The following is a 72,089-nucleotide window of genomic DNA, read 5'->3' as shown; positions in this document are numbered from 1 at the left end:
GATATTTGTAAGATGCTGGGACCTGTTGACAAGAACGCTTGTTTGCAGATGCTAGGAAGGGTCTCTACCCCATCAGGTATCCTACAGTCACTCATCATATGCATTATATCTCAAACCGCTGTATTAGTAACAGACTCTCATTTTTGTGAGATACATTTTTGTTAGTTAATATCGATTTGTTTGCTATTATGTTCAAGTTCTTCCTTATCGATTTGTAATTTATTGTGCGATATATTTATCGACCTTTTAGATAGTATGTTTTTGTATCATCGAGTTGTAAGTTATAAATACTGAACTGCCGTATCGATTTTCAATATCTGACAAATCGCTATACATATCGTTTTGTAAGATATTATATATTTTGTAATATGTATTTGTAAGATATTTGTACACAGACTTTGAAAACGTTTGGGTGCAGAAACACATCTTGACACACATGGCGGGGCGATTTTTGCATGCATATCGTTGCTCTCTCAACGACTTCTATTGAACTCGCTTTAGAGCCTCGTGGATATTATGAGAGCGTTATCGTCAACACACATGTACGACATGTGTATTTTATTGGCATGGTAAGCGACACGTCGATGCTCAGCATAAGCAAACATCAAACCGCACTTGCTTTGATACTTTCATTCATTAAATCGTTGCTTTGACTTGCGTAACCCTAGTGGTATCCGTTCTTATATGCATCCTGATTAAATCGTAGTAAACCTATGCCGCTTGCTAACAGAAATTGATATATTGCTTACAAAACATTCCACTGTCTTCTTTTATTTGTCGTTGTTGTTAGGCATTAAGGAAGAAAGCAATGATGCACAAACATTCCAACCAGTTCCATCAAGGCGGCGTGAGTAGCTTCCCAGCATCATGCTATCGATGAAGAAGGCATGTCGTCTTGTGTGTCATTAAGGCTTTGTTTGGTTATTGCAGGTAGATCTTGTTCTTACGAAGTTTGAAAACTTATCGATATTTGTAAGACGCTGGGACCTGTTGACAGGAATGCTTGTTTGCAGATGCTAGGAAGGGCCTCTACCCCATCAGGTATCCTACATTCACTCATCATATGCATTGTATCTCAAACCGCTGTATTAGTAACAGACTCTCGTTTTTGTGAGATAATATCGACTTGTTTGCTATGTTGCTGCAAACACAAAATGATATATTGCTTAAAACATTATTGAGCTTATCATCAGGTTGTAATAAAGACGATGTAGCTCAATCAATAGAAAGATCTGGAGAATTGAATATCTATACTTATGACCCAACTGAAGAATTGAACATCTGCACTAACGATGCACATGAAAAGAAGGGTGCAGGCATTAGACCCACTATTGACTTGAATGTTCCAGTGGAAGAAATGCAATTCAATGATGAGGTAGACTACCATGACAGCGCACATAATAAAAGTGTATGCACCGGGAATGTACACGGAAGTACACTTGACTTCAATGTTCCAGGAGAAGAAATGCAATTCAATAATGATCCTGATTTTGATGTCAGTACACTTAATAAAACCGTAGGAACTGGGAATGTACATGGAATTGCGCTTGACTATGTTCCTGTAGAAGGAATGCATTTTAATAACGAAGAAGGTGCATATAAATTTTACAATGATTATGCCTTAAAAGTTGGCTTCAGTGTGAGAAGGTTTTCTTGGTCAAAAAATGCACAGGGTGTTTTGGTTAGAAAGACATATGTATGTTCCAAGCAAGGTTAGAAGAAATCAATGGGAAATCCAACTAGGAGCACGCCAGAATCAAGATGTGGATGTCAGGCGAGATTGGTTTTGAGAAGACATCCGAATGGGAAATTTGTCGTGCGTACTTTAATCAGTGATCATAATCATGATTTATCTGCATCATTTATGACTCCTATGCTAAGGTCACATCGTAAAGTAACTGTAGCGCATGCTGCAATGGCTGAAATAGCCGATAGCGCCGACATTGCACCAAGGAAGACATACAATTTGTTTACCCGCATAGATGGTGGTCGCGAAAATGTGCCATTCACACCTTTGGATCTTAGAAACCACTTGAGCAGGAAGAGGACAGATAACATGAAGAACGGAGAAATATGTTGTTTGGTTCGTTACTTACAGAATAAATCAAGCAATGAACATGGTTTCTTTAGTGCAATGCAAGTGGACGCAGATGGATATGCTGTGAATATGTTTTGGTCAGATTCAAGGTCTAGATTAGATTATGAATGCTTCAATGATGTGCTTGTGTTTGATACTACAGTAAAGATTAACACTGAACAGTGGCCATTTGCGCAGTTTGTGGGAGTGAACCATCACGCACAGAGTTGTATATTAGGCGGTGCTTTTGTGTATGACCAGACCAAGGAAACCTTTGAGTGGTTGTTCAGAGTATTTACACAGGCAATGAACGGGAAGCATCCTGAAACTGTACTTACAGATGGTGATCACGCAATTGCGACTGCAGTGCTTCATGTGTGGCCAAATGCACATCATCGCCTGTGTTTGTGGCATATCTTTCAAAATGCAGCAAAGAACATAGGACACATATTTAATCAGAATACAGGGTTTGACAAACATTTTACAAGGTGTGTACTTCATAGCGTAGACGAGGTCACCTTTAAGTCAGATTGGGACAAAATGATTAAGACATACGACCTTGCTGACTGTCTGTGGTTACAAAATTTATATGCAGAAAAAGAGAAGTGGGCATTGGCATATGGAAGACAATACTTTTGTGCAGGTATGATAAGCACACAAAGAGCCGAATCTATGCATGCCACGCTGAAGAAAACCCTGTATTCATGTTTAACAATGTTTCGTTTCATGGAACAATATGAATTATTTGTAGACGGTCTAAGACAGAATGAGCTTGAACAAGACGTGAAATGCTTCAATACACGACCTCTAACTTTTGGCATGAAAATATTGATGCGACCTGCAGCTCTGTATACACTAACTGTATTTGAATGGATCAAGAAAGAGGTGTTGCATGTCATGAATTGCAAAATAGAAGAACTGGTGCAAACCGAGAATATGCACAAATACCATATTTTTTGTCAGGGCGAAAAGCATCAAGAAAGGCAAGAAGCACATGTCACGTACAATGTCGACAACGGAAGGGTAGAATGTTCGTGCAAAATGTATGAATTCAAATGTATCCTATGCTGTCATGCATTAAAGGCACTCAATCAAGAGAAGATACAAGAAATACCTGAGTCTTACGTAATGCGAAGATGGACGAGACGCGCGAAGATTGAAATGCTCGTTATGGACAATGCGAGTAAATCTGGTGTTGACGAGAAGTGCCACATAGCCTCCCGTTACCAACAACTATGTAGGTCATTCATGCATGTTGCTGATTTGGCATCAAGAAGCGAAGAAGGCTATGCATGTGTGAGAAAAGTTGCAACGGAGTTACTTGAAAACGTGGAGTTAATTCACATTAAGTCTGTTGCAGCGAATGAATACCAGCCGAAGATAATGAGATCGAACAACGTAGGTCAAAATCATGTCTTGCTTGACACTCCCGAGAAGTTGCGCCGAAGCGTAAACATTATCTTCAACAAGTCAGTAGTGAACGTTGTTGATTATGATGAACATATTCATGAAGCGCAGGGTATCAAAAGAAAACCTGCCTCTGATCGCAGTCGTCAGAGGGCAAAGGGTGCACTAGAATTGGTTGGCAAGAAAAGTACTAAGAAACAACCAACCTGTAATAAAAAACAACAAAGCCCTTCGAATGAACAGGTATGTAAAACATTATATTGCTTCACATTGCGTGAAGCTTGTCAAATAGCTAACTCGTGTAATGTCCATCATGCAGCAATACCTTGCAGAAGTACCAGCAAACGTTCAAACCTACATTCCTCCCGACCAGATTTCCGGCAACGATCGCTACAGTTTTACAAGGCTTTTGGTATGTAATCGATGTTGCGAGGAGGTATGCATTTCTTGTGAAACTTAATTCAGTGTCTAATATTTTCTCTTTCATGACAGGCTATGATGCAGTCGACAGATAGGTTTGGGACACAGGAATCTCGTGTGGAATATTAACTTAGTTGTCATGCCTCTTTGCATGACCCGATCTCCACAATGCCGGATTTTTTGAGAGTTTATAGTCGTTTGTCATTGACGACTTGCGGTTCGTGGTTGAATTTGTTCAAATCGATAGATAGCGGGTTTTTGCTTCTGCAGGAAGGCGAATGATGACATCACTGTATGGCGATTTGTGGTTATCGTTGAATAGCGATATGTGGCATCGCAGCGTAGAACGTTGTTGATTATTGTTGGACTGTCAATCTTAGCGTGATGCGAAGGATTGTTTAAGTGTGCTGCAATGTGTGGCATCGCAGCGTAGGACTGTCAATCACTGTGCTGCGATGCCATAGATCGTTATTCAACGATAACCACAAATCGCCATACACCTCCAGTCAACTTCTTCTCCAGCAAATCTTTCGTGTTCCCGACACCTCCACTGGCCTTTTAAAATCATTATTGTTATCTTGTGAAAAGTTGTATCCATATATTATAAATAAAAGGCTACTCAATGTGTATTTTCCAACGGATACCCATAAATGTTTGAGTTGTCGTACAGTATTCATTGATCATGTTGGTTGAGCAGTACATCTTTTAGGTCATAAATAGTTGCACAAGCACTGGAAGGTATGTTTGTCTTCTACTTCGTGAACCAGCAACAACCAAACTGACGGTTCCTTCATAAACCTGGAGATCAACCCTCGAACATAGAAAATTGTAGTCGGTGAGGCAGACGAAGACAGCTACACGACCAACAATGGCGAATCATGGGTATATTGTCTACACATAGTCTACATGTTCAGCAAAATCCGTCTCTTTCATGCGTTTTTTGCGATTTGTTTTTGTGTACTATATAATGTAATTTAAATATCGGTCGTTGCAATGTCCGCATTCATTTCAGTCGAACATCCACCGACGAAGTTGGGCGAAAACTTAGTTAATCACTCCTGGAGGACATCAACCGAATGCGCAGTGAATTCGCACAATGCAACATGATCAGTAATTTTGTTAGTATGAAACTAGTAGTAGTTGTCTATAAACGTAAGCCATGTGTACGTATGATCAATACAACACCATATTTGCTGCAAATAGACTATATCCGATTTCGTAAATTATATTAAAAGCAATGCACCGAGCCAGACTGTGAGCGTCGTCAGCCCATATTTCATGGTATATCGGTTGTATTTTATGTTGCTTTTCATTATTGATTTAGTCCAATTGATTCGTATGTTAACGTTGGTGTTAGTAATGTTTCTTTCGGTTTGCAGACTATATTACGCCGTTTGCCATACTCTAGTGGATTTCAAGACGGCAAACCTTATTGGGTTAACGGTAATCACTGCAGAGACCTTATGACAAGTGAAAAGGTAAGCAAACGAACCTACAGTGCAATATTACAGCGTGACAGTGGTAACAACATTTTTTCGATCTATTTGCAGATATTGATTCCTACACTCTGGCAATCTGAAAAGCATTGGGTCTTATACGTGATGGATTTACGCGAAAAACAACTATGGTGTTACAATTCATTGGAAGTTGACAGTGGTTTACGGCTAGACATTTCCCATCTCGTAAGATTCCATCTATATGAGTATCGTGTAGTGTACTGGGGTCATGAATTTACTTTCGGTCGCATTATTCTCAGATCAGTTTCCTCATAGCCATTTTGGGAGTCGATGTCAGCGAGTGGATCTATCGCACGGCATACCATGCTCCTTTACAAGATAATGGCGTTAATTGCGATGTATTTGTAATGAAGTACATTGAAGCGATATACAATGGTGCAGAACCCTGTTTCGACGTTGTATGCCATTCCTTGGCCTCTGTTATTGGGAATTAAGGGCATGTCTATTGCTTCTAGTTTACAATCTGTTTTTGCAGGTTGATATACCCGGATTCCGCGAAGAACTCTGCAAAAAAGTTGACGTCCTTTCTAATTTCGGAGGAGAAACTGACAGAGGCATCGCGAGGATCTAAAAGGCTTGTAATTGATAAAAGATGTGCGCTCAACCCGCGTGATTGGCAGTCGCAGGGTGAGACTGCGATGTGTGCAATGAACAAAGACTTCTAATGTTTGAAATGATAATATTCAACATTGCTATAAAATGTTGTATGCTTAAACATCGCTTTATTGCTGGCATATGAAAAAGGTGATGAATAAGAGCCATTAATGTCGCGTTCGTATTTTAAACGACCATGTAAACCTGTGCCAGCATTTAAAAATTGCTTGAATTTTAAACGACGGTTTCTTCAATTATGATCTTACAGACGTATGAAAAAGGTATAGACGGATACGACAACTGCGTCGAAGCCGCCTATGCACTCGATTCAAGAATAAGTCGTTTATGCAGGAATTGTCGATTTTGTCGGTTCCTTATTCGCGAAGCAAAGTGGAACTGTGTGTTGTGTCATTCAAATATTAATGAAACGTCCTATCACCCTCCGTCAATTTTCGAGTATATACGTCAGTTTCATTAAACCAAAAACAAATCTTAAATAAAAAAGCACTCCGCATTAATGAAAATAATGTCATGCCAGAGGGCTATTCTGAATCGTAGTCAATGCGATTGGACCGAATCTTTGGGTCTCAAATAAATCCACAAGTACATCTCAAGAAATTGCCTTAGGTGTACATTACCGTCGGTTCATCAATACAGCGATTTCTGAGAACAAACATTTCTTATTGATAAGTTCACGTAATGCGATATTTAGAAATATCTTTCGCCGTACAGTATTCTTCATTGCTTAAGAACAACTTTATCAGCATTGGTTATGCGTATACAACACAAAACAATTTCTGAATACAATTTACTTTTCATAGAACACCCATCACCGGAACAAGATGAACACCCGTCACCGGAACGACAAATCCGCTGAGACCTCGCTAGGGAGAGGAAGAGGACTTGGCGGAGCTCCTGCTGGCCACCCTCAGCGCGACTGCACCGACTGGGTTGCTGTCGAGGAGGACGGCGAGAACGGTGATGGAGGGGCTCGTTAGGTTGTATAGACAGAGCAATCGATAGGTTTCACTTTATACTATTCTGTTTGCCGTTCGTTTTAAACTCAATCAATTTTCCGCATATTTCGTCGCGTATTACCGGCATATGTTCCTGCAACAAAACAGGTAATGTGAAACCAATATATAACAGGAATACCCAATAACATCGGATACGAAGCTAATACAGCGTGGAAACAAGGTTCTTCTCCATTGTATATTGCTTCAATATGCTTCATTACGAATATGCCACAATCGACCCCATTACTTTGTAACAGAGCATCGTCAGCACAGAGCAACATCCACTCGGCAATGTCGACACCCATAAGCCCGTTAAGGAATCTCGTCTGTGAAAAAGGGATAATATATTACAGTCCGGTCCACCTCGAATAGCTACTTCACCTTTGGGCACAAGCTTACCAAATGCATAGCATCGCGTTCTACGCCGCTGTGGCAGTCCAATGAGTTGTAGCACCATAGTTGTTTTACCTGAAAATTCATCTCGTATAGGACCCAATGGTCTGGATGTTGCCAGAGTGTAGGAAGTAAAATCTGCGAATCGATAAAATTATTTTTCGTTCCAGAGACTTATCGTGATGGAGATGTTACGAATAAACCTTAGATAAGAGGTTTGTTCACTTACCTTTCCAAATTTCGAAATGTCTACACACTCATCATCGTTGTTCCAACAAGGTAGTGCATCTGCGAATCCTATGCCGTATGGCTTTCGCCGGACGTACATCTGTTTTACGAAATAGCAAGGTTTAACCACCAAGAAACGTGAGTACGTCATGAAAGCAAACAGAACAGCGGCCCAGACATACCATGAAATACGGGCTGATGATGCGTATTGTATTGCTCGTTGGGTTGCTCTGAATGTAATTGACAAAATCATACATTGTCTGGTTGCACAAATTTACGAACTTCAGAACATGCAAACCGATGACCTAGAAATTGATAGTGGACAAATACTTACAAAATTACTGATAGTGTTCCCATCTGCAAATTCATCTTGCATCTGCTCGATGTCATCTACGAACTCGTCAGGGCGTTGCCGCCCACCCGAGACTGTGGATGTTGCACTGAGTGCACCATGAGCGTGGTATTCAGGATTGCACATTGAAATTATTGTCTACAATAAACAACACTAGTTCAAATACGACATGAAAAGACAAATGTTCACTAAACCGATCAGGCGTTTCAAAAAATATACCTCTTAAGCGCTAGTCCTGGTACTGTGGATGTGGTTGTCTTCTTGTTCAGGGTCGTGCGTGGCCGTTTTGCTCCCATCGTCCACTCCATTGGTGTCGTGCCTGGTCGTTTAGCTCCCATCCTCCTATCTATTTGCTCTGTGCCTGGTCGTTTTTCTCCCCTCGTCCACTCCTCTGGCGCCGTGCCTGGTCGTTTTGCTACCATTGTCCTCTCCGTTGCCGCCGTGTCCGGTCGTAGTGCTCCCATCGTCTTTGGCGTCGTGCCGGGTCGTATTGCTCCACTCATCCTCTTCTTGGCCGCCATTGCTGGTCGTACTGCTCCGATTGTCCCCTTCTTCGGCGCCATGCCTGGACGGGGATATCGATGGCACCTTTGCAACGCAGATACTGAAACACCGTCCTCACAAAGGTAAAGTCCTTTAACGTGCAGCCATTTTTTGAAAACAGCCCGCTAATTAATTGATTGCGTTTAAAACAAATATAAATACGGCTTATCGCATGCCACCTTTTTTTTATAACCCCCGCCAAATTAAATGCTTGCGTTCGAAGTATTCAAAAATACGTCTTTCCATGCCGCTCATTAAGTTTTAAATATTCAAAAATACGTTTTCCACGTGTGATTTGACATTCGAACAATACCCACAAATCAGTATATTGCGATGCCACAGATCGCTATTCAAACCTTTGTGCCGTCAGAACTCGTTAAATTATTGTTCATGGCTTAGATCGCCAATACTTTGTGCGATATTCTTTCGAGGCGAAGACAAATACAGCGATTGCTAAACAGAAATGTTATATCTTAGCGATGCCAAAGAGGTTAGGCAATGCCACGATTTCTGAAGAAACATCTATTTTCGTTTAAAGTTTATTTATTACCGAGACCCAAAGTTGGAAAGATGTAATAATAAAGAATTAAACAGTAAAAGAATTTCACGTTACCGTAACTCATTATACAATTACAACAAATGTATAGCGTGATAAAAATGAAAATCTAGAATTTATTCCGAGTCACTAGACGAATCTGATGAAATTTCATAGACTTGTCCCTCACTTTTTATTGGTGGACTGTCTATCCTGGGTAGCCTCTTCGTTGCGAAACCTTGCCTAAGAAGACTGGTCATCATGTCCACCACTGCATTCAATTGAATGCCCATAGTGCTTATTTCTGTCCTTAATTTCTTATTCTCCCTCTCAATAAGTTTGAACCTTGCGGCAGAGACAGTCTTCTCTTTTGGAGCAAGTGTTCGGTCTTCCTCGTGCTTTGTTATTGAGGGACTAGTCGTATTAACCAGAGCGAGACGACGTTTTGGTTGTAGAGGCTGGGCTACAACATGAGAAGGGACAGTTGGGAGGCATGGGTTGACAATTTTCTCAATCTAACGATTTCGCCGCATTGGTTCCCAATAGCTTTCGAAATAGAAGGGATCAAATTGTCGTCCTTCATGATCATACGATACGGCAGGGAAACCACCTGAGTTCCAATTTAATAATTCGTCCCTGTAGCGATCGCTCCAATTCACGTGCCTGCCCCCACCAATATTCATCTTCCTTCTCACCTCCAAAGGCTTATTTGGGATAGACTGCCCCAAGCCAGATTGTAGGAGAACTCGACTACCTTGCTGCAACTCGGCTTCAAAATTGCAGAATAGCCACAAATCGCGGTCAGACAATCTGGCAGCCTCCGCAACAACGTCTTCATCATCGCCCCCATCTCCATAAGGTCTCCACAAAACCTGTACATTGGTAATTCTTTTTAATAACGAATGACAAATATATTAAAATTTATTTACGAATGATATGGCAACAACGATATGCACTATGGAAGACAATCCTGCAGCAATGTATACTTAAGAATGTTGAACATTACAACGATTTATAATACTCAATGGTAAATGCTGACGCGATTGTAAACAATTTTAGAACGTTTACCTCGTTTAATTGCAGCCCATCTAAAATGGACTTAGCATTATAAACTGCGACGTTTATTCTGGCCCAGCGACCGATCTTTGGAAAACCACAAATCGGAGGGCCACACCGTGGACGCAATGGGATAATATGTTCCAACGCCCAGGCCTAACAAAAAAAATATTATTAGCAACGCCACAGACTGCAATGAGATTTGTCTACAAATACTAAGTATGTAATCAACAAATACCTGAACAAATGGCCAAAATCCGCCAACTGTTTTTGTACCATTACTCGTACGGTGGAGTTGACTGTACAGGTGTGCGAGCATAGCGGCACCCCAGGCATAGTTGTCGACTTCGTCTAAGTCTGCCAGGTACTGCAGCCACATGGAACTTATTCTCGAACCAGAACAATCGGAAAATAATGTAAGAGCAAAAAAATATAGAAGGAAGCCGCGCAACTCTTGGTCAGCTGTTTCAGATGCACAAGTAGCGGAGTGGCCTTCCCATTTATTACGAAAAATTGAGACCTTCATTGATGTGCAATTTCTTCCACCAGAAATACATTGACTCCATTCGTCCATCGACATTCCTAGAAGGGCAGTGCAGTTTTCCCTTGCGTTATAGTTTGAATGTCGTAATAGGACAGCACTGCCATCGCACTTAAGGCCAGTGATCCTCGCCACATCTTCTAGAGTCATGGTGATCTCAAAAGAATCAAACTGGAATGTGTTAGTCTTATCATTCAACTTATTTACCAGGTGAGTCATGGTATTCCAGCAAGTTTCAAAATATTGTTGGTCCAAAAGGCCACCGAAGTGCATATTTCGTAGTCGGTCCTTCTGATATGCACTCAGTTGACCATACCAAGACAGAACTACAGGCCATTAACAGCGACCTCCGAGCTTTTCACCTGGTGCTCTACTTCTCTTGTGACCTCCCTGTAACACAAAATAACATATTATTCCTACAAATTATAAATTACTTCCATTTGTACTTATAAATACTATTCTACTAACCGCTATAAATAATATCGGTTGCAGACATACTATCGCAGTAATCGTTATAAATATCAATACCTAACACAGTAATCGCTAAACATATTATTAAATCTTCGCAGACATGACGAATATATTTACCTTGGTCGCTATTTTCTGCTGTTCTCCCTCCAACCTGGGACTTTCTGGTGGGTCCACTGCCTCCAACTGCCTTTCAATCTCCATCTCTACCGGCTCCACCGTCGCATGCCTTTCTCTCGCCTTCCTTTCTCTCGCCTTCTTTTTCTCATCCTCCTTCTGCTTCCTTTCTCTGTCCCTATTCTCCCCCTCCTCCTTCTGCTTCCTTTCTCTCTCCTTTTCCGCCTGCTCCTTCTGATTCCTTTCTCTCTCGCGTTTCTCCTCCTCCTTCTCCTTCCTTTCTCTCTCCCTTTTCTCTTCCTCCTCCTTCTCCTTCCTTTCTCTCTCCCTTTTCTCCTCCTCCTTCTTCTACTTCCTTTCTCTCTGCCTTTTCTCCTCCTCATTCTCCTTCCTTTCTCTCTCCCTTTTCTCCTCCTGCATCCTTTCTCTCTCCTTTTTCGCATCCTCCTCCTTCTCCTTCCTTTCTCTCTCATTTATCTCCTCCTCCTTCTGCTTCCTTTGTCACTCCCTTTTTGCCTCTTCCTCCTGCTTCTTCCTTTCCCTTTCTTTTTCTTCCTTCTCCTTCTCCTTCAGCCGCCTTTCTTTCTCTTCGATTTCTTGTTTCCTTCTTTACAGCAGTTCTTCCACCTGCTTCTTCCTTTCCCTTTCCTTTTCTTCCTCCTTCTCCTTCTGCCGCCTTTCTTTCTCTTGCAGTTGTTGTTTCCTTCTTTCCTGCAATTCTTCCTCCTGCTTCTTCCTTTCTCTTTCCTTCTCTACCTCCTCCTCCTTCTCCTTCCGTTGCCTTTCCTTCTTTTCCTCATTCTCCTTCTGCTGCCTTTGCATTTCCTTAGCTTCCTCAAACTCCAACTCCCTCCTTCGCCTTTCCTTTTCTTCCTCAAACTGAGGAATATTTTGTTCCTTCTCTTCCTCCTTCTTATTCATTTGCCTTCGTCTCTCCTCCGCCTCCTTCAGTAGCCTTGCCTTGTGTCGCATTGCTCTACTCTCCAAGTTTCTCCTATGAGCCTCCGCCAGCATATTGCTAACATCCATTTCCCACTCCTCCGCCTTCTTCTTCCTCTTTTCCATCTGCTGTGCGTTAATCCTCCGCCTTCTATTTATATTCTCATCAATATTTCTGGCCTTTGCCTTCTCTTCGTCATCCTTGTTCTGCATCTTTCGTTCTTCAGAGTTCTTCCTTTGGTCCGCAGTCTCAATATCTGATGGATAATCCTCCGCATAATATGATTCCAAGGCTTTTTCCCTGTCTTCATCGTTCTCAATCTTAAGTATATTTTGGTATCTTTCAAAAACTTTAGATAGATGGGACTGGCGGATCACTTCTCTAATAGACAACCCCTAGAACGACGGGGTATCTCTAATCTGATGAGGCGCAGACATTGCTAACCTGCACAACACAATACACGATCATCATCATTAGAAATCATCAGAATATTTGGGTTCATAATACAAATCATTGTATAAGAAGCAATCTTCAGATTGAAGAAAGAAAACTTACACGAAACTCACCGAAACGATGGGAATTTGGATATTCCAACTGTAGAGTAAGCAACAGTAACAACTAATATGCAACAGAAGGTGGCAACGATGCTGCGACTGCGCGTAAGACGGAAACAGATGCTCTGGTAAAAAGGAAAGGATGCTCCGACAACTCGAGATGAAAGCAAAGAATCTCCGGTAGAGTGCTTAGAGCGAGAAAAGATTTTTTTGAACTATTTGTATCATACAACATAACGCTTGCTACATACGCAAACTCTGCGGAACGTTTTCCCGTAATATCGATGGAGGGCAGTTTTGTCATTTTCACGAACCGACGATTCAGTTTTCTAGAAGGAGGGCATTTATGTCCGTCCGAGGAAGAGGAAGCGAATGGCGGTAAAGGTTACTTAAGTCTTTGCTGCGGCACCAAATTACGATGCAATATGATGGCGACCCACATGGGGATACATGCCGGTCTGCATCTTATACGTGGCGCGGTTTGGAACCCCCGAACATGAGATCTCAGTACCGGCTCTGTAAATTCTTCCGCTCCGCAAATCGCTATAGCGATTTGTAGTGTTATTCAGTAAGCAAATCGCTGTAAATCGCTAACCGAATTAGGACCAACTTGTCAGGGCCATATCTCCCTAACCGAAGGTCATATTCCAAATCCGTAAAAAGTGGTGTCTTTGTTATTGAGTCTAGTTTATTTTTGTAAATTTTCAGCGATTTCTATTGTCATTTTGTTCCCCATTTTAACTTCAACGATACATTACAACCACAATCATCAAAAGAAAGATTGCCCAAGCTAAGAGTCTTGAGAGAGTAGATGAGAGCCTCACCACCCACCGAATAACAATAAATACAACGACTCAACTTCAAGTGCAATAAGGACCCAGAGTCGAATAAAATTAGAGGCAGCTCATCAGTAAGGACCCACAATAGTCAATGTGCAGGTCAGTCGGTGCTTGATGGAGCAATGTAGGATCTTCTGATGGATGTTCACAGAAGTAGAAATAGAAGGGAGAGAGAGCAAGAGAGGGTTGATGAGCCCCCGGACCCCCCTTCTGTAAGGGCAAAAGGCCATGAACACGCTGGGAGGAGCCCTCAGACCCCCTTCTGTAAGGGTAAAAGCTTTGAATCAGACTCCATAACTCTTCAAGTTGAATGATGCTACCCACACTGGGAGGAGCTCTCAGACCCCCCTTTCTGTAAGGGTAAAAACTCTAAATCAGACTCCACAACTCTTCAAGTTGAATGATGCTACCCACGCTGAGAGGAGCCCCCAGACCCTCCTCCTGTAAGGGTAAAAACTCTCAATCAGGCTCCACAACAGTAAATGTGCAGGTCAGTCGGTGCTTGATGGAGCAATGTATGATCTTCTAATGGATGTGCACAAAAGCAGAAATAGAAGGGAGAGAGAGTGTGTGAGAGTTGAATGATGCTACCCACGCTGGGATGAGCCCCCAAACCCTCCTCCTGTAAGGGTAAAAACTTTGAATCAGGCTCCACTACAGTCAATGTGCAGGTCAGTCGGTGCTTGATGGAGCAATGTATGATCTTCTAATGGATGTGCACAGAAGCAGAAATAGAAGGGAGAGAGAGAGAGTAAGAGGGTTGATGTTCATGGCCTCCTCCAGGGGAGATTTCTTTCTCGGATAATCCTGCAGTGCAGAGACTGGGTCTTAAATAATCATCTTCGGGGCACTTAAGTCTTTACAACCACTCCTTTTCAAGAACCGTCATTTTTTTTTTGCACCAATGGAGGAAGGGTACTTAAGTCTTTGCAATCGCATCAAATTCCAACGCTAATTAATGCTGACAAACATGGGGATACGAGACGCACATGCTTACATACGTGGTGCTCTTTGGGACCCCGATCATGAGATGTAGCTAACTGCCCTGTTCGGGGGGGAACATATAACCTGCTTCGGGCAACAACCCTATTAACTCCCTTGCATCCAAGGACCAACGGGGGGCTCAGCTTGTTTGGTAGGAGTTGTTTGTGCCATAGTGACAAACGTTTTTTTTTTTTGGCAAAATCTCGTTTGTCAAAAACTCATGAGAAATTAAAAAAATCATTACATCTCACATTTTTTCAGCAAAATCTCGGCAATAAAAAAATAAATTAAAAAATATAAAAAATATTTTTTATAAAAAAAGTATTAATAACATTTATTTAAAATAAAAGTAAACGGTTTTTTCATGATAAATAGACGTTTAAAATGTAAATATCATGTTTAAATCATAGTATTTATGTTTTTTTCATAAATCTCATGATATTTTGAAAATCTCATGAGAAATTGTCGTTTTAAACTTTCAGGCAAATTCTCGCAAGATTTTCATAAATCTAGGTATATTTGTTACAGAGGTTAGTACACGTTACCATGTGTTAGGAGGTTGCAAGTTCAAAACCCAATGGTATGTTGTGTAACTGGTGGGGGTCTGTCTAACCCCCAGCTTGCCTTTCAAAAAAAAATACTCCACAAGGAAGGAGAAGAGGGGCCTCTAGATCTACCGCTGTTAGGCCTTTAATGAGATTGAATTATTTATGAGAGCCAATATGCTCGAAGGGCAGGCAATAATGAATGGTAATGATCTCACTAGGGCAAGTGTAAATATGGGCTGACCACCCCACATGGATGTGTAGGTTATGTGTCACACCTGCCGTACCCACGACCACAATGACAAAAGTTGGTGACTAATGCCTCACTCAACACATTCAACCACTCCATTTATTCAAGTGTTACCATAGACTGAAAGCCAGAAAGAGTGAACTCATGCTCCAATTCCCAAAAATTGACTGCACCCACTTACTGATTTTGCTTGCAACCTACTACTTGAAATTGACTTTTTTTTTGAAAGGCAACTTAAATTGTCTTTGTCCCACCCATTCTTCGATATTGTGGCATGCAGGCTGGTCCAGACTTCGATATTGTTTTAATGCTTGGTCTTCTACTAACAGTCTGAGATGTGTGTCATTATTGTTATTATCAATCATCATGAGTGATCAAAGGAGCAGATGAACATAATAAATTCTTCTTCTTTTCTAGAAACAAAGAAACGCACAAGTTGGTGTCATCATTTCAACCAAAGGAGTAATTTTTTCCAGGTCAATGAAGTTATTAAATACTTAAATATAAGTATTTATTCACCCAACATTCACATCTATTAATTTCCTTAAAAAAAAAAAAAGACACCTCCAATACCAAGCAACTCGAGGATCTTGGCATCATATTCACCAGTGGTTGTATTCCTGAAATTCATCACAGAGAAAAATCCGTGCTATAGCCTCAAGTCACCCAAAAAAATAGCTACCATCCACTCCACATTATAGTAGATACACATAAATTTCTTCAGCTATCTGGAATTGGTGAATAATATGGTTTTTCCCTTGGTGTCTTTTCTCATGATTTCCATATTAAACATGGTATACGATGCATCACCCATATGCTTTAGGGGTGTGTGCGTATATATATATATATATATATATATATATATATATATATATATATATATATATATATATATATATATATATATATATATATATATATATATATATATATATATATATATATATAGATAGATAGATAGAGAGAGAGAGAGAGAGAGAGAGAGAGATGGTGAAGAAAGAATTGGAATTAGGGATGTAACAAAAGTGAATGGTGGTGAAGTTAATTAAGGACAGAGGAGATTATTGCCAGGTCCACCGAAGTAGAAGTAATATCCCCAGTCGTTGTTGTAGGAGCTCTGGATGTTGTAGCAGTTGGTATTCTCTGCGAGGGTGGAGAGGGACTGGACGGGGCTGAGGCTGTTGTCGCCGTCCACCACCTCTATGTTGCGGAAGTAGCTCGAGTGGCGGAACCCGTCCTCTGAGAAATGGCCGCTGCCCATCTGAGTGGAGGTGTGCTTGCCATCCCGCTTGGTGTTGACAATCTCACCTCCCCACTCGACCATGTCTGCATGGTCGGCCAAGTGGGTGAAGAGCTCTGATGGCCAGTACCCAACCAGCGTGTTATCTCCAAAGCCCATCCACCAGTTGCCCAATTTGGGATCCTATAATTTGAAAAAATATAAAAAAAAGGAACACGTTAACGTTAGCTCTCTTTTGCTTTTAATTAATAGAACGGTGAAAGTGAGAAAATATATATTTATCACGATATTCTTCAACTCTTCGAGTATAGAATACAAAAGTGCCCTTCAAAAATCATGAGAGAGAGAGAGAGAGACTATGGTACTCTTAAAAAATTAGGCTATTTTAGTGTGAGAAATTCGTCGAGAGAGAGGGAGAGAGCACGTTGTTTTTTGAGTCAAGAAATCTTATGATGGGGCTGGTTCTAGTCATTTTAATCTTTAGAGTTTTCTAGACCGGCTATGTAATTTTGAAGCTCAAAGTTTCACATTTTTTTTTACTTTTTTATTTTACCAACCTTCCAGATGAGAACGGTGATGTCATATTGATTGCCTGAATTCGAAGAAATGGGGGATATGGCTGCTCCAATGGCTATTCTGCTGTTGGTCTGAACAAACCCAGAGCAGAGGAGGTTGTAGCATCCTGTTGCTTGGTATGCATCACTCTGCAAACCCAAGTAAACCAAACGCTCAGAGAGAGAGAGAGATGTTGACTCTGAATTTTTTAACAAGAAATACCAACCGTCCAATATGTGAAAAGCCTAGGTCTGCTGTCACCGTAAAGTTCAGGGCTAACCTGACTAAATGAATCCCAACATCAGTATTTGTCTTTTCTAAAAAAAAAGAGAGAGAGAACAGGCTTCTGATAGGAGAGTATGAGAAGAAACACACCTGCCATCCAGCCTCAATACTGTTGAGATCAGTCCCATCAAAGGATCCAGAAAGAACCCACATTTGTGACAGGCTGAATTCATTGTTCACCTGTATAGAAGGATCCCACACATTGATGGTAGCCTTTGCCCCATAGAACTCCCCGCTCCCAGTGTATGCAATGGCATGCTGCACATACATTTTCCTTCTGTCAGATTCATATGATGTGGCACAAATATGAATATTTGTTGACTAGTGTACATGGTATCTCCACAAAAATGTGTATTTCATGTCTCAGTTAACATACTTCATGTCCATTGCCACTAACAACATCAGGAGCTTCAGTGAATCTGGCTGGTCGACTTGTGGGGCGATTGGTAGTCTTCTTCCCATAGTGGAATATAGATTTAGCTCTCAATATATCATCCACAGAGGTTCTCCTAATTGGAACTGTTCCCCTTGGACAGTGCCCAGTTTTATGCCATGTTTGCCATGCCCCCCTTGCTAGTCTGCTGCTAGAGTAGTTGCTGTGCTTTAAGTTCAATTTTGGTCTGATTGGAGGCGCTTTCTAATCCAACATAAGAGACGTACATAAGAAAAGGGTTCAGTAAATAACAAAAAGGTTAATTAAAAAAAACCTGAATCTTGTGGTTCTTCAGTAGTGGATGGTCCAAGGCTGATTGTTTGTGCTTGTAAACACAGTCAATGGTATCCCCATCTAAGCTCTGCAAATTTTAATCCTTCATGATGATGGTGGTGGTGATGATAATGATGATGATGATGGTGATTGATGTTAAAAAAGAGACATGGCATACCTGTATTGCTCTCACAGCAGGCTTGTTGATCTTATCCAAGTGCTTCTGTATTCTTGCTAATTTAAAGCTACTAACATGCTTATACTTTGTGAAATTGAACTCCAAACTGCTAGCCGTTGGGCTCTCAAGTAGGAGAAGAAGGACGATGAACGCCAAGGAAGAAGCGAGGTAACTCCCAAAAAATTGACCATCACCATCTCTCTTCCTCCTCCTCTTCTCCATCTTCACTCCTCTCAGCTCACACATCTGTCTCTTATTCTTCTTCTTCCACTCATGAAGTCATAACTTGTGGGAAGTGGAAGTGACCAGGAACGTAAAACTGTGAGGAGGGGAGGGGAGAAAAAGAAGAAAAGGAGATGAGTTGAAAGGGATGGTACAATAAAAACCACTATTTATTGCAGTGCCTGCTGCTGCATCGGGAACGGTGGTGTTTTTCCGGGGAGTTGGCCGGAGACGTTCAGACTTCAGAACAGATCGGGCGACGTCGGCTTTCTGTCTGAATTCTTTTGAGAAGAGATCAGGTCAGCACGCTTTATCAGAAACTATAAAAACTCAAACCTACCAATCCCCTCACACCCTTAATGACCAACTTAAATTTTGCATCTGCCACCCCTCTCATTTTGCCTTTATTACCATTAAATAACTCTCTCTCTCCGTTCTTTGTTCAAAGATCCCTCATGATAGAAAATTATCACATAGACTTGGTGGAATAAAACTGGGTAAGGTCCCCCACTAGAGAACAATGAATATGAGTCATGTAGCTATTCGAGAGATTGGCAAAGTCTCTGAACTATGGTATAAACTGACCATATTCACTGCAAAAGCGAATCATCATTCAACCAGATAGTGAACCCAACCATGCATGATGTCATATATGTTATCAGGATTCACATATATAACTTAAAAGGCCTAATTAAAAAGCTAAGGACTGTGAAATCTTGTCTTCCCTTTATACAAGGCTGTAAACCTCTCAGGATTTTGAAGGATCTGGTATTTCCATAAATGTGCCGGTTTTCCGTACCTTACTAGGATTTTCAAAGTAATTAAGTAGAAATACGGTAACTGCTAATGAACAATTTATGTGAAAAATAAGCAAATCTGTTCCAGCATTCACCTGCCTCAGTTAATGGATTAATATAAACCAGGCCGGATGCATATGGCTGATTTGGTCCTATTTTCGAAAAAATGTTGAGCGGTCGAAATAAGAAAATGAAAAATAAAAGCTTCTGATCTTTTAGTACATCATCTCATTTAACTATTTAGACTTCGAGGTTCTTTTGAAACGCGGAACTCTGACTTTGAAAATGGGTTTATATGGAGACCAACTTACGTTATAATTTTTGCCATCTAACCTTGTATAAGGAGACTTCTATTCTATTCTTTTCCACTTTTTTTAGTATTGTTATTTATTTTATTTGACTACCATGCCCTTCGGAGCAATCAATCCCTTGAGCTCTGTTCCAATGAGCATCCTTTTATGAACAGTGTGTGAAGAAATAATAAAATATTTCCACTTTATGTATATCAAGTTGTGTACTGGAGATGCCCATGAGGGCTTTGCTCATCTGGTAGGGGAGACTCATGAAAGACACCAAGTTAAAGGAGCATCACGAGTTCAAAACTGACCGATGAGGGTCTCTTGCAGGACCTAGTGTTTTTGCATCAATGAGTTTGCAAGAGAGTAAGGTGGTTTTCTCTGGTTATCTAAAAAGAAAAAACTATACTTGCAGGACTGCACACACTTGGAGCAACCTTCTCAAGCAAATGCAGATACCAAATTGGCATGAAGGAAAGTTGATTCTCTAATCATTTTTTCAATTGCTTTCTTGGTACATTAAAAATGGTAAGCATTACATTAATAAGCCAAATTGAGATGAGGGGGATTGTTTCTCAATCAAATAGTGTACTGGCAGACATGAATGCTGGTCAGGATGCGCGAGTTTTGTCATTTATCATTGTTGTACTGTAGTAAATTGTATGCAAAGGAAGCTATGTTTGTATTTCTGTGTAGTGCTGTAGAATCTCTCTCTCTCTCTCTCTCTCTCTCTCTCTATATATATATATATATATATATATATATATAACATTGCCATATTTTTAAAAAACCAACTTCAATAAAATCACAATTTTCAAAATATGGCACATTTTTAAAGTCATGATCTTTCGTGATGTTAACGCAACAAGTTTACATTTTGATATTTTGTTTATATTTTTTTATATGTCCTCCTATATTATAAACATTCTTTTCTTTAAAGGCAAGCTGGGGTTAGGCAGACCCCTACCAGTTATACAACTATACCATTGGGTTTTGAACCTGCAACGTCCCAACACAAGGTGAAGTGCACTAGCTGCTCCTACAAGACAAGCGGAGCCCCCGTTGAACTTTTTATTGTATGGCAAGGTTGTCCCCCACTGGAAAATCCGAATGCAGTAGAGTCTATGACAATTATATTAAGCTTTTCAAACTACGGAAAGATGTTTCCTGTCTTTATCTTCACAGACCTTTATCTAATAGTAATGATACGGTGTACCTTCGTGAGATGGTCATCATAGAAAGTCTCTCACTTCATTTTGTTGAAGCATTTTTCTGGGATTATTCAGAAGAAAAAAGTATTTTTTCTGGGATAATCCAGGGATAATCCAACTTGCCACTATATATGATACATCCACATGCCCAATCATCATAACCATATCCATGAATCATGACAATGAGTGCATTATGGCATCCATGCATTTTTCTAATGGATGGTGCAATGGGATGTGGGCCCCTGTTATTGACAGATCAGCGTGGTGTTTCTGCTTCACTGTTTTTAAAGTAGCCGTTATTTTTTTTTCTATAGGCCTTCTTATGATGATTGATGTTGGCATGCAAGGTGACTTTGAAATTTGAATTTCTTTGTTTTTCATGGTGGTTAAGAAAAGAAAAATATTGGCTACCCTCCTCATTGAAACCCATAGGGAGAGGTCATTTTGACCAAATCTGAGCCCTAGATGTATTCAGCAAGGTCAAAAAGGTAAGAATCGGCCTTTGGATCGTATTTTTCATGTAAAAACAGTGATTTTATTTTTAAATGATTGAAAACTTTGTACATTGCAAGCCATTCATTTTTCAACCCCCAAAAAATCTAAGATATAAGTTGGAAAAGCATGATGCATAAGGTAAGGGAAGTAGACAAGAAACAACAATCAAAATAAATAGGAAATGACAAATATATAGTTAAAGACTTTATTTTTACTTCTATAAGCCTTTTTATCAAAATATTCATTATATTTGAGAGTTTATAACAAAAGCATAACTTTTCAGAAAAAAAGTACAATTCTTTTAACATGAAAAAAACAATTCCAAAATAAAAAAAAGTTCATTTTTATATTGGAAGAAGCAAGTTTTTTCCTTCAAAAGTGTTTCTTGGAAGCTGAGTTTTCAACGATTTAAAATCTCTCTCTCTCTCTCTCTCTCTCTCTCTCTCTCTCTCTCTCTCAACCCAGACCACAACAAGATTACGACATGGTTTATCAAGACATGCAAACTAACCCTTAACTTACTCCTTAATTGTTCTCTTAATAACTACAACTGCTCCTAATGCAAAATAAATAAAGTGGTACCTCAATAATACTATCTTTTTCTAATACGTCTTCTCACATCCAATTAAGTTAGGTTTCTCTTACATCTTGTAGTTGATTGTAATTATGACCGTTATTATAATTCAATGCATGTCGACGTGGAGAACCCAACTATGCTCCACGCTGATTATGGAGTGTAAGAAGGTGAAACTGTAACACTTCCTAAACCAAATGATACTTTTGTTCAACGGTTTACTCCTTTATAGCTTTCTTCAATTAGCAAGAAGAAAAACACCGTCATACCCTCTTTTCTCTTGCTACATTAGATCGGATAAATCCGATATCCAATCCGGTTCTGAATCCTATTAGTTGGATTTGGTTAAGAGAACTGAATCAAATTAGTAATCAGATTTGAATTTGGTTTGGGATTTTATAACTGGATCTGATGGATATCCAAATCAGATTACATGTATTTTTCAGTTTTGGTATTGGCTTTTTCTATCCAAATCCAAGCCTAGCCAGTAACTGATCAGTCAGATTTGGTATTGGCTACATCCAAACAGTTTACATCCCTGCGCTAATGTGGAAGTGAAAAAATATAAGAAATATGTGAATGGAAAAGAAAAAATTACAAATTTTCCAATTGTTTGTCTCGAGAAAAAAATCCTAAATATTTAAGTTTTTCATATGATTTTTTTCTCCATCTTTGGAGATGGAGAAATTTTTCATATGGCAAGACTCTCTCTCTCTCTCTCTCTCTCTCTCTCTCTCTCTCTCTCTCTCTCTGCCAATTTTATTTTCATTTGTCACACGAACCAAAAAAATCATCTGTAAATATTTTTCATATGAAAACTTCTCGTATGTAAATTTTTCTTTCATACGGGATTTTTTTCTCGCATTCATATTTGGAGTAAATCAATTTCAGGGAATGGCAAGTTTGTATATCAAGAAGAAACTGGAAATTCTTGGATTTTCAGTGTCTTTACTAGCCACTAAAATCCAGAAAACTTATGGAAGTTCTCAGAAAATTAGGGTATATTTGGTTGCATTCAAATGTGATTTGGAATCTCATGCAAATGAGAGAATGAATCCCATTTGCACAGCTAACCAAACATGTTATTTGTAATATCATGCAAACGAAAAACAAAGGGTACGTTCATCCCCTCAACTCGCACTCAGTTTGATTTGAAATCCTAGATCTCACGAGTTGTCGTGATTTAAAATCACGGATGCCTGACATGAGATTTCAGGCTTTCTTTTAGAATCTCTCTCTCGGGGCCCTGAGAGAGAGTGTGTAAAAGTTGCAATGGAATACATTTGAAGTGAAAGTCATGTGATTTCAAATCACATGATGGAATATGTGATTCGAAATAATGACTTCAAGGGTATGTTTGGTTAGATCTCATGAGATTTAGAAAGTGAATCGCAATTGCACAGCACCCTAAAAGCAACCAAAAGTAAAATGTGAGTTGTGCACAACATCCCAAAAGCAAGTCTTTACAAATGAAACCTTGTTCGAGTTCTCATGAGATTTAGAAAGTGAACCGCATTTGCACAGCACCCTAAAAGCAACCAAAAGTAAAATGTGAGTTGTGCACAACATCCCAAAAGCAAGTCTTTACAAATGAAACCTTGTTCGAGTTCTCATGAGATTTAGAAAGTGAATCTCATTTGCACAACACCCCACACACAACCAAACCTACCCTTGATTCCACTTAATATGTTTCCAAATCACAAGAGATGCAAGCAAACATACCCTATTTAGTTTAACCTATGACATGAAGTGTCATGGGCCTATTTCCTTCAATGAGCCAGTGTGGCGCGATGGTCCTTCCTTACCGCCGCAAGCCTACTTGTCAGCTCGCTTGCCAGTCGCAGAAGCTTGTAATCAGAGTGCAAGAGAGCAAGAGAGAATAGAGGGAAAAAAATTGCAATCACATGAAGCAATCACAATGAGGGTGAACAAAAGAAAGTTCAACGTATTTAATTCATTCACAATTTTGCCCGAGTGCTATTACAGTTCAAGCATACGGGTTGTCCCTTCGGAGTATTGATTCACCTGAACCAGGCAGCTTACATCGGACTCAACAAAAGCAAAACAAACTCTAAGCACAACTTTACATTGTAAGTCGCAAGGGAACATGCCCCCTCCTTCAAATCATGCACCGTCCTCGGCGTCATCTGTTTCATGATAAGCCCTGACTTCAGCTGGGTAGCGGCTGTTCATTCGGAATGCAGGCTCTCACATTGGTTCCATTGTTTCCTCTCATTGCACTAGATATTTCTTTGCTTCACCCAAGTAGTTGACCTTATGATGAATGATCTTAATGAGACGCTTCTCAGCCTGTTGTGTTGCTGGGACCCTCTGCATGATGGAAGCGCGTTGTGACACGCCGCATTCTGGATCTCCATCGTCCCGATGGAACAGATTGAGGTTGTACACGTGGAACACTGGGTGCACCTTGAAGTCTGGGGGCAACTCTAACTTATACGTCAGCTTGCCCACCTTCTTTATGATGGTGAAGGGTCCTTCATACTTTCTGAGCAGTTCGCGGTGCCATCCGTGGAAGATGCATGTGCGCCCAGGATATAACTTCACCAACAGTTGGTCCCCAACTTGGAACCCAGCGGGCCGACAATGCTTGTCCGCTCACTTCTTCATTCTCTTTGTTGCCTTGTGTAAGAATGCATTTGCCAACTCATTTTGCTCATGTCAGTCGCGAACAAATTGATAGGTGAATGATGGTCTTTCCTTTTCTTGTGTGGCAAGAGTGTGTGGGGTCAGTGGCTATCTCAAACGGGTTGTAGCCTGAAGACTCGCTCTTCTACAGATTATAATAAAATCGTGTCACGTCAAGGAGCTTCACTCAATTTTTCTGATTGGCACTAACAAAGTGCCTAAGGTACTGTTCAAGTATCTCGTTGGTGTGCTCTGCCTGCCCATCTATTTGCGGATGAAAGCTTGTTGAAAACAGCAAATCAAAGCCAAGTAGTCGAAATACTTCACATCAGAACTTGTCCGTGAAGCGAGCATCGCAATCACTCACAATGCTCTTTAGTATGCCCCAGTACTTCACCACATGCTTTACGAACAAATCTGCAGTCTTCTTTGTAGGGCACTCTTTAGAAGATGGAATGAAGGTGACATACTTTGAGAAACGATCCACCACAACCAAAATAGAACTAAGGCCCTCTACCATTGGTAGACTAACAATAAAGTCCATAGAGATGCTACCTCAAGAACGTTATGGAATTGGCAGAGGCTCAAGGAGACCAACAGCCTTATGGTTTGTCCCCTTATCTTGCTGACAGATAAGGCATGTCTGCACATATCCCTCAACGTTGTCTCTCATCTGTGGCCAATAGTAGCCGGGCTCAATGAGTGCTAAGGTCCACTCCTGACCAAAATGGTCAGTTCATAGTGTATCATGGCATTCCTTAAGCAGTTCTCGGTGGAGGCTTCTTCACCGCGACACGAAGACGTGTCCTCCTTTTGTCATGAGAAGGCCATTCTGCAGCCAAAATCGTCAAGTCTTCCCTACCTGCGCCAGAGAAACAAGGTGTTGTGTTGTCGGATCCTATTGTATCCCTTCGCGTATGTGGCTCAACAATGTGCCCTCCAAATGCACTTTAGAAGGCTCTGTGCGCGCAGCTGCCAGTTCAACCCTGTGGCTCAGAGCATCCGCAACAACATTGGTCTTTCCAATCTTGTACTCCAAGGCAAAGTCGAACTCAGACAAAAACATCTGTCACTGAGCTTGTTTAGGCGCCAGCTTCTTCTGTATCTGAAAGTAGCTCATGACCACATTGTTCGTCTTGACGACGAACTCGACACCCAGAAGGTAGTGCTGCCAGGTTCTGAGGCAATACATGATGGCAGTCATCTTACGTTCATGCACTGTGTAACGCCTTTCTGCATCCTTCAGCTTTCGACTCTCATATGCAATCGGATGACCCTCATGCATAATAACTCTGCCAATGGCAAAGTCTGAGGCGTCTGTGTGGACCTCAAAGGATTTTGAGTGATCAGGCAGTCGCAACACTCGCTACCTCACTAAGGCTCTCTTCAAGCCATCAAAGACATCTTGGCACGCTTCTGTCCAGAGTCATACCCAATTTTTCTTTAACAAATCTATAAGGAGCGCAATAATGAAGAAATAACCTTCGATGAAACACCAATAATAATTTGCCAAACCAAGGAATGACCGTAATTCTGGCACTTTGCTTGACGAAACCCATTTCTGGATGGCCCTTATCTTCTACTCATCCATACGCAGCACACCACGCCCCACAGCGTGGCCAAGAAAGCTGATCTACTCCTGCCCAAAGAGACACTTCTCTCATTTGACACAAAGGTCATTCTTCTTCAACATCTGAAACAATGTTTGCAAGTACTCGACACTCCTTGTTGTTGTTGTAGATCACGATATCATCCAAGTCGACTACCATAAACTTGTCTAAGTAAGGGTAAAAGATCCGGTTCATTAAAATTGTGAACGTGGCTGAAGCATTTGTCAACCCGAATGACATTACTAAAAATTCATAAGCATCATAGCGAGTGATGCAAGTTGTCTTCGACTCATCACCTTCAGCAATCCTCACCTACCAGTAACACGATCGTAGATCTAACTTGAAAAAGATATGGGCATTGCCTAGCTGATCAAACAAGTCTGCTATCAATGTAATGGGTATTTGTTCTTCACTGTGACCTTATTCAAAGTATGATAATCCACACATAACCATTTGAAGTCGGCATGTTTCATCTGAAAAAGAACAGGGGTGCCAAATGGGGCTTTCGATGAACGAATAATGTCTGCGTCCAACATCTCGTCTAATTGCCTGCGCAGCTCCTTCAACTCAACTGACCCCATATGGTATGGAACCATTGTGGGAGGCTTTGCTTTCGGGGTCAACTCAATCTTATGATCGACCTCATGTCTTGATGGAAGATGCTTTGGCAATTCTGGAGGCATCACCCCCCGAAACTCCTCCAATAGTGGGGCTAGAGTCGGCAGCACTGTTGTTTATACCTTATTTTCTTCTGTACGCACAGCAACTAAGAATGTTTGCTCTCCATGCTTGACACCCTTTTTCAGCTACATCGCCAATAATGTTGAAGACTTGTCTTTCTGCGTAAGACACTACATTGTGTGGGACAGGTTTAGCCTCATAATCATCAACATGTTAAACTTTAGCAACATCATAACATTCTGGCTTCGCAGAAACTTCATACCCAGAATCATCTTGAAATCGTCCAAAGGCACCACAGAGAAGTTGGCTTTGCCGACCCAACTCTCCACTTGGATAGCTACATCTCTTGCTTCACCAAAGATAGGCTTGGCCTTAGAGTTTACCATTTTGATGGTCCTCTACTTTAGCCCAGACTTCAAGCCCAAACGCTTTGCCTCTTCCCGCAAGATAAAGTTGTGTGTGTCCCCGGAGTCTACCATAGCAAAAGTAGACTTTCCATTAATAATGACTTTGAGATACATCAGTTCTTTACTAACTTGTCTGTTCTCAACTGCGCAACTTCTAGCTGCATTGATCGACCGCATGGATCTCATTCGCGATTGTACGGTCTCAGTGTCACTGCATTCAGTATCACTGCATTCTTCCTGCATTGCATTGGCTTGCCCATCATCCTTTACGAGGCGCTTAGGGCACTGTCTGGCGATATGTCTATCACCATAGAACCATCATGTCACAATTGTTGTTGTTGTTGTTGTTGTTGTTGTTGTTGTTATTATGCTTTGTGTAGTTCTATTTCTTGTCGGATTGATGGCGTGCCAATGCCTCACCTTTGTTGTCGCACCTCTCATCCTTCTTTTCTTTGTGGTCAGGCTTCTTCCTGACTTTCATTGATGGGGTGAAAGGCTTGCGTTGAGTGTCAACTAAACGCTCAGCCGCCACATATGCATCTTACAAAATACGGGGGTTGCTCCTTTCCACTTCAGATTGTGCCCATAGTTGAAGTCCTACAATAAACCAGTATTGCTTATCCTGTTCTGGCATGTTAGGCAACTCCAGCATAAGCTTCTGGAGCGTTCAAACATAGTCTTGTAACGAACCAGTATGTTTAAGTTCACGAACCATTCAGTATGCCTGCCTCTGCGCATTCCTCAGCATAAAGTAGTTGTGCAGTTTTATTTTAAAGTCGTCAAAGGTGTCTATCATGCATTGACCTCTCTCCATGTCGTTGTGCTTCCGCCTCTACCAAGCGATAGCATCCTCATCCAATAATGCTGTTGCAACCTTAATCGGAAGATCTTCAAGCGTCACATTTTGAATTTTCAAGTAGGCTTCTACTTAGAACAAAAAGTTCTCAATGGCCTTGTTGTCTCAAGAACCATTGAACTTTGAGGGTCTTGGCACATCAATCATTGATGGTCTCTCACCATTTCTGTCATTTAGGGTCACTGATCACTGCAATATGCGGTTTTTCAACTAAAGTTGTCCTACTTCAGTCTGCAAGTCAGTCATCGTTGTCGTCAACAAAGTGATCTGCCCCATCTGTAAGTTCACATACTTTTACAGGATCACCACCATATCATTCAGTCCACTGAATGATTCAATTGCGCGTGAAATTGCTTCCTTGTGTGAAGTCACATCTTCCACCAGCTTGTTGACAGTTGCAGTCATTTCTTCTTGGCCCCGAGGTGAACCAATCTCCTCAGCTTCGACAACTGTCTTGCCTTTGATGTTGCACGGATTTTGATAAGGTGCTACAACGTCTTACTCATAAATCTCAGCTTGTCGGCGTGTCTGTCGATACCGACTCTAGAGTCCCTTCCCCAGCACGAGAACGAACTCTGGTACCACTTGTCACAGCCCTATTTTCTTCAATGGGCCAGCGCGGCGCGACGGTCCTTTATTACCGTCGCAAGCCTACTTGTCAGCTCGCTTGCCAGTCATGGAAGCTTGTAATCAGAGGGCAAGAGAGCAAGAGAGAATAGAGGGAGAAGAATTGCAATCACAATGAGGGTGAACAAAAGAAAGCTCAACACATTTAATTCATTTATAATTTTGCTCGAGGGCTATTACAGTTCAAGCATACGGGTTGCTCCTTCGGAGTATTGATTCACCTAAACCGGGCATCTTACATCAGACTCAACAAAAACAAAACAGACTTTAAGCACAACTTTACATTGCAAGTTGCAAGGGAACATGAAGCACCCTTCTATTAATCAAAACCCAGTTCAGTGTTTCCCAGGTTCAACTCCCACCCGGTGTGCAGGTGCCTTTAACTGGTGGGTTCTACAAGGGCTTGAGTGTCGATGACCCCACACAGAGTTTACCTTATAGGAAGGCGGGCCCATTAAGTGACCGGGTTCTTGGCACGTCATAAAAAAAGCAACTTATAGAAATCCATAGTCCTGTATAACCACACTTGTCGCAAACTTGCACGGTTACAAAATCTTGGTGGGGCTAGTTAATCAAAAGATACTCAAGATTGTTCCATCTTGGAAATAAAAGTACCATGGAAAATTAAGGTTCATCCTTCATAGCCTCCTAAGGCTCTGCACATCTTATAAGGCCGATTTGTGAATGTCACCAAGTCGATGGAACCTCACAAGTTCAAAACCGACAGATGTACATCTTTTGCTACAAAGTTGGAGCTAGGTGCATTCCAGTGGACAAGGGGAACTGAGTTTTAGGCCAATAAACTCAGTAACTGAGGCCTTTTTTTAGCAATTATCAGAAACAAAAGAAGAAGAAAAGTTGGTCCTTCTATGATTCTATCCTTCTTTTCTGTCTCTTTTTACTGGACTTTGTTAAGAGCCTACACACACGACAAAGGAAATCTCAAGCACATGTGAGCCGTTTGAATTTGTACAGCCATGGGCGTTATGCTTGCTGATGCATACCCCCACACAATGATGAAGCCTCCTGACATCATAAAGCATTGGTTGTCAACTAATAAGGAGGTGAGCATATGGGCATTAAAATTCTTGGGGCCATATCCACTCTGAAATTCATCTAGTTCTTTTCATCATCATGAGAAAGCTCAAGTGGAGTATGCCCTGCCAGTTGATGAATGGCTGATAAAATCCAGATAGCTAGCATATGGGTCTGCACTTCCTTTTATTCCTTAGAGACTTCTTTTGGAAATCATGAAGCTAACTATCATTTCCCACTGTGCTGAAAGTCACTAGTGAGAGAAGAAACACTGAGCTGATAAGTGTCATAGATGGGGGTGCAGAGATGCAGCTATTGACATAAGGGAAGGAATAAATTTGCGCAGCACTGTCTTTTCATGCCATGAATATTTGCTCTCAGACTGACTATATGCTGATGGATATTGGCGATATTTTGAAAATAAACGTGATATATTAAGAAAACGGTAAAATCATGTTAATGCATTTTATGTTTTATATCTTTTCGAAAGTTTCTCTCCCTTTTTTTATCTTTTTGGATAGAAAAAACTGCATTTGGAAGCATAACAGTATTAACAAAACCCAATCTCGATAAGAACCGGGCCAGGCCTTCCCTAAGGCCCATCGAGCCCTAGCAGCTGTAAACCGTTTAGATTCGGATCGGATGTGGGCAATACTATATTCGAAGGATTCAAATTCGGGGAAAGGTCATACTAGATCTGCTTTTTTAATGTAAACAAGTTTGGATATCTGTCAAATTCGGATATTTGTTGGAATCAGTAGCAAAAAATCAAAACCATATCCACATCCAATTATAATCAAATATAGTTTTGGCTTACTATATGCAACTAAACGGAATCAAATTCGATTGGATATCTAACAAAATCCAATTCATTGACATCCCTAGTCAAAAGCAAAGGTAATGGGAACGAAATTATTTGGGTCTTCTGTGCCAAACGCTTCTGAGGAGGTCCAGCACAAATCGGTGTTACGGCTAATCAACACCACATGCACTGTGCCTCGATCAAGTGGATCTGGTTATACAGACCTTGGTCCAATACTAGACGATATCTAGATACAAAACTTGTGCATCTCAAACTTGCAACTCATAAATTAAAGAAATCAAGGCCTGTTTGCTTCATTCCCATGGAAGGGAGCACCCTTTCATTGGAAGTGGCACAAGTTTTTAAAAATCCTGCCAGCATGGCCTTTCGATGAAAGTTCTTTCGTACGGAGAGAGGTGTGAGGGACTTTTCATGTGAAAAAAGAGGAAGGTGGTGGAAAAAACTGGAGCCCACTTGTGCCAGTATGGCACTTTCCCACAGCGATGTAGATGTTTGTTTCACCCATTGTGGGAAAGGGAAGGAAAGTGATGCTAGATGAACAATTTACCATAAGAATTGCATGAAACAAACGGGCTCTTAAGATTGATGGCAGATCAGGTGCAATCACATTGCACACTTTAATGTGCTGCTGCACCTGAACTGCCCTCCATCTTCTGTTGGGCCCCACAGCAGACAGGCTGTACCCCAGAGATAGAGGGCGGTCAGGTGCAGCGGCAAACTCAAAGTGTGCAATGTGATTGCACCTGATCTGCCCACATTAAGATTACACACATGTTATTTTTATCTTAAACCTAATTCAACAATTAGTTATTTAGTGGGCCTGGGATTTCAAATTTTCAATGCCTTGGCTGGTTGCTAAGTTTCTCCTTGCACTAGGCACGCTCACTCCTTTCATTTGGTTGCAAGTCTCTGTTATGTAATGACAGAGTTCGACTGAAGGTCTCATTGTATCATATTGGTAAAGGGCAATGAACAAAGTTGTTCATTTGTGATAAATACTGAATTAGCAGAATTGTTACAGAATGAACAACATACCGAGAAGTTTAATTAGGAAACAGATGCATTAGCAACATAAACCACCTTATACCAACGGGGGCTCCGCTTGTTTGGTAGGAGCTATTAGTGCACGTCACCATGTGTTGAGTCATTGCAAGTTCAAAACCCGATGGTACCTTGTATAACTGGTGGGGTCTGGGGCTAACCCCAGCTTGCCTATAAAAAAAAGCATAAACTACCTGGTACGGACTGCAGTCTAATAAAGAGTTGTAAATTCAAGGAAGACTGTTTTTATCATGGACATGAACAGTTTTCCTTTGTAGAGCTAAAAATGGATGCAATATACATTGATAGAATTTTTCATTTCTGAAATTATGAGATGCATGTTGACAAGAACTGCAGCATCTCAGCCAAGAACAGAAGCATCCCAACCAAGGAATGTCAGAATCAGCCACTCTTGATGTTCATGCAGATAGTACGCTTCTTAGCATGATATTTTCGTGTTGTAAAATTATAAAAAGCTGAATTTGAAATTTCAACATGTGCACATTCACATGTTGTTGTTGTTGCACATTCACAAATCACAATCAAGTGAAATGATCAAATTGTAGTGCACCCTTTGGCCATTCTATTAGAATACATCTTTGAGCTTCCCAGTTTTCAGAATCTACGAAGAATCAAGCACGTTATCACCAAGTTACAAATTGAGGATCATTATGTCAATCCAAGAAACATTTGGAACGAATTAGTATTGCAAAATTAGATGCCATGGCTCCTCTTTACAACATAACAGAGGATATACAGCAACAACATCCAGTATACATTTGATAAACCAATTACAGCTAGCACATGAGACATGCTTGAGCAAACTACTGTACAATTGAAAAAATGTGGCAAAGGGGTACTACCTCAAACCCGAAATCTGTCCGTGCCCATGTGCATTTCGCATTGCTAAAACCCCATGTTCGCTCATACTGCCCCTCAACCTGTAAAAGGATGGTTTGCTGCGGATTACAGGACATGATCTGTTCTGCCACCTTGAAGGTGATCCACGAAAATCCAAGATACGGCCACCAAAGAAGGTTGATGCTGAGTGTGGCCTTTCAATCCCGTCAAGCAGATCCGAACTGTACTCCATTGTTGTAATGAAGGAAGAGGCATACCCATAATTTAAACCTGGTGCCTCTCTTTGCCACCAGCTGTTCTCAGGTGTAAACTCAGCCTTGAAATCACATTCAGGACCTGATGAATCTTCTCTCTGACTATGACAATCTTCACAAGTCTCATCCACATCATTGTAGACAAGTTTAAGTGCTTGAACAACTTCACCCATGAATGGCCTCTGAGACACCTCAGGGTGAACACACATTGAAGCAATTGCCGCCACCCTTGCCATGTTGTCAAAGTTGTATTTTCCATCAAAAGAGGGATCCACCAGCTGTTCAAGCCCCTGTTGGCTCGTCAACAGCGGGCGTGCCCATGTCACAAGGTTCTCCTGCCCAGGAGGTTTAGACATGTCTACTGGCTTCCTGCCTGACAGAAGCTCTAGCAACACAACCCCGTAGCTGTACACATCACTCTTAACAAGCAGATGCCCTGTCATCGCATATTCAGGGGCAACATACCTGCATAGACGAAGTTTTTTTTTCACATTTAAATATTCAAAAGCAACAAAAATAAAGCCTTAAATATGTAAATTGCATACTCGCAAATGCACAAAAGAGAACTCAGCTTACCCAAAAGTTCCCATCACACGAGTGGAGATATGCTGACTTCCATCCGAGGCTTCCCTAGCCAAGCCGAAATCTGAAACTTTAGGAGTAAAATCATTTTCCAACAACACATTGCTCGCCTTGAAGTCTCGGTGTATGACACGAGGGTTTGAATCTTCATGAAGATATGCCAGCCCTCTTGCAGCACCAAGAGCAATCTTCATCCTCGCATCCCAATCAAGTGGTGCGTTTTGCTTGTCTGCACCTGTGGTATCACCAGATTAAGTGAGCACTATGTGCATTTTAATGTTTATGTGCATTGTAGAACATACCATGCAAGTGAGATTCAACACTCCCATTGGCTACGAGTTCATACACCAAGCAGCGGTTATATTCCTCAATACAAATACCAAACAGTTTGACAAGATTGCGATGGTGTAAGCGGCTGAGCATCTCAACTTCAGATATGAACTCACGATCTCCATTGTGACTATCCTTTGTGAGCACCTTGACTGCAACTTCAGTTTCATCCCCTAAAACTCCATGGTACACACGACCAAAACCACCCTCACCAAGCACCTTTTCATAACTAAACCCATTTGTAGCTCTCTCAAGCTCTGAAAGTGAAAATGTCTTTACTGAGAGCATACAAGGAGCCGCACTAGACACAAGGGACATCGAGCTTCCCATGCTACTTGATAAAAGGGATCGTGCACCTGCAACATATCACGCATAACTTGACAACACTGTACTTAAACTCCAAACTTGTGGCTATAGCGACTGAACTAGGCATAAGCCAAATCTCACAAGACTTCTTGCAATAAATTTAATTGAGAACAGAAAAAATGCCAAATAAATCAAGTTCATATGAAAAATATAGATAACTCGATAAATAAATGCAACAACTTTGATGAGAGACAAGTTATGCCATATGCTGTTATGTAGCACCATTGACTTTTTATTCCCTTGAAAAACATGCTTATATGTCATGATCATATGATTCAAAACCCATTTACTGCTAACAAACCATGTAGATTATATATGTAATCGTAGGGTCTAATCTACAAAAAATCGAGAAAAAATAGGAAAAGAAAGATGATTTCTAATCAATATTACTGTACCTTCATTAGTACCAAATATTCACTGGACATACACACACACCCTTCTTTTGGAAAACAATGTATCGTACCAGCCATACTTGTGTGATACCACATACCAGCACCAGTACACCTATGTGACATTATCCCAACCTGAACATTATAGGATTAAATTTGTTCTCTTACCTCGTTACATCTCTTCTATCTCCTAGTCTAAAATTTACTTTTCTAGCAAAGTTAGAATCTATTTAAAAAAAAATCTTCTACAAAGAGCCCTCATTACGGCAATATGTATTTTATTACTACAAAGAAAAACATTAGCATATAATTATTTTCCTGAAAAAGTGAGCATATCCCTTGTCAAATCAACAATCCAAGGTGGCATCAGTTTATTGAAGTCATTGTGTTAACAGACGTTGGATTCAAAATATTTCATCCAGGCAGACCTGAAGTTTAAAGGACATTATAATTTGGTTTTATGTTTACTCAGTTGTTAGAAACCAAGGGACTAGTCATTCAACTTGTTCAGCCTCCAGTAGGCTCAGGTAAATCATCCTAGACTCTCAGGTCCTACTACCTTTAGTTTTCATGTAAAAATAGCAAAAGAATTATCATATAAATAGGAGGTGCTTTTCTCAAAAATAAAAAGGAAAATTGTATATAATGGAAGACATTTCAGTAACATTAAAGAATAACAGTTAAATTTTTTAATTATTCAACTAGCATCTCAGTATCCAAAAAATATGATTTAGAATATAAATTTCATAGTATTAGTGACTGACTAAACTAGGGGATCAGCAATAACTATTTCCACAACCAATTAATTCCAAAATCATTAGTTTTGAACATTTAATATTAATCAAGTAGTTAATATTTAGGCTGCATGGATGAGACCCAGGGTCAACTTATGGGCTTTCAACCATGGTTCCTTCCATAAACCAAGAAGATAGGCAAGTACGCATTTGGGATCAAGATGTTCTGTATCCATGAACTTTGTAAAAGATTGTGGAGATGTAGGTGTTAAATTGTACTACGAAAACTTGTAATCCTATATATTTTACATATATAAAGGATAATACATATATATATATATATATGTGTGTGTGTGTGTATTATCCATTTATATATGTACAACATATATTTCCTTATTTTAGAAATAGGGGTAGTTTAGTCATTTCCACTATTTTACGCACATTCACTTTATGAATGTGATTGTAATTATTTTTTACTTTTTTCTTTTCTGTTATTTTTATTTCTTTTAATTAAATACCAAAAGGTACCTTGGGGGCCCACTCAAATAGACGTTGGGCCCCTCCAACGGTCACATTTGTCACCGTTGGAGGGGCTCCAACATCTATGAGTGGAGCCCCTCCAAGGCTCCTTTATTGTTGTTATAAATAGGGGATCTCCCCTTTGTATTTCTCATGGCTTTGAGTCAAAGCCCAAGTGTTCTTCAATAAACCTTTTATTCTTTTATTCCTCTCTGCATTTGTGAGGTTTAGTGAGTTGTGCTTTTGTGCACAAGTGGTTCTAAGAGTGCTTATTGTGCATGTGAGCATGTGCTTGTCATCAAGAATATTAAGGTATTGATAATAGTATCTTGTTAAAGATACTTTTACATGGTATTAAAGATCGTGTGGATTCTCTCCTTTTCCGGTACCTCGAAAAGTGTGCTCTCAAAATTTTGAAGATTGGAGTGGATCCTCTTGTTCATCCAATATTTTAGAAAACTCTTCTATCAAGAAAGATCTAAAAATTTTTTGTGGTACGTATTCTTTTTCATCGTTTTTCCTCTCTAATGGGTGAAAAAGACTCCTATTTTTCTCTCGGCTTCAAACTCAATGGGTCCAACTAAGGCCGGAAACATGGAGGCTCATATCAAAGGAAAAGGGCTTTGGGGCTATGTCCAAGGCTCGATTCCCGAACCGAAGCCAAAGATAACCTCGATGGAGGAAAGAAAAATAAAAATCCTCGAAGGCGAAGAAAGAACCAAGGCTCTTGAAGACTACACCAAAAAGCATGAAGAATAAGAGATGAGAAATTTTAAAATCCTCACATAGATTTTCTCATCCGTAAAAACAAGAATTAACGTCAATATTATCAAGTTTAAGAAGGCTTCTCAAGCATGGGAGTACCTTGAGAAGATGTACACCTCTAGGGACTTGTCCCATAAGTATTACCTCCAAAAGAGGGCGCTAACTCTTCATCAAAGGGAGATGACTATAAGATAGTACTTTGCCGAACTCTCTTCTATTTGGGACGAGCTTGCTATGCTCGAACCCAAGTGGAGTGGAGAAGCCATAGTGCTTCGTCATAAACAATTGGAAGAAGATAGATTTTTCAATTTTTTGAATGGACTTAGGCCCGAATTCGAACAAATCCGATCTTCTCTTTTATCTCCCAACATAGTAACGAAGGAGCATTGAGAGACCCCATAACATATACCCATAGAGATAGAAATAGTTTTAGGAGTGCAATTGAAAAATACAGTGAATCTAATAGTTCCAATTCAACAAATGCTGAAAACCTACGTAGGACTGAGAGAAGCAGAAAGATGTCTTATAGGTTTATTTCATATGATTCCTTTACTCCTAAACATAGAGTCTGTCTTAGCGCCATTCATTCCTATATAGAACCCAAAAAATTCGAAGAAGCCAAAAAGAATCATGAATGGCTGAAAGCAATGGAATGTGAGCTTTCAGCTCTCAACAGGGCTAAGACTTGGGAGCATAGTTATCAAAAATGCGCCTTGAGGCGCAAAAGGCGCGCCTCGCCTTGAGGCGCGACCTTCTGTGCCTCAAGGTGCAAGCTTGAGGCGCAAATTTTTTTTTCCAACAAGATTTCTGAGACATAATCAGCAAAGTTTTTGTAGGTTAATCTCATATATTTTCCAGTTATTTCAGTTATGTAATAAATTTCTTAATATATTACTATATTTTAACTTTTGTTGGTTAATCTCGTATATTTTTCAGTTATTTCAGTCATGTAATTAGTTTCTTAATATATTTTAACTTTTGTTGGTTAATCTCATATATTTTTCAGCTATGTAATCAGTTTTTTAGTTACTTTTATATGTTAATCTCATATTTTTTAGAATAATCTCATATATTTTAACTTTTGTAGGTTAATCTCATATATTTTTCAGTTATGTAATCGGTTTCTTAGTATATTCTATCTTTTGTTGGTTAATCTCGTATATTTTCCAGTTATGTAATCATTTTTTTAGTTACTTTTATATGTTAATCTCATATTTTTTAGAATAATCTCATATATTTTAACTTTTGTAGGTTAATCTCATATATTTTTCAGTTTTTCAGTTATGTAATCAGTTTCTTAGTATATTTTAACTTTTGTTGGTTAATTTCATATATTTTGTAGTTATCTAATCAGTTTTTAGTTACTTTTATATGTTAATCTCACATTTTTTAGAATAATCTCATATATTTTAACTTTTGTAGGTTAATCCAGGGTTACCGGAAGCGCCTAGCTAAAAGGGAAAGCGCGCTTCGGAAGCGCGAAACGTCGCGCTTCCGAAGCGTGGGGGGAAGCGTCCCCCTTTTTTGGGAAGCGCACTTCCCTTTAATGGGGGACGCATTTCCCTTTAATGGGGGACGCGCTTCCCTTTAATGGGAAGCACGCTTCCCATCACGCTTCCCCCACGCTTCCCCCTCGCTTCCCCTGTTTTTTCAATTTTTTGTATTTTTTATTTTTAGTTTTTTCGCTTCCCCCTCGCTTCTGAGACGCTTCCTAGGTCGCTTCCGAGACGCTTCCCGAATCGGTCCTAAGTGGTCCCACGCTTCCCCGCTTCCTAAAATTTTGAAAGTGCCTCGCTTCCCGCTCCCGCTTCCCGTATCGCTTCCCGCTCCCGCTTCCTCAACTGGCAACCATGGGTTAATCTCATATATTTTCCAGTTATTTCAGTTATGTAATCAGTTTCTTAGTATATTTTAACCTTTTGGGGTTAATCCCATATATTTTTCAGTTATGTAATCAGTTTTTTAGTTACTTTTATATGCTAATCTCATATTTTTTAGAATAATCTCATATATTTTAACTTTTATAGGTTAATCTCATATATTTTCCAGTTATGTAATCGGTTTCTTAGTATATTCTATCTTTTGTTGGTTAATCTCGTATATTTTCCAGTTATGTAATCGTTTTTTTAGTTACTTTTATATGTTAATCTCATATTTTTTAGAATAATCTCATATATTTTAACTTTTATAGGTTAATCTCATATTTTCCAGTTATTTCAGTTATGTAATCAGCTTCTTAGTATATTTTAACTTTTTTTGGTTAATTTCATATATTTTTCAGTTATGTAATCAGTTTTTTAGTTACTTTTATATGTTAATCTCATATTTTTAGTACTTATTTGAGATTTTCTATTTCTTATTGGTTGTTATTTCATCAATAAAGCATTTCTTTATTTACTTGTATTTTTATATATATTTTTATAATTTTTTTAAAGTTTTTAAAAAAAATTGAGGCTTACGCTTTACTCCTCGAGGCTTACGCCTCGCCTCGGTTTTTGGTGGAGCGCCTCGCTTCGCCTCAACGCTTTTAACAACACTGCTTGGGAGTTCCAAGATCTCCCTAAGAGTAAGAAAGCAATAGGATGTAGATGGGTTTTTAAGGTTAAAACTAAGAGCGATGGATCTCTTGAGAGATATAAGGCTCGATTAGTAGCAAATGGATATAGTCAAGAATACGGGATTGACTATGAAGAAACTTTTGCTCCTGTGGCCCGAACGATGTCTCTTCACCGTTGCCTCAATCAACAAATGGAACATCTATCAAATGGATGTTAAAAATGTTTTCCTACATGGTGATCTGAATGAAGAGGTATATATGGAAGCTCTACCAGGAATAGAGACTCCTAAAGGAAAAGTGTTTCGAAGAAGTCTTCGGAAAGCGCTTTATAGTTTAAAACAAGCCCCCAAGGCTTGGTATGATAGATTTAACTCTGTAATGTTAAAAAATGGTTTTTCATCCTGTTTCACTGACACTGCCTTATTTGTTAGAAAAACCAATGCAGGGATTGTCATTTTGCTCTTATATGTGGATGATATGCTTATAACCGGAAGTAATTCTAAGGGGGTTAAAAGCATAAAAACAATTTTGAAGGATAAATTTGAAATGTCTGATTTGGGATTTCTAACTTATTTTTTGGGTATTAAAGTAGCCTACTCTCATAGAGGGTATTTTTTATCTCAAACTAAGCTTGCCTTTGAGATTATTGACAAGTCAGGTATTACGGATGATAAGGTTTGTAAAACTCCTACTATAGTAAGAGCCAAAATGAAGATTGATGATGGTATTCCTCTCTCCGATCCCACCCCCTACAGACAGCTTGTGGGATCATTAATGTATCTGGGTATTACTAGACCAGATATCTCTCATGCAGTTCATACTGCAAGTCAGTTTCAACATGCACCAACATCTGTTCATATGAGTGTCATCTTGCGGGTCGTAAGATACATAAAGAGCACACTAAATAAAGGAGTATTCTTGTCATCTTCTTCCGAATTAAAGTTAATTGCTTATACTGACTCTGATTGGGGAGGTGACCCAAATAACCGTCACTCCACCACTGGTTTTTGTGTGTTTTTAGGAGACTCGCTGATCTCATGGAGATGTAAGAAACAGCAAAAGGTGTTTATCCTCAACAGAAGCTTAATATCGTGGCATGGCAACTACTACCATGAAAATTGTAAGGATTCATCAGCTATTAGAAGACATGGGGATCACAATAGAACGGCCCACTAAGCTATGTTGTGATAACAAGAGTGCAATATACATTGCCAAAAATCATACTTTTCATGAGCAGACTAAGCACATTGAGATGGACTGTCACTATGTTCGAGAAGTGTATCTAAAAGGAGTTATAGATCTTCCATATGTAACTTCAGAATACCAGTTGGCAGATTTCTTCACCAAAGCTTTGTGTGCTCTACGATTCAATTTCCTCCTTGGCAAACTTTCGGTCATACTACCCTAAGTTTGAGGGGGGGGGGGGGTTAAATTGTATTACGAAAACTTGTAATCCTATATATTTTGCATATATAAAGGATAATACATATATATGATATATATATATATATGTGTATTATCCATTTATATATGTAAAATATATATTTCCTTATTTTAGTTATAAGGGTAGTTTAGTCATTTTTACTGTTTTACGCACATTCACTTTATGAATGTGATGGTAATTATTTTTCATTTTTTATTTTCTATTATTTTTATTTCTTTTATTTAAATACCAAAAGGTACCTTGGGGGGTCCACTAAAATAGACGTTGCTCCAACGTCTATGAGTGGAGCCCCTCCAAGGCTCCTTTATTGTTGTTATAAATAGGGGATCTCCCCTTTGTATTTCTCATGGCTTTGAGTCAAAGCCCAAGTGTTCTTCAATAAAACTTTTATTCTTTTATGCCTTTGTGCATTTGTGAGGTTTAGTGAGTTGTGCTTTTGTGCACAAGTGTTCTATTGTGCATGTCAGCAAGTGCTTGTCATCAAGAATATTAAGGTCTTGATAATAGTATCTTGTTAAAGATACTTTTACTGTAGGTCATAAAGTTTACTTCATAAACTACAACAACCAGCAAAAGGTTACAAGTCTGATCAGCACCATCAATATTTGTCAAGCTAAGTCTTTCTGCTATTAAAGGACATAATTCATTATACAAAATAAATCACAATCACAGAAAAACATTGTCAAATAACATCATACCAGATCTTTTCATGATTGAGGAAGCAAAAGCAGCACCAGCAGCAGGGGATGCAGACCGGTATTTCTTGCACCTCAAGAGAAGAATCCAAATGGCTCCAAAGCAAATCAAGAAAGCAACAACAGAAGATAACACAATAACAGCAATAGTCCTACCATTCATCTTGGCATTTCTATGGACAACCTTGGCCATAAAAGGTTGTTCACTACTACCGATGGACCCACTTCCGCTAGGACTAATTCCCATGGACCCATCACCTGGGTTCAAAGGTGGTGAGGGAGGAAGCCCTGCCAACAACATTAATTAGCAAATCCTACAAAAATAAGCTACATGATTGTTAAAATATAGCTGCCATGCATATTTTACCTGTATAATGAACGTAAACAACTTGATAATCACCAAAAAGGGCAGCATTTATTGCTACCTTTTTTTGCCAGAATCTCTCATAAATCAATAAAGCAGTTGCATTATCAAACCTTTCCCCAAGAGGAACCAAATCAATATTAACAGCCGTCTTTTCCTGATCTTGATTATCTGCATCAGCACCCATAATCCTCACTTGACTTTGTTTCAGATATGTGGCTGCTGCCACCTCAATTTCCAGCTCAGCAATGAGAGGGAACACTGCATAAGGAGCCACTCCGAACTTGAGCTCAACACGGATTGGCAAAACACAACCACAGGGTGAACCTATGGGAGTTGATGTGAAAGGATCAGAACAACTAAGTTGTTCACAACCTGCAACAATCCCCAAAATAAGCCCATCACCTCTGCTTCTAAAGCCTTGAATCAAAAGGAATGTGCCCATCGGCCATATGATCATGAGAAAACAATGTTCATAGAATACATGTAGAGATAAATGCTTGAATATAATTCATGAAAGGAATCAGATTGCTATGAATCAAACCTTCACCATTTTTTGGAGAAGATGCTGCAGGTGAACTAGCAACTGTTGAATTCTTATTTGGTTTCAATCGAGAGCGACTAGGACTAACAGCAGGGCCTGAAAGAGAGGTGATACCTGGTTAAGAGAGAGAGAGAGAGCAGGAGAAAGAACTTGTAAGTCATGCCACTAGAGTTGATACCTAGATAACTGGGAGGCAAAGATTGAGCAGGCGACAACCGAGGAGAATGCCTGTAAATCCATGCCTTGGGTGGTCGAGATGGACCATGAACAGGCCTTTGCAGTCGAGCTGTGTTGGAAAACAGATTAACCGTCAGATCATTTCAACAAGAAGATAGCTTAAATACTTTTAACATTTTTATACTTGGATTGAATGAACTGAGAAGGTAATCCTGAGTTTACACCTTGAGGTGGAGACGTGGCTCCTGGCAGATGCCTAGAAGCAATTATTGAAGATGGAGATGGTGCATGACCAGAAGTAAATTCTCTTCCTGTAATAAATAAGCAGGACAGTCAGCATCCAAAAGCCCTCACAGAAGAAGAAATTTAGGAATCAAGGGACAAAGGGGGAGCCCCAAAGGGGTTTGGTGTAGTGGGATGAGACCTAGGCCACTAGGCAGGAGGTCTAGGTTCAAATCTCATGGGTGTCACCCCTTGCGCAAGCTGAAGCATGGCGACTCACTGGGGGCAAGAGATAAGACCATAGAGTTTTACGCTGCCAGGACAGCGACCGTAAGTATGGAAAGCAAAGCCAGTGTGGCTAAATCTCTGATCCTGGGAGTGGTTTCTCCATATAAATATAAAAAAAGGGGACAAAGAGGGATGATGATGCACTTCATCCAGATCCAAACATCAATTACCACTATAAAAAGGAAATGAACTACTTGCCAGTTACTTAAAGGCACTGTTAGGAAGAGGATTTCATGGAGATTCTAGATACAAGAAAAATAAGATAATCCATAAATATCTCTTCTGTGGAATCATGGTCTCTTTTTCATTCCCCAAACCAACACAAACCACCCTCCACCCCCACCACCCCCAAGGATAAGAAAGAACCAAAGAAACAAATCCCTCCCCATAGCTCTCCTCAGTTTAATCCCTTCCTGATGTCCTCCTTTTAAGCAATCAAAAGGGAGAGATTGAACCATCGACCCTCCTCAATGTCTGAGCCTTGCCAACTCCCTCCTTCCTAAGCAGATCCAAACAGTAGAAAAATCATTTTCACAAGCTTGAGCCTTGGAATATGGCAGTGTATGACTGGATGGATCTCTGTTTGCTTTCTCAATCAGTTTATTAACTGCAAGATTGAACCATCTAACTAATTCACAAGTTCTAGTCAAAGAGGACACTTCAAAGGATACACCGAGGTGCCAAGCAACCTCATTACATCTATGTCTCTGAAAATGACCATAAAGATGATCATTACAGTTAATCTTCAAAAAGGGAAATGCTTAAATAAAGCAACTAAACAAAGGAGGTTACATAATATATTCAAATTTCAATGGACAACAGCATCAGCCTCACATTCCAACAGTCAGTACCTAGGAAGGCATACTAGGTCTTTTGGATGTAAAATCATCTTAGCAAAAAGCTTGTCTTTTGGCCAATATTTTGGGCAAAATAAATTGTCTCTTCAGCCTCACAAATAGTTGCATTTGTATCAATTGAAAGCAGGTTCATTCTTCAGAACATTTCAAGTAGTGCAATAGGGGAACCCCCAAGTTCAAGTAAACAGGTAGGTAGACCTGGAAAGGAAAATTTCTGACTCCAACATCCAGGAACTGCACCTTCCACAATCTGAAAAGTTAGTGCAGATTAGGGTTCAAACCATAAGGTTGGAGTCAGAAATTTTCCCTATCCAGGTCTACCTACCTGTTTAGGTGAACTAGGGGGTTCCTCTATTGCACTACTTGAAATGTTCTGAAGAATGAACCTGCTTTCAATTGATGCAAATGCAACTATTTGTGAGACTGAAGAGGCAATTTATTTTGCCCAAAATATTGACCAAAAGACAACCTTTTTGCTAAGATGATTTTACATCCAGAAGTCCTAGTACGCCTTCCTAGGTACTGATTGTTGGAATGGAAGGCTGATGCTGTTGTCCATTGAAATTTGAATATATTATGTAACCTCCTTTGTTTAGTTGCTTTATTTAAGCACTACCCCTTTTGAAGATTAACTGTAATTATCATCTTTATGGTTATTTTCAGAGACACCCATGTAATGAGGTTGCTTGGCACCTCGGTGTCTCCTTTGAAGTGTCCTCTTTGACTAGAACTCAGTTGGCATAGAACTTGTGAATTAGTTACATGGCATAGACCTCCTCATGAATCTACACCCTACAAAGACATACTGATTTGTGAAAAGCTTTGTAACAGAAACCATGGTGACACACTTGTTTCTGACTCCTCCTCAGGACTATTCAACTTCAATGCTATCTTCTAACATCAAAGAGCATGGTTTTGCAAATACTTTAAAACTAATTAGAATGCAAAATGTGGCACCTACCAATTGAACACCTAATGGGATCTATGCAGAGCACAAAAGAAGTCTTTCCAGGAAATTGCCACTTGCAGACACGCCTTTCAGAGGCAAACCAATGATCTGTACTAGTTGCCCAGTTTTTCTTACATTTGAGTTTACATTCTGAAAAAGGTGAAAATTTAAATGAAATTTGAAAAGAAATCAAAGAGAAAGTTTAAAAATATATAATAACAAATTTTTAGTTTGTCTTTTTAAGTTGGATAGCTCCAATACATCTAACCAGCTGAGATACAGGTGAACAGTTAAAAGTCTGGTCTATATATCAGGCTTTACTTGCCAAGTATGGGTGCAACAAAGATTTTCAGCCAAAGCCTTGCCTACCAAATCTTGAATACAACAACAACAACAACAACTACGCCTTCATCCCAAAACAATTGGGGTCAGCGATATGAACCAAAAAAGAAATTCATTTTGGGTCTTCCACATGAATCCTTTTCCTCCAATCATTTCTATCCAACGCCATGTCCTCGGTGAGGTTCAAAGCATTCATATCCTTTCCTATCATCTCCATCCAAGTCTTCCTAGGCCTACCCCGACCTCTTTTAACTAATATATTTTCCCATTTCTCCAACCTTCTAACTGGAGCATCATTAGGCCTTCGCCGAATATGTCCAAACCACCGTAAACGATTCTCTCGCATCTTATTTTCAATGGGTGCAACACCTACCTTCTTACGTATCTCTTCGTTCCGAATCTTATCTTTTATTGTATTTCCACACATCCATCTAAGCATCCGCATCTCAGCTACACTCATTTTTTGAATATGATGTCTCTTGGCAGCCCAACATTCCGTACCATATAGTAAAGCGGGTCTAATAGTCGTCCTATAAAACTTTCCTTTCAACCGCAATGGCATTCTACGATCGCACAGCACTCCAGTAGCACTTTTCCATTTCATCCACCCAACCTTTATCCTATGATTTACATCTCCATCAATTTCTCCATACTTTTGAATGATGGATCCCAAATATTTGAAATAATCATTCACCGGTATATCTTGCTCACCAAGCTTCACTACACTCCCATCACTACTTCGTTGCTTACTAAACCGACATTCCATATATTCAGTCTTACTCTTACTCAACTTAAAACCTCTAGCTTCCAATGTCTGTCTCCATAATTCTAACTTAGCATTAACCCCAGCTCTAGACTCATCAATCAAAACAATATCATCAGCAAACAACATACACCACGGTACATTTTCTTGAATTGATCTCGGTCCCAAGCCCGGATAAAGGAGGAGGGTTGCGGTATACACTGCCGGTCCCAAGCCCGGATAAAGGAGGAGGGTTGCGGTAGGCCTGTGACAGCCAGCATAAAAACTTTGTCATATCCTATGAAAATGAACCTACCAAATCTTGAATAATCAAAGTAATTGATCACTTGCCGAAAGGTGCTTAACATATAGGATCCATACACATAAGCCACCCACTTTACAACAAAGGATTCATCATCATGACTCTGGCTAAATTTTTGCATATTCTCCAACCAATACTGGGCATAGTGATAATTTTTTAACCTCTGGAACTGCAATTACCTTCCTCCAAAAGAATTTACCTTGCTTGGATAAACAAAGGAAATCAATGATACATAAGCATGCATACACACGCTCACACACACATTCACTCGTTTACATTGAGTAAGATATTCTAAAGGGTCTTGACCTGAATGCCAGAATGGATGGGGGGAATGCCTCCTTGATTTGTGTTTCATCAGCATGAATGCAAAATGCAATGGCTGAGAATAAGTGGCTCCTGTGAACAGAGTGAAGCAGACTGTAAAAAACCTAAAACCAATTGGACGACCAAAGCAGTCATTTGAAAATTGTAAAAAGAGATAATTAGATTATTACTTTGTGAAGTAGATTAAGAAGTCAATTTTATTTAACCAAAACTAGGTGTCATGTCCTGTTTCCATGAATAACTAACATGAAAATTACTTACCATGCTCCACAGGTATATCACTGATGGATGTTTGTGTCCCTGGAGACAAGTGTACAGGCGGCAGAACATGTCCTGAAGGGAAGTCAATTAAAGTGTTGATGATCGTCGTCAAGAATCTAAATGATCCAAATTTATGTGAAGTTCTACCAAGAAAGTTGATTTTGCTTAAATCACAAACCAATAGGAAATTAATACAAACACCTGTTCAGCCTGCAGTAAGAGGTCTATGGTTTGAACAATGGAAAAGTTGATCATAACCAATAACCAATATGTGAGACCACAACAGTCATTTCATGAAAAGGATAAAAAAAACCACAGTAGCATCATAATCATTGATTATCCTTGGCCAACAATCAACAGACCAGAATACACTGCTGGCTCAAAATTCAAATGATCATACCACAGCATCCCACAAAATTAGTGACTAAATTTGAATTTATCTGCAGATAAATTATACAAGCACTCAAGCAAGTTGAGGCAATACTGATCATGTGCCCACTGATCAAGGGCTATTAGAAAGCCAGAAAAATGTTTTAAGGCTGTACCATAACATTGGTATGTCAATATCATGTGAATAAATCCGTTCTAATTTATGTCACATGGGTGTGGGTGCGGGTGCGGGGATTCGGCACTTCCAAAAAACCCGGGTGCGGGGGTGCGGCAGGGGCAAAAATGTAAATATATATATATATAGAAGGGGGTCCGGGGGTTCCCCCGGCGCAGATCGAGGGTCCAGTTTTTTTTTTGCTGGTGTGTTTGTTTCAAGACTTGTTACCCACGTTCTGCTTGTTGTGTACTTTGGCACAACGGGACAAAATTGATGAACCGAAAGGATTGGCAATCTGATCGACCCAGCCTGTTGCGTTCTGCTTACTGTCATGATTCAATCATGTCTAAAACTCCCTAGTCTTCACGAAAAAAAATATAAGCGAAAGGTTTGATGTGCTTTGTTGGAGAGAGAGTCTTCACGAGGCCTACGGCTCCACTGCCACGCCACTGCCTAGGGTTCTTCAAATTTCATTTTATATACAGTTGCACACAGATGACAGCTAAAAGAAATTTATTGGATTTGACATGTGGAAAAGAGAGGTCTACACAAGACTACAGCTAGAGCACCCATCTCGTCAGGAGAAAAGTGAATACTCATAGCCACCAAGGCTACCACCACCATTATCATTTATTATGAAGAGAGAAAATCCTTGACGAAAAAGGATCCTGGATGGTTGAAGGATAAAGACTTCAAAAGGCTCTTGAATTTTGGTTTTAATTTTTGAGGAAGATGGATCATCATTTCCAAGTTAACAGTATGTTTTTCAACGCTGCGAATTAATTGTTTGGAGGCAGGAATAGCATGGGATGCCAACAAAGCTCGTCAGATGTTGTGGACACAAGTGCCCCTTTATAAAACAAGAGCAGCAGCAGCAAGCAACTGTCATCAGAAAAAAAAAATTAAATTCCGCAGCCCATTTCATAGGGCAAATTTTTTTTTTTTAAATCCAAAAAAAATAGACCGAAATGACCCTGGGTGCGGTCAACGCACCCAGGATCGGGTTGACCGCACCCGCGTCGAGTCGCGTCGACGCGGGTGCGGCACCCTGCTAGCTGAATCCCTGTGACATAGGTTCTAATCAATCTCACATGCTGGGCAAACCACATGCAAGATTCATTCATAGCATTATGAATGAATAAATGTGTTGTAATCAATCTCGCATACTGGGCAAACCAAGTGCATGCTTTATTCATAGCATTATGAATTGCAGATGCACACACCAGAGGGGACAAACAAGACATGGACGTAAATATTTAGGCGTTATAGGGGAATTCAGATGTCCACAGTGGGTGCTTGTGTATTTATGTAGTATAACAAAAGTACATACTAGATATATATACCAGGTGTAAAGCTCCAAATTCCTACTATACACATATAATCTACTAAGTGAACACTGAATGAAATAAAAACCAACATAAATGAAGTTAAGGAAACAGTGTTGACCATGACCACAAAGTGTCATGCTGTCTCAATGATGTTTTCATGTATTGTCCCTGCTGTTGTTGACAAAGAGATAGCCTTGACCTATGTAGTCAAAGGTGCCTAGTCGGGCTAGGCGTTAGAAAAACTAGGAATCGGCCAAATTCCTAGTTTTCCCAAAAAGGGTACCTTTTTTGCCGACTAGGAGCCTAACCTGCACTAGCCTAGGTGTGAGGGCAGTAACTTCTTTTTTTTAAGGTAACATGGAGGGAGGGGGTTATAAACCTCTCTCTCTCTCTCTCTCTCTCTCTCTCTCTCTCTCTCTCTCTCTCTCTCTCTCTCTCTCTCTCTCTTCTTCTTCTTCTTTTCTCTCCTCTTCACCCGCCTTTTCTTCTCTCCCCCTTCCTCCGCCTCTTCTTCTCTCTCCCCCCCTTCCCCCGCCTCTTCTTCTTCTTCTCCTCTCTCTCTATCTCTCTTTCTCTTCCTCGGCCTCGGCCTCTTCTTCTTTTCTCCCTATTTTTTATTGTAATTGTTGTAATTTCTCCCTAGTTTTGTAATTGTTGTAATTGCTCTATCCCTATTTTTTGTTGTTGATTTTGTGATTGTATTGATTGAACTGTTATTAACTTATTACTTATTAGTAATTTAGTATCCATGTAATATGTATATGCTTCTTTGATTTTTTTCTTCTAAACTGTGTACTTTTTATTAACTTTTTTAACAGGGTGAGTTTAGTATTACTCATTATATATATTTATATATATATATATATTAGTTATGTGTGTATGTGTAAATTATGTAATCGTGTACTTGTTTGAGTTTTTTTATTGTATATGTATGTATAATTGTATATGCATATGTTTGATTAACTTTAGTTTAAGAATTTAGATTATGTTTAAATAGCATAGATTTTGTTGATATTGGCAATTGTTTGCTTGTTTATTCAATTCTTCTTAATTTTTGGGCAGGTTTTGTAATATAACTGGTTTACTATGCAGTTATGCTTCATGGTAGTGGTATTTTGTAAATGTGCATTTATTGATTAATTTTATGTTGGATACATCTTCTCTGTTGGTCTTAATAATAATATTTGGGCAGGTTTTGCAATACAACATGTTTACTATGCTTAGGGGTGCACACGAGCCAGGCTCGAGCCGAGCTCAGGCTCAAAAAGCTCGGCTCAAATCTAGACGAGCTTGAAAGGTTGTGTACACAAACTCGGCTCGAATTCAAGCTTGAACCACACTAACTTATATTAAAAAATATATTTTAATTGTGTAGAGGGTGGGATTTGAACTTAAGACCACACATGTACAAGGCAAACACGTTATCCACTTAGCCAAAAGCACGTTTTACGATTATTAGCCAAGAAAAATACTACATATCCTTAAAGTAGTCCCCGTATGTCTCTATTAGCCGAGCTTAATCGAGCTTAATCAAGCTCGAATACCTGATCAAGCTCAATTCGTTTAATTACTCGAACGTGTCTGAGTCAGGTTTAAATGAGTCGAGCTCGAGCTAGCAAGGCCCATTGTTTTATTGTTTGTTTTAGCACTTTATTTTAAGAATTTAGACTATTTTTAAATTATTTGGCATTTGTTGATAGTTGTTTGTTGTGCTTATTCAATTATTTTTAATATTTGGGCATGTTTTGTAACAGTCGACATGTTTTTTTTTATCTTTTGCATATTGTTGATCTATGCTACATGGACTCTTCATAAGGGTCATTGCACCCGCATCGACACGATGCGACGCAACGCGGGTATGGGTGCAGTCAAACATCTCTGGATGCGGTCAACCCGCACCTAGAGTTAAAAATGTCCAAAAATTAACCCAGTCAACTATGACTGAGTCCAAACTGAGTTCAGCAGAACCAAAACCCGGACTTAGGTTCAGCAGAACCGACCCTGAACCTAGTGTTGGTTCAGCAGAACCGAATCCAAGTTTGGGTTAGGTTCTATAATTTTATTCTAAATTTAGCAAGCTATTTTATGAATTTTATTTTAATAAAATATTATTTTTTTGGTTTTAAGGACGAAGATGGCAGACAAAGGGAAAGGAATTGTGTCATATTCATATGTCCATGCAAGTTCGGTTGCTAGTACTAGTGTTGCTGGTAGTGGTAGTTGTAGTGTTGGATCACGTTCTTCAATTGTATCATTTGATGATGGGCTACTATGGGTACACGTGAAAAGACTTAAAAACCTAGAGAGAGTGATAGATTTCGGTGCAATTTTTGTAAAGTAAGTTTTGTTGGGTCTTACACAAGAATTAAAACTCATTTGTTGAAGTTATCAAGACATGAAATTTCTGGATATAAAAGAGTTGATGAGGCAATGCGGAGACCATACAAAAAAAATAAAAGATGAATACGAGAAGAATAAGACAATGACTCAATCTTGTGCAAATAATGTACCCCTTTCAAGCCATCAAGAAGATGCTCAAAAAAAAAGAAAAATGGTTGTAGGAGGTAGAGAAACAATACAAACATCATTCCATACACATGGAAAGAGGAAGATGAATAGAAAGGTAGGGAGATATTTTTTTCTAGTTCAATTCCATTTAATGCAGCTAGAAATTCTTATTGGAAGGATTTGGTTACTTCTCTAGCAAATTGTAACTTGAGTAGCTATGTACCTCCAAGTTTAGAAAAACTACAAATAACAATTCTTGCAGAAGAGAGGACAAATGTTAAGAGGTTGCTAGAGATTATGAAATTTTCATAAAAATAAAATAGAGTTTTTATTTTTTTTGATGGGTGCTTCACAAAGTTTATGAAATGTAGGGTAATATGATTGAAGAAATTCAAGTTGCAACTTTCAAGCATAAGAAAAAAGATCCGGGGCAGGATGATTCTGAATTTTTTAATTATATACATTCAATTTTAATTAAAAGATAAGATAAGAGCAACACTCTTCTGCATTACATAACACATTCTCTCAATCCCAAATACTATGCAAAGAAGTGGCAGGAAGATGGTGTTGGTCGTGTCCCCTCCAAATTTAGACTCAGAGCTATCAAAGCATAGAAATATTTGTATAGCAAGACTTTATCGAGAACCACATATTATAAAGTAAACCACAAAAGAGTTTGCTTTGGAAGATTATATGCACAAGCATTACTAGCAAGAGAGGAGGGTATAAATTCTATCACATAGTGGTCAACATATGGATCAAAAACACATTTTCTCCAGCGTCTTGCATTAAGATTGCCATCTCACCTTGCTACATCATCATGTTGTAAAAGAAATTATAGTACATATGCCCACATCCACATCAAGAGAAACAAAGTCACCAGCAAGCGTGCAAAGGATTTAGTCTTTGTTCATTCAAATCTCCGATTACTTTCACAAACCAATGAGGAATACAAGTACTATTTTTCAATTTCTCTTAGTTATTTGACTATTTTGTAGTTTCTTCATTTAAATATGCATGCATTTAACATTTTTTAATTTTAATTGTAATGCAAACAAGGATCATCCAAATTTGGGGATGTAAACCCAGATCAATGTGACTTGGAAGAGGAGCATGATTTCAATACCACAAACATGGACTTAACTGAGTTTGCTCTTCCTTCTTATGATGAAATTGATAAAGAAAAAGAAAATTATTAGGATCGTTACCTCATCGTCATATCCATTATGTATAGTATACTTTGGTATGCAATTATGCATTGTTTGCTTCTTTTGTTAGTATAATTTGCTTGATTTGTTTGCTTCTTTTTTTCTTGACTTGTTTGATTCGTATGCAATCGGCTTAACTTGTACTTTGTAGTTAATTTGATTTATTGCATGAATTTATGCATGATTAATTGATGATATGATAATTGTTTTTATTTCATTAGTAATGCTAACTTTAAACTTTTAAAGTATATATATACCCTCCCCACACCCAAGTTTTTTTAAAGTATCGCATCGCCGCACCTGTTAGTTGTTGATTGATTTTATGTTGCATACATGTTTGTTACTAATTATAGCAATTCATTTGCATATTTTTTACTTTTTTAATTAAGGTACCGACTAGTCGGCCTAGTCTCTGACTAGTCTTTTTAGGGAATCCACCGACTAGGCACCGCCTAGTGCTTTTGACTACATAGCCCTTGACTAGCGTGCTTCCTCCCCTTTGAAAGAATTGGTCATGCATGCTTTGCTCATCCATGTAAACTCTTTTCACTCACACTTGGGCATGCAACATCCAATCACCGGCCTGACTATTTTCATTTTTCAACTTTTGATAGCCTACCAGGGGGTAGTCCCCATTGGAGTTCAAACTCTCTACATGCCCACATTGCCCAGAGACATGGTTAGGTGATTGGGCCGAGTACCTTACAAAGTACTCAGGCCACACACAACACAGAAAATTGCAAATGAATGCAGCGATTTTGTGTAAAAGACAAACACAGAAAATTGCTATGTGGACAGCGATTAGCGATTTTATGTGTAAAACACAAAACACAGAAAATCGCAACACGGACAGCAGTTTTCTGTGTTTTGTATGGTCCGAGTACTTTGTAAAGTACTCAGGCCCTATTACTGGATCTGCTCCAACATGCCCAGCTACCACATCGCCCTCCTTTTTCTATTTTTGCTATTTTAACTAGTCCATTTGACTGCTTCAAGAGAATGGTGCATCTGACTAGTTTTGTGACATTTTCTTATTGTCTTATAGAGCAATTTAAAAATTTTATGTTGTCTCTTGAATGGATTCTTCCAAGTTTTATGCATTAGAACTTTTATCTAAAAGTTCCACGCCATACAAGTCTTTCTCAAGAACTGATCGGCAAGTAAACATCTCAAATAGTTTTGTGTTCTCTTAACTTGTTCCTGGAAGGGGTGGATGTCTGTCATCGAACTATTTTGTCGATTTATCAAAATCAGAGTTGGTAATGGTTCTCATACTCTTTCTTTTGGCAAGATAAGTGGTGGGCTGAGCGCTCACTTCAAGAAGAATTTACAAAGCTTTATTATGATGCACACCACAAATTCAAAAAAGTAAAAGATTTTCACACCCATAATCCACCCAATTGGAATATGGTGTTAAGAAGAAACCCCTCAGAGGTGGCACTCCAACAATGCTGTACTCTTATGACGGATCTGAATTTGTTCTCCTTGTCCAATCTTGAGGATGATATTATATGGACCTTGTCTAATGATCGTCAATTTTTGGTTACCTCCTTTTACACAGCTATGGGTGCTCCTTCCCTTATTTGGATGCCAAGAAGGTCCTTATGGGGGGTGGGTTACCTTTGTGAGGTTCCTTGACAGCTTGGTTAATATTACATGGGAAGGTGCTTTCGGAGGAAAGGCTGCAACGCCAGGGGATTCACCTGGCCAGCAAGTGTTCACTTTGCTTGAATCATGTAGAATCATCACAACACTTGTTTTGGGATTGCACATTCACAAAGTCGGTCATTCGGAGGACCTGGGATGATTTAATCCCTTCTTTGACTGATATACTTTTCCCATGTCAAATGGTTGTTTGTTTGGCGCTGTTGGTTATTGTCAGCCTGGTACTTCATTTGGTTCTAGCATAATCATCGCATTTTCAGTAATAAGAGCAATCAGCATTATAGTGCAGCAGATGAAATGTGAGGTATTTTGCAGAAAATGCAGGAAGTGGCCGGGGACGGATCTGCGGTGGATTGGAAATCGTACGACCTATGCTAGTTAAGAATCCTACAGTTTTAAGTACACTTCTGCTGGGATTTTAGCAGTCCTTCTTTGTTCAAGAGTTCTTTTGGGGGGGTGATACCTCATCACCGTCCCTTAACTGTAACCCTATGTTTATCATACAACAGACCTTTTGCTGTTGTATAACTTAATGAAATATTCATATGTCAAAAAAATCTTGTTCTTCAGAAATCTAGGTTCATTTTAAGAAAAAGAACACTTATCCAACAAGAATATTTAAGAATTCACTTGCTTCTTTTTGTCAGCTCAATTTTTAAAAAACATCAGAAAATTTTCATGACATTATAATGTTGTATTCTGATATACTTTCAAATCAAACAATCTTTTCCTTGAGGCTCTTTTGTTTTGGTAATCTCATTAAGGATATCAAAATATAACAATATTGCTAAATATTGGAGAAACTTGTGACAATAATTACTAAAAGCTGAAATAGAATTATTTTCTTCTCATCTTCCATCTTTTCTCTTCCTGAGGCTCAGGGCTTGACAACTTGCTGCTATGAAATTGGGCCACTTCCCTTTTGACAGCTACAAAAAACGACTTTTGTTTCCTTCTATTCTAAGAATAGATTTTGACTACTAGTAACATTAATGCTTTCTATAATCAATTCCAAACCCAACTTTATCACTTCATAGAACTAAGTTGAACAGCTCCTTATTGTTATCTCCCACAAGACCTGTACCTTCCCTCTAAAGGAAACCATCAGTACTGTTACTTGCAGTCTAAGAATCTGATGCCCCTGGGAAAAAAATACATGAAATGGTTGCAACTGCTAAGATAAGCGAGGGACCAAAATTATGAGAAACACCTCAATAATCCTAGAATTCATATAAAGAACTTGCCCCTATGTCTGCATAAAGAGTCCATCATATCACCATTTATCATTGGAACTAATACAGTAGACCACCAATTGTAATCATGAAATACAGCGATAGCAACAGATTTCACTTGACATCCCTAATTTCAAGATTTGAATAATGTGGGCAGTGGCCATAATCACAAAATACACTGCCATAATCCTAGAATCGATAGACATAAAACTCCCTTAATGATCCTAATTCCAACTGCTTAACAATGCAGGCAGTGCCAAAAGTGTGGGTTCAAATCTCTAATTCTGTGTGTTGATGAACAAAAACCCTAGCATTTCCACACATATATGCTTGGTTTCTAAGATGGGCATTGCATTAACAAACCTTAAACACAAAAACAAAGAAAACGGTGAGCTGCATGCATTCTACACTGACAAGAACAAGAAATGAACAACAGAAGCCAGAAAAAGGGGGAAAAGAAAAAGAAAGTGAATAGCAGGCTAAGCAAAACTCAGTCACTCACCATGCACCAACAACACATTCTCTGCCAGCCACCCAAGATTCAGAAACACAAACGCAATCGCCGAGAACAGACAATCCAACCGCAGAGTCCGCATCTCCTTCTTCGCCCGCATGCGTCAACAAGCCATCACAAGCACCACCTGAACCAGTAAAAACCCCTCACCCCCACCGACAACCCCTAGCAAGAAAGAACTCCCTAACCCCCATTCTCCAAAATCCCCCATCCCCACCTCCCTGAAACAACAATGACACAAAGCACAACCAACCAAACCGCATCTCCCCTCTCTACCCCACCACCCAGAAACCCAAGCAAGCCAAGAAAGGGGAAACCCGGAACCACATTTCAGCAAGAAGCTAGCAAACTGGGTATATGGTTAGAATGTCAAACTCAAAGAGAGAAGAAAAATGTAAGTGGGGAAGGAAAGAAATGCTTTACTTTTGGGCACAGTTTGCAGAAAGGAAGGAGTACCACCAACCAAGGAAGAAAATATGGGGTTGAAGAAGGGTGAAAAGAGAAAGGAATGTGGAAAAGGGCAAATCTAGTTGTGGGGAGGTGAGAAAAAGGTGGTGGTGGTGTTATGGGGTGTGTAGGATCAGTAGCAGCGGCAGTGGTATTAGTACAAGACCCAGCACAGTGAGATAGTGGTTTTGTGAAAAAAGGTGGGGGGGAAGGGATTGATGGGGAGGTACCAACTACCAACCAGGTGAAACGGGGAGGAGGGAAAAGGGTAGCAGCAGACAAAGAGGGGGGGTGAAATAAGACAGCTTTCCTTATTTGCTTCTTGCCTTGGTTTCTCTGATTACTTGAAGGCGTGCCCATGTACCTTTGGGTGAGGTAATCATCTATACCGTCTGATTTTTAGGTTGTCAGAAGTCTAGGGTTGGATAGTGGGTGTGGGTCAACATGGGACCCACCCATGTTGCAAAAAAATTATGCAGCTGGTGTGTTGGACCTCTCTCTCTGTCTCTCTCTCTCTCTATATATATATATATATATTTGCTCATATATATATATATATATATATATATATATATATATATATATATATATATATATATATTTGCTCATGTTACTGTTACATATAAATGAGTTTTTTTTTTCATTAAACTAACCTTACAGGTTAGTGAAATCGGCTCTTAGATCGTCCGATTATAAAAAATTAGCATGATTTTATGAACCTTGAACAATCATTCTTGACTCATAAAATGGTGTTTTTTTTTTTTAAATAAATGATCCAACAGTCAAGTTGACATTAGCAAATTCGTGCTCGATAAACCTACAGGGTGAAATTTTCAAAAAAAGCACCAAAAATCAAATAGCATATTTCATTTAGTATCATACCCAATTTTTTAGTTTCCATTTTCATATATATATATATATATAAAAAGTTGGAGAGTGATGCTTTGAAATTGCACTCTCTCACACTTATCTTCCCCAAAAGGGTGGCTTCTTGATGCAGTACATCAGTGTCATGAATCATTCATAGTGAATTTACCTGACTGCACAGTGAAGGCAACTTTTGATACTGTGCAATTATGGGCGTCCATCTCATGATGGACGCCCATATGTGAAGTTGGAGGTCTGGCACGAAGGGCAAGGCTTCATGAACAATGGAGCCTTGTAAAGTGTCTGTACTGACATGACTTTGCCTCTTATGCAGCTGAGCTGCATGCAGGAACACAATAACAGTGTAGCACGTGGGGGTAGTAAAAGTCTTAGTCAACTGCATCTCAAGACGATTACATCACGGTCTGCGTTTATTAATAAATTGGCTTGGTCTTGTCCCAATGTGGCATCCAATCCAAGTAGGTCCAACCAATCTGATGCTGATGGCCATTGTGACAAGCTTGGCTGAACCTTTAGCAAAGCAAGCCTATGTACTGTAGCCCAGTCTCCCCTTGTGATCTGGTTTAATTGAAATCATTAGCAATTTAGCATAGCATCCATTAATTTCATATTAATGGCAGTAAATGCATTATTATATTATTTTTTACGCCAATAAAATTGGTGAGTGAGGTGGCTTTTCTTCAATAATCCCAAAAACAAAAATGCATAACATTTTTATCAAACCAAAGGCATCAGCCCAAATGGAGCCCCCCTTGAAACTTGAGTTTCAATAGGTCAAGTATACGACCCATCAAGGTGCACCCAAACCCATCCAAGTAACAAACACTTGGATACGGGTCATGTTGGGCTTATAAAAGGGAATCTCAAACCCGACCCACATGATTTAGAGGGTATTTATTTTGTTTTTTTTAATATATAAGAAAATGCTTGGGTTGTTCAAAAGAGCTCCACTCATTTGATAGATGTCGCGAGTTTGAAACCCAAGGAGTGTCCCTTGCTGCAAGGTCAGAGCTAGGTGAACTCCCAAGACCTTAAGGGTTTTACCAATCGGAAGCTCACCAATGTGGTTGGAGATTAGGCGTTTCCCTTAGCCTAGCTAGAAAAAATGCCAAAATTGTAGCTCAAACCCAACCCATATGTTAGTTTTTTTTTTTTTAAAGGCAGCATTCCCCTACAAGTTATACAACTATACCATTGGGTTTTGAACATGCAACGTCCCAACACAAGGTGGCGCGCACTAGCTTCTCATACCAGACAAGCGGAGCCTCCATTGGTAACACATGTTAGTTGAGTCAACTCAAGTCAGCATTTTTATGTCCATATATCGACATCTAAGTACGAGTCGGGCCTAGTACCCAAGACAAACCCAGCCCGTTCACAGCCCTATTCTAAAGTCCAAACGAAGTAAATCCGTCTCGATAACTAAAGAAAAAAAATGGCGACTTAAAACTATCGTCATGAAAATCATGAATTCATTTTTACTCATTTCGAAATCGTTTGATCTTGATCATTTTGTATGTCAATAAATCGAATCACGCCAGACATGAATATGGTCAATTTTCTTTCACAGAGAAAACTGGGGTTAGGCATACCCCGACCAGTCATACAACTATGCTATTAGGATTCGAACTTACAACATCCCAACACAAGGTGACGTGCACTAACTATTCCTGCCAGACAATCAGATCCCTAGTTGGTAAATATTTTTCAATGTTTGTTCTTTCTTTAACAACAATTTTTTTTTATATATTTACATAGAGAAATCACCCCAGACCTGGCTGTGTTTGCTCTGCCTGCTGTATTTACAGTGACTGTCCTGGCAGCATGCAGCAGGCTTATCCCTTTTTGACTTATTATTTTATATTATTTTTTCAAATTTTAATTAGCAAATCATTTTTCTAAACCAATTTAAAATCAATTCATGTCAGTTCCATTTAGGCCAATGTTATCAAACCGCTACATAAGAACCATTCACCCTATAAATCAATTTTAGTAGTACCGAGTTTTGTCAGTTTTCTCCTTCCAAAAAGGTTTAGGCAGAAAATTGCCCGTAAGTAGGGATGGCAGTGGGGCGGGGGACAAGGTCTCCACCCCCGCAAGATTTTATCCTCCACCCCCGGCTGGGAATGGATTTTATCCTCCATCCCCGTTTCATGTCCTCCATCCCCGGTTCAAACGGGGATGAGGCGGGGCGGGGAAAAGTGGTCGGGGCGGGGAAAAGTGCACGTCCATCCCTGCCTCCACCCCCAGACGGTTTAACCTTAGTCCCCGCCTCCATCCCCGTTTCATACCCTTCATCCCCGGTCCAAACGGGGCGAGGCGGGGCGGGGCGGGGCCCCGCTTTCCCCCGGTCCACTGCCATCCCTACCCGTAAGGGCTCTACTCATTTGTTAGAGCTGTAGAGGTGACTTATGAACATCACCAAGCTGTAGGTGTGTCACGAGTTCAAAACCCACGGGTAGCATCTCTTTGCCGCAAGGTTGAAGGTGGGTGTATCCCCCTAGTGGGTAGGGGGACCCTGAAGGTTTTACCAACCAAAGGTCTGCCAATATGTGGTTGGTAATGGGTTTTTTTTTTCTTGACTTAATAAAAAAAAAATTAAGACAGAAAATTGGGTTATATATCTTCTGGCATCTAAGATGGTTAAGGTGATTGCTATTAAGGCCCTGTTTGGGATCTCTTGACCGGAGGGCGTCGGAGTCGATTTGTGGAATCCACACCTTCTCCCTCCATTTGGGACAAGGAAAAAGCGTCGAATTGTGAAACTGGAACGGGAAAAGCCAAAGCTAGTTTCACAATTCGACTAGTATCGACAACACCTACGCTGATGCCATGCCCAGGCCATCACCGGTTGAGAGAGATGGACATGCATGGGCCCACTTTCTCCCTGCGAAGCCAGAAAGGACACTCCCGCCGATATCCACTGTTGAAGTCTGCCGGAATCTGGCAACAAATAGGAACCTCTGCAAGTTTTCGCAGAGAGAGATGGACCAGAAGTGGGGTTTGGTAATGGAGGGGAGGGCTGAGTTGAGAGAGCTTCAGAGGCTCGAGGGACATCAGGATAGGGTTTGGGCTTTGTAATCCCAAAAGGAAGCTAAAAGAGAAGAGAATAGGTCTCTCTCTGGTGTTTTGACGGCTAATATTTTGAGACTTTCTGCATATGTTCTTGTGTTTATTAAGTTCTTCTTTTTAGGGTATTATTTTTTCTTACTGGAGATTATGTTTTCTATGGTTTGTAGTAAGAGAATTTCACAAATCGATGGGTATTTATGGAAGAGAATGATGTGTACCAAGTGTTTGTTGAATTGCTTGAATAAATTTCAATAGTGGTTGGGTCATGGGTGCTTTGAGTGAGAAACTTGATGATGGTGAAGTTTGTTTCTACAGTTTGTGGAGATTATGTTTTAGAATGCATCTATTTATTTATTCATATTCATGATTTGCTATTTATATTCAAATACACACTACTTGGTACTATATTTATATTTGTTGTTCTGAAGTTTAGTAGAGATTATATATTACATTAGATTTTGTCTAGTTTGAGAATTAGACAAAGTTGGTTCTTTATCAATTTTTTGTTGCGTGCTTTAACAAATAAACTGTCATTTTTTTCAACTTATTTGCTCTTAGTTTATGTCCCTAAGATTGAAATACTGTTGCTCTAAAGGCCAATGAAGTACTAATTAGAAAATAAAAATACTGTGTTTTCAACTGCATGTACTCTTCCCATGTATTTGTTGTCCTTATTTGATAGGATTGTGGAGATGGGTTTTACAACTTTATTTTATTTGCTACTTTTTACATATTATCTATTTATGAATTATTATATATGTTTTATATATATTATACTTATTATATATTATCAAGCTTTAAAAAATACTTAAAAATATTTTTTTTAAGAGAAGAAGCAACTATCAAATCTATACATTCTTTCAAACAACTTCAAAATGAATTTGGTAAGTGCTTGTGATGGTGCTCCCCAACAAGCAGGTGAAAAGTACCAAGTCCACTAAATTTGTGGATTCCATACTTCCTACCCTTACCATGGACGCCGAGATTCCAAACAGGCCCTAATAGACATCCCAATCCTCATGAGTCGGTCCAGGTCTGTGTAAGTGGCCTTTTAGTAAAGTGGGTTCACGTTGAGATGAAGTCCATGAATCCCACCATGTCCAATTGAACATGGCCATAGATCCAACACGTCAAACCAGAATCCAAATTTACTATACCAATAAAACAAGCCAAATCACATATATTTTAGCTTTTATCTTATGGTTGGAAATGTCCGTATTGAAAAAATTAGGCCAAAATAAGAACCTGAGAAATCATTGCCTCAATGATTTCTAAAAAACTTAAAAATTTATAGTCTCGAACCTGCGACCTTCGCGTTATTAGCACGACGCTCTAACCAACTGAGCTAATAGGCCAGTTGTTACAGAGTTGTAACGAAACAGAATATTAGTCAACCTAGGAGCTACTTTATATCTATCTAACGCTTATAACGGTGCTGAAGTGAAATATCCAAATCCTGGCCGTTGAAGTGGGAGTTTTGGTTAGTATCTTACAAAAGGTATCCAATCCTTTGACATAGAATGGGTTCCATCCTATGTCCTGAAGCATCTGGACGTTTAAGATCAGTCCACATCTAGGTGTAAATGTGGACCAATCTTAGCCGTTGATTGGATGCTTAAGATTGACTATAGGATGGAAGCCATCCTATGTCAAATGAGGGATCCGTACTCAAATATTTAATTATTGGATAAAAATTTCTAAGACGATATGAAACCTTTTTCTATGATACCACTATTTCTATTTGTAACAAAGGTGTTTTTTACCTTTTTTTTTGTTTAATTACTAGATGCATGAGAGAGAGAATCCGTTGTCCTATTTTGAAAGGAATAAAAAATGTTGAATTTATAATGTACTTGCCTTTTTAAGTGTTAAACAAAAGATAACATGGTTTTAGGGATGTAAACTGTTCAGATCCAGATCCAGATCCAGATCCAGATCCAGATCCAGATCTGATGTGGCCAATACTATATTCCACTAATAGGAGGTTGAGTAAACAAGTTCGAATTTGGATGGAGACAAGCTCATACTAGATCTGCTTTTTACGTTTTAACGGATTGGGATATCTGTCAAATTCAATATTTCTCATTCGGTAGCGAATAATGGAAACCGTATCCGCATTGGATTACAATAAGATATTGTTTTTTTTGCTTACCAAATACAACTAAATGGAATTGAGATAAAATTGGATTCATTGACATCCCTACATGGTTTTATGATCTCCTCTGGGTCTTTTTGTTGATTGAAAGCACACATATAGCAAGCCAAGATGATGAAACATTATGATCTATCTCCTCATTGTTGTCTTCCAACCCAGGTTATTTTCTCCAACAACTCAAGATACAAGGAACAGCAGAAAGGAAGAGACAGTCACTCACCTTTTCATTGACTGTTCTTGGTCTAAAGTTCTATGGGCTCAAGTATGTTTCTGCTTTAATATTACATCCATCCCTAAAAATAATCTCATACCCTTCGATCAAATCTATCTGGCCTGGCTACATTATTTTCAGATTGTTATCCATCAGATTTGGGAAATGAGAAACAGAATTTTGTTTCAAAATAGTCTTAAGCCAGAATTGTTTCAAAATAGCTGTCATGTGATTGGCCTACCCATCCCTGTATCTCCAGGTACATATGCCCAACATAAGGTCACAATGAAGGACACTTATAAAAGAAACATTTCTGCAGCAAAGGAATCATGCATGTCATTTTAGGTCCACACTTTTTGCTTTTTTGAAGGGTATAGGAGCCACAATATCCTGTCTACCAACGCTTGAATTGTATTCCTCTAGCATTTTTTTTGACCAAGTTAGAGCATTGCATCTCAAAACGGATCACATCTGCCTATAAATTTCTTAAACCTGGTTTTGTATGTAGGGTTCATAAGAGGGCTGCATGCGCTTTTCTTTTTCTTTCCTTCTTTTTTGATAGTTGAGCTGGGAGATAAAACTCATGGGATTCGAAGTAGAGACACCTTGGTAATTATGATAGTGTGACTTAACTACCCAGTTATTCTGCCCCAAAATTCCAAGACAAATGAGATACAACCAAACGTACCCTTAGGGTATGTTTAATGGCTTGTCCAGGGTTGGACGAAATGGACAAAAAGAATGAAACAGAACATTAGTTTTGTTCGTTCCGTAACAATTGTTCCAAGTCCAACGTTTGTTTGGTACTCAAATGCTATGTTTCAAATGTCCGTTGTTTGATGACGATGTGCAAACAACTTGAACAGTGAAAGAGAAAAGAAGGGTGAAGCTGAGGACGAAGATGAGAAAGTAGCAGCGGCGCGGGATTCTCTTCGATTCTTCTTCGAGCAATCCTTCCTTTTCGATGGCGGGGATTCTCCTTCGAGCAATCCATCGAAATAGAGAGAGAGGAGCAGAGAGGGCCTCACCCTCCCCTACCGAAACAGAGAGACAGGGCGCCCCTCCCCTGTCAAAAAGAGAGGGCATCGCCCTCCACTATCGCAACAGGGAGACAGGGAGGGGTTGCACCCCTCTCCTGTCGAAAGAGAGGATGGAGAGAGGGAAAGAGGGAGGTGTTTGACACCCTCCCTTCGGCTCCGGCTCCGGCAAGAGGGGGCTGCTCTGACTCTGACAAGAGGGGGAGGCACAGAGAGACCTTGTCGGCCCTGCCGCTGTGGTTGATCTTGGTGGAGCCCGACTTGAGGGAGCCAGAGACCCTGCTGGCGGAGGACTCACGGAAATGGCGATCGACGGAGGAGTGGGAGTGGGGAGGGGAGCCCATTGAGCTGAGCATCGGCGTCGAGTGCAACGACATCTTCTCACCATCATGGGAGTCACGGGAGGGGCTCTGCACGTAGTACATGGGCCATCAAGGCGACGATGGGGCGAGGCCCTCCAAAAAGTGAACCCACCACAGTCGGTCGGACGATTAAGCCATGATCTTCCGGTGAGATTGGTTGGGTGATGGTGCTGAGTGGAAGTGGATTGAAAGAGAGAGAGAGTCGGTGCCCCTCTGGAGAGAAGCATTGGCGGGTGCGACGTGCTCGTCGATGCATTTTTTTTTTATGTTCTTTCCGTTCTTGTTCTTTTTGTAATGGGGGAGGGGTGGAGCAAAAATTACACATCAAAATGAACGTGGCAAACGACGCGTGTAATGCCGTTTGTCCCGTCCAACGTTTGTTGAAAATCGTTGTTCCCAACGTGATTTTCGTCCGAATTATGCTGGGAGCGATGCATCAAACATACCCTTAAAGTACATTCTACTTTTTGGTTCTAGTGCTGGCAAAAAAGAAGAAAATGAGTGTGTGTTTTTTTCCTTTTTTTGGAAGAAAGACTTGCCCTTCTGGGAGAAGCATTTAGAAACACAAAAAGTATGCAGATCCAATTTTATCTCAGATTCAAATAAAAAAACTTCTTGGATTCAAATCCCATTGATCCTATAACCCCACTGGTTTTCAAGGAAAAATCTCATGTTCATGTCCTTTATTTTTGCTTTATTGGCAGTTCTTTATACTCTTTTTCTTATTCATCTTTTTGAATGCATAACATTTTTCTTCATGCGATCCTTCTTAGATGCATATTATGTTATAACAAGGCCAATTTGAAGAGAAAAACATAGGAATCAACGGTTCTGATGGCTGCAAAATTATGAGAAGCTAATAGGTTTGGACAATTTCTGAAAAAAAAAAAGATCGTTTATGTACCTCCAACAATGTGCACAAATTGCCCACAAGGGCTTCACTCATCTAGCAGGGGAGTTTGAAACCCATGGGTAGCATCTCTTGCCCCAAGGTCCAAGCTAAGTGTACTCACCGGTGAGCAGAGGACCTTAAGGGTTTTACCAACGGGAGGCCAAACGAGGTGGGGTTGGTGATGGGGTTTTTTCCTTGGATTATCCAAAAAAGAAGAAGCAATGTGCACAAGTAATGGTCTTTTTCATAAGATGCCAACATTCCAATAGTGGCTACACAATGCATTAAAAGTAGGCCATTTGCTTGACTACACTTGGATGGGTCTAATCAGGTGGGTCCCAATAGCATGGTCCAAAGATAAAAAGGAACATCACAATTCAATTTTCCTTTGTACACATGCTTCTTTGTGGAGAAGCAATTTCTAGTTTCCAACCTACTGTGGCCACCAGGTTGGAGCTGCGATCATGTGCAATCACATTTCACAAAAAAATGTGATGCTCCACTTAATTCCACAACACCTGTCTTACACAGCTTTGTGGGCCCATATGTTTTGGCCGATTCATGATCTGTTATGTGGGGGGCCAGCAACAAGTTTTGCATGGACAGGTGGCGTATTACATTCTTTTTGTGAAATGTTGATTGCACCCAATCCGGCTTCATCATTTTATGCACACAATTTTTTTTTTACTAGATAATCAGTAAAAAAAATTAGGAATATTGAAGGCATCAGTATTTGGAGTCGCCATGAAAAGAACCCCTTAGTTGGAACTCATAGTGGAAAGTTATTCTGACCAAATCTAACCTCATAGATATGTTCATATGGTCAAAATAGAAAGAATCACTCTTGGATTGTATTTTTTTATATAAAAATATGATTTTTAAGGTTGAAAATATTTGTAAATTGTAGGCTGTTGATTTTTCAACTCCCATGAAATCTTACATAATGTTGGAATAACACGATCCAAGTAGCGATTTCTAGTAACCCAAACATGTAGATCACATCTGGAGGGTGAGGTGTGCAAAAAATTATTAGTCTTTTTACTGTGGGTTCCTTTACCTGTGAGGGTAGCAAATATTTGCCCTCAGTTGGTTTCAGATACAAATTAAAAAAGCTTTTACTGAGCTTGAATTCAGTTAAGTTATTTAACTTAATTAGACACATTTTTTCCCATGTAAATAACTGGATATTAAAAAGAATTTGCCGAATCCAAATGAATGGTAATCAGTAATTTGGATATCCAAGCCCAATCCAATCCATTGGCATCCCTATGCAAAGAAGGTCGGGATTTGTTTTTCTGGATAGTTAAGCTGGTGTACGGTTGCCCCCAATGGGGTTTGACGTAGTGGGATGGGACCTAGGCCGCTAGGCAGGTGATCTAGGTTCAAAATTCATGGGTGTCACCCCTTGCGCAAGCCGAAGCATGGCGACTCCTTAGGTGCAAAGGATAAACCCAGAGTTTTACGCTACTAAAACAACGACTGTAATTATGGCAAGCAGAGCCAACATGGTTAGGTCTCTGATCTTGAGGGTAGTTTCTCTATGTAAATATAGAAAAAAAGCTAAGGTAGGGTTAAGCAGACCCCTTTCAACTACAGATAAATGCAACTAGTTGTGTCAAGTAGGGGTGGCAATCGGGTCGGGTTGGCGGGTTGGCGTGTTAGCATACCTCAACCCGAACCCGACCCGTTTATTAAACGGGTCGGCTGTGGCAAACACGAACCCGACCCGTTTAATAAATGGGTAACCCGACACGACCCGCCAACCCATTTAATAAATGGGTTGGGTCGGGTAAACGGGTTTTCAGGTTCGCGGGTCGGGTTGACGGATCGGGTTGGCAGGTTGGCGGGTCGGGTTGACTGGTTGACGGGTCGGGCAGACGGGTTGGCGGGTTGACCCACCCGCCTAACCCGTTTATTAAACGGGTCAGCCGGGTTGGCGGGTTGGCATACCCCCAACCCGAACCCGACCTGTTTAATAAACGGGTTACACGGGTCGACCCGTTTATTAAACGGGTTGGCTTAAGCCGAACCCGCCTAAGAGGCGGGTTGGCGGGTCGTGTCAGAAATTGCCACCCCTAGTGTCAAGCAGCTGGTTAAAATCATATTAGCAAATGTTTAAAGGGCTTTTGTCATAGTCATCCTTATCTTATGGGGCTATAAACATATCCACATTAACTTTTTGCATTTACCAAGAAGATCCCCAACTTTTCATCAATCCTTCTAAAAATGCACTGTTCAGGTGTGTACCCATTTTAACAAGAAAGTTTTTTTTATGTGGGTTCCACCGCATAGTTTTTAAAGACATTTGTTTCACCCTTCCTAAGAAAAAGGCTCTATTTCCTATAAAAAAGAGCTTCTTTCTTAAGAAAGGACATGAAACAAAGATCGACCCCAATATTTTTCTTAGGCATTGCTAAAACCACAATATCGATAAAAGCTCCTTATGCATAAGAGGTGGGCGAACAAAATTTTCTTAAGCCTCGTTTGTTTCATGCAACTTGTTTCTAACCATCCTAATCTAATCTTTTTTCACCCTGAATGAAACAAACATCAAATCATCATGATAAAAAAGTACCATGCTGGCACAAGTGCAACTCAGTTTTTTTTACCGCCTGCTCCACTTTTTACGTGTAAATCCTTTCATACTTCTCTCCATGCGAAAGCTGAGCTGAAGGATTTTTAAAGATCCATGCTCATTTTCATGTAAAGACTTTTATTTACTTAGTCTTTACATAGGAAAGAAACAAACAAGCCCTTAGATTCACTACAAAGCAGCAGTCCATGCATTTTTCTTCTGCTTTTCTCTGTTTCTGCATCACCTACTGACTCGTTGTATGTCTATGTCTGATGTAACCTTAAATTATTCTTTAATGAGCCTGACTCAATTTCCTGCGTTGTCAGGCTTTCTTTAATCGTAACTAGGTCTTTTTCATTGACCATTTCTTGGGTAATTGATATATAGACACCTAACAAACGGTAACTTTATGTTTAGCCACCTCTTGTTTCAAATATTTAAGATTAATGCTCAAACTTTCTAAGAAATTATTCCGATAACTTTGTTTTATTTCACCTCACTCGAGTTAACTTTTAAACAGTAGCTTTTTTCCCGTTTTTCTCAGGAAAATCTTGTGACAAGTACAGTTTTTCCAGGGGAAGTCTTTGGAACGTATGAACACATAAGACCTCTTGAAATATTCAAGAATAAGGAAAAGAGTTAAAAGTGTGTAAATATTGATGATAAATTATGTTATCTTATAAAAATAGGTGATATTTTGTAAATTTGGGCAACCGAGAGGCTCTTTTTTATCCCCTGTCAAGCCGGTACTTCAAAACTTTGAATCTCACGTGATTCCAAATCCAGTTATTCTATTTCATGTGATCAATATACTATCAAAAGAAAAAGAAAAAATTCAAAACAAAATTATGTGAACAAGGTAGACAATATGATTTGGAATGACATGAAAATTGAGTAAATGTGATTTGAAATCTCCCTGCCCCATTTTGTCATGCCTGCTTGCATGAGAAATGGGACGAATGAGAATCATTCTCTCATCAGTCATGATAAAATGATTCTCATTAGGAGACAAGTCAGAGCCCTCTAAGAATCATTGGTAAGAAGTAGTGAGACTAGTGACCCCCTCAATTCAATAGAATAGTGTGGGTAAGACTAGCAATTTTTCAGTAAAAAATCCGAATAAAACTAAAAAGTATTTTATATAAAACTGTCATATGAACTCAAAATATGAAACAAATATATTTGAACGAACCAATTATACTTATGATTTATATATATTCAGAGGTATATGCTCAAAAGTCAGGAAACCATAACTCTCTCCATGAACAAAATTAAAAGATCTCAACGAGCCAACTCGCTTAGTCTTGTCGATACAAAAAAAATAGTGTATTCATATTTTTTCGCAAAAAATATCGGCAAAATCCTAAAAATACCTGAGCCCCACAAAAATATCTGATGGATCCCATAAAAATATCTCACCAAAAATATCTTGTGGGTCTCACATAAATATATCGTAGAATCATGAGGTAGGCCTCATAGGAACATAAAAGTATTTTTATTACTTTATCACTAAGTTTGGATCTTGGATCAAATGGATATCTGGATCTGATTCAAGACCCAAAATGTTGCCTATAAATAAGAAGAGACTCCCTTCTTTTGGAAAAAATTTCAACCCTCTCCCTCTCCTCTTTCTCTCTTCTCTCTCTTGGTTCAAGCCTAGGTTAAGCCTAGTTGACTTAGACCAAGTCCACTTGAGGTGAGCTTGAGCCTGCCTAACATAGATCAAGCTCACTTGGGTCAAACCACTTGACTTACCAGGTTAGCTTTTCTTGATTGATTTATTTTGGTCATAGCTTAGGTCAAGCCCACTTAACCTAGATTGAGCCTACTTGAGGTGAGCTTGAACCCACCTGATCTAGACCAAACCCAGTTGGGATAAAATCCTTTAGCCCTAACTGCTTGACCTACTCTACCATTTCCTTGACTAGGTCTAACCCATCTGACCTAGCTTAGCCCACTTGAGGTAAGTTTAAACCCAATTGAACCTAAACTAGGTCTAATATGGTTTTGGTGTAAACCTTGTTGTATCGTTGCACTGTTGAGTTTTGCAAGAAACACTCTTGGTTGTGACCACACTAGACATAAAGGATGTGTCAGCTATGATCTAAGAGTGCCTCAATGCCTCATTGAGCCACTGTCATCGATCATTGGTAGATTTGTGCACCAAACAGTGCCAAAACTTTTGCGTTTTTTGATAGATGCTTTACTTATACATTTGAGATTCTCGTCGTACCAAACGTTTCCAAGACTCTTGCTTTCTGTAATATATATGTATTTTCTTATGCATTTGAGATTGCCATCGCACCGAATGGTGCCAAGGTACATGCATTCTACAATATATACATATTTGTTTATGCATTTGAGATTGTCGTTGTGCCGAATAATGTTAAGGCTCCTACTTTCCATAATATATATGTATTTTCTTATATATTTGAGATTATCGTCGTGTTGAGCGATGCCAAGGCTCTTGCTTTCCTTAATATATATGTATTTGCTTATTCATTTAAGATTGTCATTGTGTCGAACGGTGTCTAGGATCTTGCTTTTTGCAATATATACATATTTGATTATGCATTTGAGATTGTCGTCGCACTGAACAGTGTCAAGGCTCCTTCTTTTTGTAATTTATTTAGTTCGATTTTACCCGTCGAGCCTTATATATGCTTTTACATTGTCGACGCGTTATATTGTGTACAGGCTCATGCTTTTACTATATATAGTTGCACATAAGTAAGCATACAAATGGAGATCTACTTCTTATCACCAAATGTGATTCTAAATACCTATCCTTTTTCAAAATGTTGTTTGACGAAGAAATCCCTATTGAAAGGTTTTACTATTTACGCAAAACCGCTTTTACTTAAACATCTAAGTCACTTGTATATGGCCTAACTAATGCTTGGGTTTCTAATAAACCATGATAGATGTAAAGTATGCACAATGGTACACATCTATCTTCGAATAAGTATAGTGTTTTCTCCATCAAAGAGAGAAGGTGCTGCCAAATTTTCTAAAAAGATGTTCATTGTGCTTAAAAGAGCGTAGCACTTGCTCCGTCAAAAAGAGGAGGTGCTGCCAGATTTTCTTAAAAGATGTTCACTGAGTATAAAAGAGTATACCTCTTTTATTATTAAATAAAGGAGGTGTTGCCAAAAATTTGATAAGTCACCTTCAATTGTAAAAAGGAATGTCACGCTTCCTCCGTTAAATAGAGAAAATGCTGCCAAAAATTCTGGCAAACACTTTTCTGAGCTAGTATAAATGTCATGATGATGGCCCCATTGTCAGAACCCTGCCTAGATGGCTCATTTCACTTTTACCTTCAAGAGCATCATACTCGTAAGAGCCGATGCGCTAGAGTAGTCGTCGCGCTTACATACGTCGAGCAATAGATACAAAGCAATCATTTTCTATGCATACACATTTGAAACACTGTTCTACAACAAGACTCGTAAGAGCCATTGTGCCAGAGTTGGTTGTCCACCCGAAATGGGTGAAGCACTCGTGAAGGCTGTAAATGCCAAGAGCGATGTCCTGCATACATATGAATAAAACATAACGATAGTCTCTGGACCACATGGGTGGCTCGTGATTCAGAATACTGAGTATGATTGGGATACATAATTTCTTGGTGCAAAATGCACTAGATTGCCTATGTGGCACTCAATGTCCTAATAAGAAAGGTTATATCGTTGAACCCCTTCAGGACTTGTGCTTATTGTGGCATGACGGTAATGATACCACCTCGAGTGACCTATATGATGTTATGGAACAAAGAGTTTAGGTGACCTCGTGTCACTCAAAAGTTAGGTCGGGTTATCCTTAAGATCTAGAAATTGAACCCCGCTACTCCAGTAGAAGGATGCATTCGAACCGGCCTTGTGAGGATCTCTTAACATGAGTTTTGATTGTTGCCCTACTACGGACAGGGTCACTCAGGCCTCTGGGGTATACAAAATATGTAGCACAATAAACCCCTAGATGACTTTGTTTGATGAAGAAGTTAAGTTCTCTCAAGTATCAAGGGGTGAATGAATAATTATCAAAAAAATGTATTAGTTATAGGTTCAACGATGAATGAATGAATGTGCATTATTATTATTCATGCATAACCTTATGAAAGGTATCAATATTGGTATACTACTAAATCGATTGGGCAAATGACCCAAGTTTTATTTGCATAGGTAAGCTAAGCTTGAGGATCTTTTGCTTTGATTCGTAGGATACAAATATGCTATGTTGCAGAGACTTGAGCTATGATATTCTAAATACAGCTCTGAAGAGGGTTTTCATGTTTATATGCTAAGTCGTGGAGACTTGAGCTATGTTATATAAAAACTATGACTTTGAAGAGGCTTCTCACATTTATATGCTAAGTCGTGGATACTTAAGCTACACTGTTTTCAACTGCGGCCCTAAAGAGGCTCCTTGTTGTTTGAATTTGAATATTTTTTTACTAGACCAGCGATGGTTCTGATCCCGTTTTATGAGGGATATAGGTAATAAACCAGCGATGTGATATACAGAGTAAGGTGACATCGAGATCCAGAGTTTCTCTAGACTGTGTTGGATATTTTATTTATAAAACCAGTTTTTATAGAATATTGTTTTACCAAGCAATGCTATATGTAATAAATAAATTCATTTTGGTTTGTGTAAATGAAATACTTTGGTGGTCAATGAGTGCTTGGCCACATACCTATGACTTGCTCGACATCTTCTAGAATCGACAACTCATTATTGTTTATTTTTGCTGTTAAAAACTTTTTCTAAAATTCGTTGCAAAGAAAAAAATCATGATTTTTTTACCAAGTTTTGTTTTGGAAATTTGAGACGTTACATTGTAGGTATTAGGGATGTTAGTTGATCAAATTTTATCCAAAAACCGACTGAGTCCAA

The 72,089-nt window shown here is 39.5% G+C and overlaps 2 protein-coding genes across 2 annotated transcripts; both read right to left on the bottom strand.

Annotated features, from left to right (window-relative positions):
* Positions 1-16,364: 16,364 nt before the first annotated feature.
* LOC149821769 (protein neprosin-like) lies at positions 16,365-18,848 on the bottom strand. Its single transcript, XM_089981123.1, has 7 exons — positions 18,341-18,848; positions 18,164-18,250; positions 17,833-18,093; positions 17,547-17,714; positions 17,398-17,451; positions 17,174-17,320; positions 16,365-16,799 (listed from the first exon to the last, which is right to left on the bottom strand). The coding sequence occupies exons 1-7, from the start codon at positions 18,584-18,586 to the stop codon at positions 16,422-16,424; spliced, it is 1,341 nt and encodes a 446-aa protein (XP_089837249.1). The 5' UTR covers positions 18,587-18,848; the 3' UTR covers positions 16,365-16,421.
* A 13,487-nt stretch (positions 18,849-32,335) lies between these two features.
* LOC149821768 (receptor-like serine/threonine-protein kinase ALE2) lies at positions 32,336-55,743 on the bottom strand. Its single transcript, XM_089981432.1, has 11 exons — positions 55,540-55,743; positions 46,550-46,621; positions 46,271-46,360; positions 42,467-42,553; positions 42,244-42,351; positions 42,066-42,161; positions 41,525-41,896; positions 41,161-41,445; positions 33,661-34,044; positions 33,353-33,593; positions 32,336-33,241 (listed from the first exon to the last, which is right to left on the bottom strand). The coding sequence occupies exons 1-11, from the start codon at positions 55,649-55,651 to the stop codon at positions 32,521-32,523; spliced, it is 2,568 nt and encodes an 855-aa protein (XP_089837558.1). The 5' UTR covers positions 55,652-55,743; the 3' UTR covers positions 32,336-32,520.
* Positions 55,744-72,089: the final 16,346 nt, after the last annotated feature.

This window comes from Nuphar pumila, chromosome 11 (assembly GCF_984573655.1).
Source record: "Nuphar pumila chromosome 11, dmNupPumi1.hap1.1, whole genome shotgun sequence".
Lineage (NCBI taxonomy): Eukaryota > Viridiplantae > Streptophyta > Magnoliopsida > Nymphaeales > Nymphaeaceae > Nuphar > Nuphar pumila.
Note: the sequence above shows the minus strand (reverse complement) of the source record. Positions and strands in the feature narration are given on the sequence as shown.

What these genes read in the sequence shown, in the direction of transcription:
- LOC149821769 (XM_089981123.1), bottom strand. Translation starts at nt 18,586, where the DNA reads ATGTGTGAGCTGAGAGGAGTGAAGATGGAGAAGAGGAGGAGGAAGAGA. An exon ending in TGAAGAACCACAAGATTCAG is followed by an intron (nt 18,094 to 18,163) that starts GTTTTTTTTAAT and finishes ATGTTGGATTAG; the next exon opens with AAAGCGCCTCCAATCAGACC. An exon ending in TCACCGTTCTCATCTGGAAG is followed by an intron (nt 16,800 to 17,173) that starts GTTGGTAAAATA and finishes TTCAAATTATAG; the next exon opens with GATCCCAAATTGGGCAACTG.
- LOC149821768 (XM_089981432.1), bottom strand. Translation starts at nt 55,651, where the DNA reads ATGCGGGCGAAGAAGGAGATGCGGACTCTGCGGTTGGATTGTCTGTTC. An exon ending in TTTGCCTCCCAGTTATCTAG is followed by an intron (nt 42,162 to 42,243) that starts GTATCAACTCTA and finishes CCTCTCTTTCAG; the next exon opens with GCCCTGCTGTTAGTCCTAGT. An exon ending in TTCTCCAAAAAATGGTGAAG is followed by an intron (nt 41,897 to 42,065) that starts GTTTGATTCATA and finishes GGATTGTTGCAG; the next exon opens with GTTGTGAACAACTTAGTTGT.